Raw genomic sequence first — 72,089 nt, 5'->3', positions numbered from 1 at the left:
AGATTAAGATTTACAACACATAAGACAAGTATATCAGATCAAAAAAATGGAGGAGAATCACACAATACTGGAAATCACGGCCTAGCCAAGTTGACACATATTTTTTGCAGACACAATTCAATCCATGACAATTTATAATCTAATACCGGTACAGCAAGAGTATCAGTATGATTTTGTGTAGACAGAGGGTAAGAGTTACATATCTAGCATTCGGTGAAATTGCTAGCACTTGAGGTTGATTGAATTAATTTGATAAAAGCATTTTCTTGACACACAAAAGAAAAAGAAAACTATAAAGGGATTAAAACAATAGTAGGAATCATGATTAGAACACAAATACTAAGAAAGAATAGTACTACAAGCATACAAAAAAATTAGTATACCTGTAACTGTTAGACTAAGTCCAACTATTTCTAAAAAAAAAACCCAGAAACTATTTCTAGGAGTTGCATAAACACTTACTGCAAACCATAACTAAAATTCATGGCCATTTGAAGATGTTAACTGAATAAAATCCATCTGCAATTCAACCATGCTTCTCTTTGGTAGAGGATACCTCCCAGGTGAGGGCTTGTGAGGTTTACCTGGGTTGTATTTGGAGGAAATAAAGCTTACCTTATCACCTGATCTGCTGCTTTTGCAAAGTGCCGCCAACAGTATTTGCTTTACATTCTGAGTTCCTATCCCTGCATTGGTGATCCTTCACGTGAAATGTCCTGACTAAAGAGATGTGTAAATTCTTTGGAGTTACTGGTTTGGAGTCTAGTCCTTCCCATAGAGAAATGTTATTATTAAATTGGCAATCTTCTCTCTCCCACTATGACTTCCCCGTCAGGGGAATTTGCTTTGGCTACTGGCCAGATCATGTCTGGCAACATTTCACTACCTGAGATTCTCAATTAACAACCTGGTGGAGGCATCTAAAGAGCCGGTATTACAAATGTGGCATCTGCCATGCATAAAAGTCTTGTCAGGGCACTGTTGATATGAAAGACTATAAAGGTCTGAGCTAGAGGCAACAAGCATCGTGAAGGCCCTTGTATCCTCAGGAGATGTGCGACTAAAAGATGAGATGTGATGGGCACCAGACTCAAAGTTTCCTCAGAAGTGTTGTTCCAAAAAATCAATGAGGCTTTCTCTGGGCATATTTGTTTGGCATCTTAGTTAGATTTGGAGCAATAGAACATGAGTCAAGCAGGCAAAACAGGTTCTATCCCCAGGATGAATTCACAGGTGTACAGTGGTATCATGATAGCATTCATTATATGCCCAACCTTTAATTTCTACCTCAGAAGCTTACTGTTGATATTTACTGAGGATACTCAAGAAATCAGGTTAACAGGAAAGATCAAAAAGATTTGGGTTAAGTTTTGCCAAACCCAACTTCACCTGATTTATCTTTCTTAAGAAGATGGGCTTTGAAAAGTTGAAAGAAGACTCCAATTTTATTCCCCTTCTTTATTTCCTCTTTTTGGTCCTGATTGCTAAGTAGCTGTCATGAGCAGGAGGTAATTGGGAAGCAGCCTGTTTGGTGGCTGCAACAGCTAAAATTCTACCTTTAATTTCTTCTGTCTGGGGAACATTTTTAGTCTGGTGTGTCTGAATTTTGACTACTGCAATTTCTGAAGGAAGAAGGAGAGTTTCCTGGAGGTCGGCCACCAAGGGGCCATTCTTAACTTGTGTTCCAGAGGATGTTAGAAACCCCTTTTGTTTCCATAACATCCCAAAATCATGGAGCATCCTGAAACCATACGTTGATCTGTATAAATAGTTACGTGAAAGTCTTGTAGGCCCTGGTGAATGCAATCAATTCAGTTTGTTGGGCTCAAGTGACTTCAGGAAAGGCTTCATTCTCCAAAAGTTTGTTGGATGTAGTGTCAGCTTAAAACCAAAAACAAACAAACAAACCTTTTGCCATTGAGTTGATTCTGACTCACAGTGACCTTACAGGACAGAGTAGAACTGTCCCATAGAGTTTCTAGGAGCGGCTGGTGGATTCGAACTGTTGAACTTTTTGTTATCAGTTGACCTCTTAAGAACTTCTCCACCAGGACTCCAGTGACAGAATAGCATTCCTGAAAGTGAGAACTGGAAGGATCTGGTGTTTTAAATATGATCGATCCATAAATAAATAAAAACGAATTAATTAAATCAAGGTTAAGGAGGGGAATTTTATTCAGATCTTACCTGGGAGTAAATAATTGGTCTGTTAATTCAAGGCAATCATGAGGGACAGTATCAACATCACTAAGTGAAGTCAACAAAATGGCTGGGTTTTACAAATTAACAGTGTGTAACGATATTGGATGCAGCCAAAAGGACTTCAGAAGAAGTTATTCTGCTAGCTGATAAATGTTGGGTGAGTATAGAATTTAAAATTGGAGCCACAGTATATGGAATATACATATCTAAGAAATTTCCAAGCACAATGCAGCCGTGGCCTCAACTAATCGGGCCATAGCAGCTACTGTCTTGAGGCATATTGGGCACCATCTGGCTACAGGATCCAGTTACAAGCTGTAATACCCTACAGGTCAGTCAGATTCTGTGTGCCTGTGTAAGGACTCTCAAAACATTGCCAGTCATTTCAAGGACATACAAGGAAAAACTCAAATTGTAATTAAGAAAGCCCAAAGCAGGATTAGTAAGAATTCCTTTAACGTATAAATAGTTTGGATGCTGTCTTCTAACAATTGAAATGGGTGAGGTTCAGGCCTTTATAAAAACTGGCAAAATGGCTGGGCCATCAGCAAAAAATTAGGAATTCTCACTTGGCAGTAGCCACAAAGGCATAAGAATTCCCTTAACTCCTTCTTTGTTACGAGGATAGGAAAGGCCATAATGGCATCCTCTCTTCTGGGATCTATAGAAACCTCTTGTGCAGAGATAATGTTCCCTAAATGTTTCACTGCTGGAAAAGCTAGCACAATTTTTCTTTGATGTTTTGTGCCCCCTAGAGGCCAAATGTTCTAACAGTAAAACACTATCTTCTATGCAGGCTTGCAATGAGTTTGAGCAGACCAGAAGTTCATGTATATACTGTAATAAGGAGGATCCTTAGCAAATTGCAGAGTCAGCATGCAAACTCTGGGAAAAGTATGTGAAAGATTCAGTAGATATTTGGGGTATGACACTCCAGGTATATTGTTGATTATCCCAGGTAAATGTGAACAAATACTGACTGTCTGAAAAAAGCACTACACAAATCTGTCACTGTAAAACGAGTTGTATCTGGAGGTACCTTAGACAAAAGCATGGCCAATCTTGGGATGACAACATGGTTAAGTGCCTTCAAACCTACAACCCCAACAATTGGGTTTCTTTATCGGAAACACTAGAATATTGTATGAACTAGTGTAAGGAATGATGAGCCCTTTGGCCAGAAAATCTTGAATTATGGGCAACAAGCCATCACTGGCCTCCTAGTTTAATGGATATTGAGGGACCTTAGGCAAAAATGAGGTATCTCTCTGGCCAATATCTTTGGATGAGTTGGCACATAAAATTTCTGGCACTGTAGAAAGTGCCACAACTTCTTGGGATTTAGAAGCCTGTAAAGGGAAGGTAAGTGATTGAAGGTGGCATAAGACCTCCTCTGAGTCTACATTTTGGGAAACAAAAAATTATCAGACAGATCCAAGAAAATTTCTCCTTGATCAGTAAATTTGTTGTGGCAATTCCATTTAGATAAAACGTCTCTGCCCAATAAATAAACTGGGGCACCTAAACTGAGTAAAAATGGGATAATATCTTCTGTAGGATCCAAAGAAACAGGAACAAGTTGAGAGTGTACTAAAATCTGTTCCCTATTTAAGACCCCCACAACCTTAAAGATTTTGATGCTAGGGTAGAGGCTTTTGTATATTTGTGGGGTTAATAGCAGAAAGAACAGTCCAGTGTCAATTAAAGATTTACATGGTTCTCCATTGATTTGGAGGGTTGTTTCTTCTTGAAAATCAAGTACTACTACTGGAAAAGCCTCTAATATGTTCCTGGAGCCCCTTCATTCAGGTTTCAGTGGTGTGGGTGGTAAAACACTAAGCTCGTTCTTCAATTTAAGGAAATCTTTCTTGAAATGTCCTGGCATTTTTCAGTAATAACAAATGCCAGGGATTCCTGATTGAGGAACTGCGGGTTTATTTCCAAATTGGGTTTTAAATCTATTATTACAACTCAAATTTTAACTGCGGCAACGGTAATGCCATTAACTTATTTTTGGCAACTTGCTTGTTAAAAATTCATTGGCTAAATTGCCAAATTCGGTGATTGGAGCAAACTTCCAACACAGTCTATGCCAGTTAACTAGAGTGGCCAGTTCTAGATTTAGTACAGACAAAAATACAGCATTGAAGGTATCTGAAATTTCACCTACAAAGGGATCTAAACCTGAATGTTCCATGCATTTCTCAAACAGGCAATCTTGAAATCATAAACAGTTTCATCTTTATTTTTGGTGCAAGAGTGAATTTCAGTCGAATCTATCATGAGTGGGAATGCTTTCTCTATGGCACTGAACAAATCCTGCCCTGTTTTGCGGGCTTGCTTAAGTAGATCTGCTGCTGACTTGGTAGGGGATTTTCCATATCCTCAGATGGGTGCTCCCAATTTCCTAATCTAGCCATAGTTGGTCACTGCCAGGGCTGGTCTGTAAATGGACTGGCTGATACAAATCTGGAAGTTCTGGCTGTTATGTGTCTTTCTGGACATTAGGAATATCTTTAACAATACTATGCAGCTCAGTATTGTGTCCAGGGAACAAAAGACACATCTAAATCTGGGAGAGCAGAGATGGCTTATCTAATCCCCTTAACACCTTCCCCAGGCTTTCCTCCAGCACTTGTTCTTTTACTGGCAGACTTAATTTTAAAGAGGATTTCAGTTATTGAACTTGTTTCCTGTTTCAGTCCTCCTTGGTTAAAATAGGAAAGCTCTGATAGCATATCATTAGAACATGAAGACAAGGAAGGGTACGGGGGTGGCTGCTGAAAACAGAAGGGGAAGAGTGGGTTGTAGCAACTGAAAGATTTTTGCATTGCAGTTATTTTATTTGCTTGGCTTGCAGACACCGTGTTCTGCAGTGAGGCAAATCAATTATCATTTAGTCTCTTGGAAGCTTCCAAAAGCCAGTTATATAGGCTTCTCCCTGGTTCTGATTAATCTGGAAGCCTTTATCCTCAAGTTTACTGCACAAAAAAGGTTAACTTATTAAGTTCAAATCTTCCCCAAAGTGGCCACATAGCCTCAGGGCATTCTTTCCGATTATCACATACCACTGTCCAAGATATTGAATTGTACTCGGGCCATAATTCTTAATCATATAACAAGTAGTGGTCCAAGAGGGAGATCTTCTATAGCCTTTTTTGGAGATTATTCCCCATCTTACCAAAGACCTGTTTGTGCCAGCAACCAAAGTTGCAATAAGGCTGATTTGCCCTTAGAGAAACCAAAGAAAAAGGTATATGAGGGTAGTTATACATTATGTCCACTAGACGGTGTACATGTCACGCTCAAAATTTTTACAAAATTTTCAGAACATTAACAGAAACAAAAGACCAAAAGTTAAAGAAAACTGAAAACTTCAGCATGAACTAAGGGTTTTAACACAGGGTTGGGCTTTTTGTGACTCATAAGACATGAAAGCACCTCAGTATAAACCTGTAAACCTGCTGCCATCGAGCCGATTCTGACTCATAGCAACCCTATGGGGCAGGGTAGAACTACCATAACAAGTTTCCAAGGAATGCCTGGTGGATTTGAACTGCCAACCTTTTGGTTAGCAGCTATACCTCTTAACCACTGTGCCACCAGAGTTTCCGCCTCAGTATATAGCTGTTTAAAACATAGGCAAACAGAAAAGATGGGCATGAACACACTTAACAGGATATAGTCAGAGGTAGCAACCTCTTACCACAATTGAAAACACAAACCTCCAACAAATTTGTTCTGCTTTGAACGAGAACATAAGGCTTAAAATAACTTTGATAAATCCCAAAGAATGGTGCTGAAATTCTCAGGGTTGAATTCAGGTCCCTAGGGGTCCAAGAAAGCAGATCCTCACAAGACGCCCTTGTTGGCATCTGATTCCGGTTTTTCAGATATTCGGGGTCTGCTGGGGAAAGACATCTCAGGATCCTGCAAATGTACACCAAATGTTTTAGAGGAAAAAAAAAAAAAAAAAAAACACTCTCCATAAAGACATTCATTCAAATGGGGAATTTGTGAAAACCTCAGAGTCTGAAGCTCATGAATTCCAGGGTGGGAATGTAAATCACACCTAGTTACAGTGCCCTAGAAGGAACTACAAAACACAGTATTCTGACTGGTTTACAGTGAATGAGGTCAGTCAGAGGTAGCACAAAGCAAAGCATGTTTTTTACATTATTGGTTACATTGAGGCAGCTGGAATACATTAATTGGCTAAAAAAAAACATAACTGCAAGGTACCTGGTCATATAGTGAGTCTCATGGCCAGTCACCAAATAATGGCATGATGAATATTGACAGGAATACGTTGTTAAATATTACCTTGCCCAGAGCACAGAATTTCTTGGGGAGATCTAGTACAAATAGTTTCAACAAGTATGGTTACAGATTCACAGTCTTAGCCTGACCAGAAAGAAAGGCATTTTTTTAATGATAGGATTGGTTCCTAAGCAACAGGGTTTGAATCTATATGAAAGGTTGTACTGAGACTTAGCATTAGTTCTGCCCTTTTACATTAGATCATGTGTTTCTTGTGATTTTATAATCTATATCAGCTTTGAGAGAATGAGGAACTTTCAGACATATTGATCTCTATTTAATTGTGACACTTGCCCTAATTTTTAAGAAATAAATTTGCACGATTTTGTGAATAATCAGAGATCATTTTTCTGGCCTTCAGGAAATTAATGTGAGTAACATTTTTACTTCAAAAATATATTTAGAACAGATAAAAAGGGAAAGAACCTAAAGAAGGCTGGAGAGGAGAAATACATATATATTCAGACTTTTTATTAGTAAACAATTTTACATGATAAAATATAGGTTAAATCTTAATATCTATAACTCTTTATTACAATACACAGAGAATTAATTGTCCTCATTTATTTCAGCCCAGAAGACCCAATAAAATGAAAATATGGAGACATTTGTATTTTAAAACTTTTAGATTAGGTTAATGTGCCATCACTAAGGTACCTTAGTGGTATCACTAATGTACGTAAAATCTCACATTGTCTCTTATGATGGTGCCATTTTGTTAGTATTCTACAACACTGTCCTTCATGACACTCAAACTGTAGCATAAATCTTTAATCTCTTCCTTTTTGCATTTAAGCATGCAGGCATTTGTCACAGTTTCTGATCAACCAAACTTCCTCTTTCTTGCTTTTGAGTGAAGCTATATATTTTAGAGAAACCCTGGTGGCATAGTGGTTGAGTGCTATGATTGCTAACCTGAAGGTAGGCAGTTTGAATCCACCAGGCACTCCTCAGAAACTCTGTGGGGCAGTTCTACTCTGTCCTATGAGGAGGAATCAACTTGATGGCAATGAGTTTTTTGGTTTCACCTTTTATGACCAGTTAAAAGAAAACATTTCGTAGTTTTGGATAAACAAAAGAATTTCTATATCTAGTGAAATAAGCTTGGCACCTAACAACAATAACAAACTGATATAAACCTAAAGCAGAGGATAGTCAGCTGACTAATTTACAAGGAGGTGATTTGCCATTCATTTCAGGACAATTTTCTAGATCAACTTGGAGCCATAACTTGTCACTTCAGTTTCCTGGAATCTTGTATTTTTCCTAGTGATGGCTCCTGATGAATCAGGAAGCAGAGAACACCTTGCACTTCAGCACTTGTCATATCTATTATTTTTCTGTCTGCGTTTCAGACTAGTTAAGTTGTCAGCCACAACTGAAAACAGACTTTTCCCTGTATGGAAAGCTTTCTGTGGTCCTAAAAATAGTAAGCCTTTCTGTTTGCCAGTGTGTGGGGAGGCAACTACAGTTTTCTTTTAGAATCACAGGGTAAAAGTTAGTATTAAATGGACTTTACCATAGTTCCTTTTGGAGACACCTAACTTGAGCCACTAAATCTGTTGTGGCAAAATAGACCAAAACATTCTGCATGTGTAATTGATAAATCAGAAACTAAGCTACTGCAAAATAATTTCCAGATATGAATTGATACTGTGATTTGTTCCAGGTCTAGGATGAACTTGGATGGTTACAAAGTGCTATAGCCAGATATTTTATCATCCAAACTGACACATTTGAGAGTAAAAGAAAGCATTATTAATTGTAAAGGGAAAAAAGCCATAAAGGGAATGTCTTGGGCAAACTTGAATATACGGTCACCCAGTTTTTTTTTTTTAGTTTGCAACATCATAGACTAATCAACAAACAGAATCACTAGGTCATAAACAAACACACCTAGGGTCAAGAGTTCATGTCAAAATTATCTGGCACTGTGTCATCTTCTGCAGGTACACATATGGGAACTTTTCAATACTGATAAATTTGGATAAACCTGGCCACCCACAGTATACATTCTGTTAGGGATTGAACTGTATCCCCCCAAAATATGTGTTGTTAATCCTAACTGATATGCCTGTGGTTATAATTCCATTTGGGAATGAGTTGTCTTTGTTTAGTTAATGAGCAGGATTAGTGTAGGGTGCATTTTGAGTCAATCTCTTGCAAAATATAAAACAAGCAGATTAAGTAAGCAGAGATGGGGGAAGAAGGATGTCAAGCCACATGAAGATCAACCAGGACAGAAACTTAAAAAGTCAAGAAACTTCCTCTGGAGCCAACACAGACAGAAAGCCTTTGCTTAGAGCTGATCCTTTGAATTCGAACTTGTAACCTCCTAAAAAAAACTGTGAGAAAATAAATTTCTGTTTGTTAAGGCCACTGACTTGTGGTATTTCTGTTAAAACAGCTTCAGATAACTAAGACACATGTCCAACGCTACCTCTTATTTTTGCATTTGCTCAGCTAGTTGCTTCGATACTACAGTGTAAAAACAGACTACATGTGTGCCCGCATGTGTGTGTTAGAGAAATAGATATATAGTAATGCACAGAGATTTCGTTCTGTTTTGAAACTAATTGACTAATATGAAAAAAGTAAAAAGAACAACCTATGCTTGGTTCTTCATAACTCCCTGTTCCAACCACATTAGTTAATAGACCTATATGGTGAGCACACAACCAACTTTCACTTAATAAACACTTTATAATGATACCATAATATTTGGGATATTTTTGTTAGAAAATTAATAATGTTACAACTATATCATTAAAAAATAAATATTAATTTGATAAATAATTTTTTCTATCATATCATTAATTATACTTAAACAAGTGACAAGTGATATATGAATATTCATCCCAGATATGACATTTTCAAAACAATGTTATGGTTGTTAAGTGCCATTGAGTCCATTCTGACTTATAGTGACCCCACGTACAATAGAATAAAATACTGCCCAGTCCTGTACCATCCTCATAATCATTGTTATGCTTGAACTCATTGTTGCAGTCACTATGTTGAGGCATCTTGTTGAGGGTATTCCTCTTTTTCACTGACCCTCTACTTTACCAAATGTGATGTCCTTCTCCAGGGACACATCCCTCCTGATAACATGTCCAAAGTGTATGAAACAAAGTCTCACCATTCTCTCTTCCAAGGAGCATTCTGGCTGTGGGTTTTCCAAGACAGATTTGTTTGTTCTTTTGGCAGTCCATGGTGTATTCAATATTCTTGACCAATGCTGTAATTCAAAGGTGTAAATTCTCAGATCTTCCTTATTCATTGTCCAGTTTTTGCAAGCAGGTGAGGGGACTGAAAAAACCATGGCTTTGGTCGGGGGCACATTAGTTCTTGAAGTGACGTCTTTGTTTTTAATACTTTAAAGGGGTCTTTTGCAGCAGAATTTCCCAATGCAATGAGTCTTTTGATTTATTGACGGCTGCTTCCATGGGTGTTGATTGTGGATCCAATTAAAATGAAATCCTTGAGAACTGCAATATTTTCTTTGTTTATCATGATGTTACTTATTGCCCCAGTTGTGAGGATTTTTGTTTTCTTTATGTGGAAGTGTAATCCATACTGCAGGCTGTAGTCTTTTATCTTCCTCAGTAAGTCCTTCAAGTCATCTTCATTTTCAGCAAGCAAGGTTGTGCTATCTGCCTATTGCAGTCTGTTAATGAGTCTTCCTCCAATTCTGATGCCTTATCTTGTTCATATGGTCCAGCTTCTTGAATTATTTGCTCAACATACAGGTTGAATAGGTGTGATGAAAGGATACAACCCTGATGCACACCTTTCCTGACTTTAAACCATGCAGTATCCCCTTGTTTTGTTCAAATAACTGCCTCTTGATTTATGTACAGGTGCCACATGAGCACAGCTAATTGGTATGGAATTCTCATTCTTAGCAATGTTATCCATAATTTGTTATGATCTACACAGTCGAATGTCTTTGCATAGTCAACAAAATAGAGGTAAAAATCTTTCTGGTATTCTCTGCTTTCAGCCAGGATCCATCTGACATCAGCAATGATATACCTCGTTCCAAGCCCTCTTCTGAATCTGGCTTGAATTTCTGACAGTTTCCTGTTGATGTACTGTGGCAACCACTTTTGAATGATCTTCAGCAAAATTTTGCTTGTGTGATATTGATATTTTTCGATTATTTGCATGTTCGATTGGATCACCTTTCTTTGGAATAAGCACAAATATGGAACTCTTCCTGTCAGTGGTCCAGATAGCTATCTTCCAAATTTCTTGGCATAGACAAGTGACCACTTCCAATACTGCATCCATTTGTAGAAACATCTTAATTGGTATTCTGTCACTTCCTGGTGTCTTTTTATTTTCTGCCAATATCTTCAGTGTAGCTTGGACTTTTTCCTTCAGTACCTTCAGTTCTTCATCATATGCTGGCACCTGAAATGACTGAACATCAACCAATTCTTTTATGGTACAATGATTCAGCGTATTCCTTCTGTCTTCTTTTGATGCTTCATGTATCATTCAGTATTTTGCCCATAGAATCCTTCAATATTGCAACATGAGGCTTGAATTTTTCCTTGAGTCCTTTCAGCTTGAGAAATGCTGAGTGTATTCTTTTCTTTTGGTTTTCTAACTCCAGGTCTTTGCACATCTCATTATAATACTTCACTTGGTCCTCTTGAGCCTCCCTTTAAAATCTTCTGTTCAACTCTTTTTAGTTCGTTTCCTCCTTCACTTTAATTACTTGATGTTCAAGAGCAAGTTTTAGTTTCTCTTTTGACATCCATTTTGGTCTTTTCTTTCTTTCCCATCTTCCTAATGACCTCTTGCTTTCTTCATGTATGATGTCCTTGATGGCATTCCACAACTCACCTGGTCTTCAGTCACTAAACATGTCATCTATTCTTCAGATGATCTTAAAATTCAGGTGGGATGTGCTCAAGGTTATATTTTGGCTCTACTGGACTTATTCTAATTTTCTTCAGCTTTAACTTGAGCTTGCATATGAGCAATTGATGGTCTGCTCTGCAGTCAGCCCCTGGCCTTGTTCTGACTGATGATGTTGAGCTTTTCCATTGGCCCTTTCCACAGGTGTAGTCAATTTGATTCCTGTGTATTCTATCTGGTGAGGTCCATGTGAGTAGTTGTCATTTATGTTGTTAAAAAATATATTTGCACTGAAGGAGATGTGATCTCTTGCATGATTTCTATCACCAAGGGTGTATTTTTTAACTACCAATCCTTCTTCTTTGTTTTCTACTTTTGAATTCCAATCAACAGTAATTATCAATACTTCTCTATTGCATGTTTGGTCAATTTCAGACTGCAGAAGTAGGTAAAGTCTTCAGTTTCTTCATCTTTGGCCTTAGTATTTGGTGTGTAAATTTGAATCACAGTCATATTCAATGGTCTTTCTTGTAGGCTTATGGATACTATTCTATCACTGACAGCATTGTACTTCAGAATTTTGAAATAGATTTTGAAATGTTCTTTTTGATAATGAATGCAACACCGCTCCTCTTCAATTTGTTATTCTGGCATAATAGACCATATGATGGTCTGATTCAAAATGGCAGATATCAGTCCATTTAAGCTTACTAATGCCTAGGATGTTGATGTTTTTCCTTTCCATTTCACTTTTGATATTTTCTAATTTTTCTAGATTTATACTTCATACATGCCACGTTCCCATTATTAATGGATGTTTGCAGCTATTTCTTCTCATTTTGAGTCATGCCACAATCAGCCAATGAAGGTCCTGAAAGCTTGATTCCATCCACATCATTAGGTCAATTTTACTTTAAGGAGGCCGTTCTTCCTCACTTATATTTGAGTGTCTTTCAACCTGAGGGGCTCGTCTCCAGGCACTATATCAGACAATGTTCCATTGCTATTCATAAGGTTTTCACTCGCTAATTTTCTTCAGAAGTAGAGGGCCGTGCCCTTCTTTCTAATCTGTCTCAGTCTGGAAGCTCAGGTGAAACCAGTCCACCGTGGATTACCCTATTAGTTTTTGAATACCGGTGGCATAGCATCTAGCCTCACAGCAACTCACAAGCCACCACAGTATGACAAACTGACTGAAGTGTGGAGTTCAAGAACATATTAATCATAAATTATAGATGAATCCATTTTTACTCTTACCACCCATTACCAAAAACATTTACTCACCCCCAACTCTGTTAGAATATCATGTTTTTTACAGAATAAGTACACCTGAATGGAGCCAGGTGGATTAATCTTAGATATAATTGAGATTTAACATTGCTTTATGTAAAATGGAGTTATTATTTAAGGGACTATCTGCCTGTCATAGGAACCTGTATGAAATCTTCTTTATCTCTTTTTATAGTGCATAAAATATACTTCATATTCAGATATAACCATAAAAAAAAAACATATGTATATTTAAAGGCATATAGAGAACATATAGACAATATTTTATAACCCAACATATCTTCCCTAGTGGTCTCAGTTAGCCTGTAATTGTATAACAAAAGTGCTTGTGACTAAATCAATGGCTATCAAATGCAGACTGATGAACATCTTTAAGTGAAATGTGTTTAGAAAACTAAATGGGTGTTTTAATGTGCAAAACTTGTATTATTCTTATTTAACCATTTTTTCATTTTTCAAAGTTTTAACAGGAAGCTCAGCTTACACAAAATGCATTTGCAAGCTTAGGTATTTTAAATTTAATCATGCATTTTTCCCTTTTTACAACCTCTGTTATGGTCTAATTAAATTTGTTTAGAAAAGCTGTAATCATCTAAATAATGCCGATGGTTTTAGTGTATCATTTGCATAGATAGATTAATTAAGGGAATGATTATTTTTTTGTTTATTTTCTTTTCAATAATGTGAAAAATGCACTATGATACAAGGTACAAAATTAGAATAAGATAAATTACAGGCAGAAATGGGTTATAAATCAACTTTCTGTACTGTGAATATTTTATAGCAGGCATTTGCAAACTAAAAAATCTGACATTTATACAGCAATGCATGCATAATTTCCCTCTTATATAGCATTTGCCTGAGATGAAAGTAATTTTAAAATGCAAGGTCAAAGAAATGATTAACCCTAGCAAATAATAACAAGAGAAGGTAAGGACAAGTAAAAACCAAGGACAAGTATCAGGAAGCAACTTAGCATTTTCTCATTCTGCAGCACATTTAGTACCTAATGTATACACGCAGATAATACTAGGAAAAGGGACCTAGGAAATCCTTGCTGTAGTATGGAGATAACTTGAAGGCAGATAAATTGTTCCATTGATTTAATGGCTGCTATTTTTTTTTTTTTTTTATTGTTCCCTGACCAAAAAAAGAAAATAGTCAGAACTGCTCTTGTGGGACTGAAGTATCTCCTATATCTGATAAATGGTATGACCAGGACAACCTCAGTCTCAGCAGGAAAGACATTGAACAAATTTTCCGCATGATTTACATACAAGTTGTCAACAGCATCTGGGTTGCTCTGTGGAAGAATGATGGGTAACAGATGTTCTGAGAAATGCTACCATCTGCCCTTTCTCAAAATACATCCACTGTGAAACAATACTTTTGAATGGATGCCACAGAGATATCTTTCTTGTGAGAACCTAACCATCCTCAATATTTCAATGTTATTTATGGCCATCAGAAAAGCCAAGAGATCTTAAGAGCACAAATGCAATTAGATCAAGTAAACAGACAGGTCCTTGAAAAGGTCCTTAAATTTAGTCTTTGGAAAGAGAACGGTTGATGCCTCTCCAGTGAGTATGCCTGAATAACTCCTTCCACAGGTAAGGAACTCGACTTGTGCATACCTATTGGATGACAGCACACTTGTGTATTATTTAGTGATTTAAAAAAAAATTTCTACAATTTATTCATAATATTTAAAAAATAATCTTATTATAAGTATATGCCTCTCTCCTACATTCTGTTGGTTGCCAGCAATCGTTAGTATGCCTTTAGTGCTAGTAGATGTATCTTCACATGGTGTCTAAGAAAAAATGAATACAACTGGCTAATTTTTGTATTTTCTCCCAACTCTTCCATAAAAACAGTCTTAATATTAGAAATCTAAAATGTACCAGTAAAAAAAAAATATATATATATATATTCTGATGCCAGAGATCAAGAAGGCACAGGGGCATAAGAATCATTATACGAAGAATGAAGTTCATAAATAAAGGAACTAGAAATATAATTCATGTCTCTATGATCTTTAAAATTTAACCAGTAACAGTTTATGTGGTGCTAATAGCTTTTTTAAAAAAGGAACCCTCGTGGTGTACTGGTTAAGAGCTACAGCTACTAACCAAAAGGTCAGCAGTTCGATTCTACCAGGTGCTCCTTGGAAACCCTGTGGGCAGTTCTACTCTGTCTTATAGAATCTTTGAGTGGGAATTGACTTGATGGCAGTGTTTTATTTATTTATTTATTTTGATAGCGATAATCCCAAGATTGGATACTCTTTTATTAGAGATAGTCTATAAGATATAGGAGATTGATTGCAATGATGGCCAACATTCCCCACCCTTCATATTCATCTTCTTTGTCATATGACTTTGCAGTTTCTCTCATGAAAGAGGCTGAGTCTGTCCTTAATTTTGGATTCTGAATATAGTCATGTAACTCACTGTCATGGATTGAATTATGTCAGACAAAAATTTGTGTCAACTTGGCTAAACCATGATTCCCAGTATTGTGTGATTATCCACCATTTTGTGATCTGATGTGACTTTCCTGTGTGCTGTAAATCCTAATCACTGCCTGTGGTTAACGAGGCAAGAGTAGGTTATATTAGGGACAATTAGGGTGTGACACAACACCCTTACTCAAGTCACAGTCCTGATCCTATGTAAAGGGAGTTTCCCAGGCGTAACCTACATCACCTTCTATCTTACAAAAGATAAAAGGAGAGAGACGTGAGCAAAGAGATGAGGACCTTTTATCACTAAGAAAGCAGACCCAGTGTCCCTGCACTGAGAAGCTCCTAGACTAGGGGAAGATTGATAACAAGGGCCTTCCCCCAGACCTGAGAGAAAGAGAATCCTTCCCCAGGAGCTGACTCCCTGAATTCAGACTTCTAGCCTTCTAGAATGTGAGAGAATAAATTCCTGTTTGTTAAAGCGATCCACTTGTGGAATTTCTGTTACAGCAGTGCTAAACAACTTAGACACTCACTTAAGCCAATAGAATGTTAGAAGACGTGTTGCATGTGGAGGCTTGAAGACTTGCTTGTATGTTTTCACTCTTCTCTTTCTTCAAATGGCATGAGGATATGTCCAAGGCAGCCTGCTATTATCTTGAATCTTTTAAGCTATTACTTTTATAGGCCTTGGTCTTAAAAGATATTTAGAAAGTGTGATTCTAAACATTAATAAAGAAATTAAATAAAAAAGAAAACAAGAAAAAAATATCTCTGAGTGTAATAAGATTGAATCATTTTTATAATTAAAATTTAAATTGGTTTAATTTGTGAGTAATCTGAAATTAATTTAATTTGCTACTGTTTTATTTTCAAAAATAATGGAATTAAATTAATTTTGTTGATCTGCATTATTCCCCTTCCTTCTTTCATTGATATTTGGAAAATTGCCTTTTCTAAATTGTCATTTTTGAAAATAATAAATTAATCTAAAAGGGAGACAGAATTATTACTGCACAATTATAACTATAGTTTTCCAATTACAATATTTTGTTAAGCCCATCACAAATAGCCCCTTTTCTAAGAATCTTTTCCTGAACTGCTTTAAACATTATCAATTCTTTTTCCTTCCCTGCCTCTCTGCATCCTTCCTTTCTTAATTTCAAATAGAAATTTATATACCGAATTCATGTATGTGCTTGATCTTTGTAATAGAAACCTTTAAATGGTTCCTGCCTATAAGAATCTTTGAGTCTGGTTACAACACGAGTCTTTAAACAAATAAACTCCTACATCACTTATTTAAGTCATGCCTTTTATATTAAGACTAAAACTACCTTGTGCTGCTATTTATTTCTATAAATGGAGGGTTTACCACTCACTTGATTATCAACTCATTGAAGCTAGAGACTATGCTTTAGATCTCTATACTTTTCTTCCACTAGAATTCAGCCCTACACTTAATTTCAAGATGCAGAACTGTGTCTAATATGCAGTAACTCCCTCGTAGCATGCACCATTAGCACCGAGTTCACTCCTGATTTCCGATTTCACCCACAGCTGAATATGTCCTGCCTTTCTGCTCTCTGTTCTGGGGTTTTCTCCAATGCTGCAGGAACTCACTTAGCCTGGAAAAATGTCCTCCAGATTGTGGAAGTTTTAGCTTCTATGGGGATAACTCTCAAACAACTAAAGAAGAGAGACAGTAAATAAATATCCCAGTACCCCTATGCTTCAGGTATAAAAGTCTGAGGTTCTGTGTATTGTTCTAGGAAAGCCCAGGAGGAATCAGGTTTGTGCAGCCCACAGCTACCCTCTCTCCTTCCCTTACGCACCCTCCCTGATCTATTATTCCAGCTTCCTAGACCCACCTCCCATATAAACTGCCTGCACCCTAGTTTTTTTCTCTGCTCTTAGGGGAAACCGACAAAGACATCTTTTAATAAATACTTATTCACATACAAATGGGTTCCTATTGTCTAGCAACATATTCTGCAAAGAAGTTAAATGAAAGTTCTCAGACAATAATAACACTTGTCACCTTCTAAACCTAAACCTAGAGATCCATAATTCCATGATCAGTTGATAACGTTAATCATCTTATATGGAGCATAGGGATGGGTGGACTTAGTTGTCTTTGATTATTGAATTGTTATGCATTCCTTTCTCTTGCTGTAGAAAGTAAAGATTTTTAGACAGTGCCAAATAATTAACAAGAACTCTGCCCTTGAACTGAGTTGAGGATCTGAAATGGAAAGTAAATTTCACATCAAAGTTTTGTTAATTAACATCTCTTAATCCCTCTTTTTTAATCCCTGCCAAGTAAGAAATTGCTAGGGAGCTTGCTTCTATTCCTTACTTTGCATTTGTAGTTTAATTTTTGTCATATGGCATAGCAATGAAGAGAGTAAGTTATACATGTTTCCTAAAAATTCAACTCATCTGCACTGACACCATGCTGAGTTATGATATGCTATTATTTGTATAAAATGTGGCTCTGGGTAAAAGTTATCTTTATTAAGGTCTTCTGACTATTGAAATGTATTGCTCTTATATGTAAAAATAATGAAAATTACTTTCGTAGATATTGCCAATGATGGTCTTAAAATAAGATAGAAGAGATTTTATTTTTTTAACTGTTTCTGCACATATTTCTGCATTTCCTGTTTTTGCATATATATACTACAGGGTCTGTCTTTGATTATGCATAAAACTTCTTTCTTTTCGGTTGTCACATTTACAATATTTGGAAGGAGATATAATTAAATATTCAGATATTAATCAATATGTCTAATTTATCGTGTTTGCATTATAAATTAATTCAAAAAATTATAAAAGCTAATTTATTAATTAATTAGCCCTCTTCTTATAATTCAATATATTGATTTTCATTTTGAATTTCTAAGAATAGTTTTTTTCATTTATCACTGTTTTTTCTTCATTGGTATGATCCTGAAACTTAGAGTAGTTTTACTAATAGTTTGTACTAACATCCCTGTTCTGTGATTATGGAGCTCTTATGGTGCAATGGTCAAGATCCCGGCTGCTAACCAAAAGGCTGTCATTTCAAACCAGCAGCTGCTCTTTGGAAACTCTACGGGGCAGTTCTACTCTGTCCTGTAGTGTCAATAGGAGATGGAATTGACTAAGGCAATGGTTTTGGTTTGGGTCTGTGCTTATACATAAAGTCACACACAATACTTTCTAAAGGTTAAAATTTCATCATGTATTAGGTAGAAATTCATCAAAAAATTATTCTTTAAGTTACCAGTAGGAACTGATATTAAACATTTTTAAAGTTCACCATTCATTTGTAGAATATTTACCATGTTTATCCCCATTTTTCTCATATTAAAAATAATGAGATTTTTCTTTAGGAAAAACAAAAACACGTTTTAAAACATTGTTTCAGGGTTAAATATTACATAATAGTGTTTTCCATAGACAATATTTTTACTATCAAGTACAATATTTTATATTGTGCACTCTTACTATCTCATAAATGTTCTTATGCTTTTAAAGCATCTTTATAACATCATTATGCATGACTATAGATCATTCCATCACCTGTCTATTTATTGTACATTGGTGGTTTGTGTATTTTTATGATGCTGGAAGCTATGACATCAGTATTTCTTATACCAGAAGGGTCACCCATGGTGGACAAGTTTCAGAAGAGCTTCTAGAACAAGACAGATTAAGAAGAAAGATCTGACTATCTACTACAAAAAATTATCCAATGAAAACCTTATGGATCACAAAATAATAGTGTCCAGTATAATGCTGGAACTGAATCTCCTAGGCTAGAAGGCAACAATGGACTCAAGAATGCCAATGATCCCTAGATGGCATGGGACAGAGCAACTTTTTGTTCTGTTGTTCACGGCAGTCCTGTGTCTGAGCCAACTCTACTGCAACGAACAACAGTATTGATCATTACATCCAGCTGAGATATTATAACACATTTGTCGCATGTATTAGAATACACAGGCTTCTTTTAAAGTTTTCTATTGTTGATAATAGTTGTGGACAAGTTGGTTTCTACACAAAGCAACATTTTCTATAACAGAACAAAATATTGCCTGGTCCTGTGCCAGTCTCACAATCATCATTACACTTGAGCCCATTGTTGCAGCCACTGGATCAATCCATCTCATTCAGAGTCCCCCTCTTTTTCGTTGACCCTCTACTTTTTTTTTTTTTTTTTAAGAATGATTCCATTCTTCAGTGATTGGTCCCTCCTGATGACTTGTCAAAGTAAACAAGACAAAGTCTTGGCATCCTCTACTCTAAGGAGTATTTTTGCTGTACTTTCTCCAAGACTGATTTTTTTTTCCTCTAGTAGTCCACATTATAGTCAATAATCTATATGAACACCACAATTCCAATGCATAAATTCTTTTTTTTTGCTGTCCTTTTTCAATGTCCAGCTTCTCTATGCACATGAGATCATTAAAAACATCGTAATTTGATGATCAAAATGACACCTTTTGATTTTTTAAGATTTTAAAGAGATCTTTTGTTGTAGACTTGCACGACACACACAAAAAAAATTCTAGAATATAATACTTTATAGATGTTTTATCTGTGGAATGTTGTTGTTAGGTGCCATCAAGTTGATTCCAACTCATAGCGATCCTTTGAACAACAGAAAGAAACACTGCCCGGTCCTGTGCCATCCTCACTATTGTTGCTGCGCTTGAACCCGTTGCTGCAACTACTGTGTCAATCCATCAAGTTGACGGTCTTCCTCTTTTTTGCTGTCTCCCTACTTTATCAAGCAAGATGTTCTTCTCAGGGACTGACCCTCCTGATAACATGTCCAAAGTATGTGAGATGTAGTCTGGCCATCCTTGCTTCTAAGGAGCATCCTGGTTGTACTTCTTCCAAGACAGATTTGTTCATCTTTTTGGCAGTCCATGATATATTCAGTATTCCTCTCCAACAACACATTTCAAATGTATCAATTCTTCTTTGTTCTTCCTTATTCATTGTCCAGCTTTCACATGCATATGAGGTGACTGAAAACACCATGTCTTGGGTCAGGCACATCTTAGTCCTCAAGGTGACATCCTTGCTTTTCAACACTTTGTGTCATAATCTGTGGAATAAGTTTCCCAAAATGAACTTATAAGAATGGGCTTATTATGTAAAAAGGAAGATAAATTATATTTTATGCCATGATGGTTCCCAAAATATTGTGGGAATCTTTGAGAGTTTGAACAGTATGTGTTTCAGTTTTACTTTAATTGCATCAACATAGGTTTTTTCATGCATTTCTCCTCAAAATAATTGTTACCTGTATTTTTATTATTTCAAGATTTTTAATTTACCATTGTTTTGAAATGTTGTGTTAATATTTAAATTAAAAATGAAAATTTTATTTCATAAATAGACCATCTGCCCCTATGTGCATGCTAATAAATCTTATTTGGTGTTGTGGGTTAACAAACAGTTGTTGTATTGAGCATGATGCTATGTTATATCACATTAACGCATAAATACTTCATGATTCTTGTGTAAAACTGGGTATGTTCATGTTATGGATAGAAATTTAGTTTTGAAATTAACATTTGATTTGGGGAGAAAGATTTCCAAAGAATAAAATCTGAGAGAATAAAATTTACTATTATAACAAAATGAAAATTTCTAGTGATGCCCTCTGGTTCATAGTATTAGCATAGTATTTCATTGGAATAAATAAAGGGAAATGTTATATGAATGTGAAATTGTGTATTAAAAAAACTTGAGAGATTAACTGTAAGATAAACCACTTAGGACAAACTTCTTAATGGGTGAAAATATCCAAGTTTCATTAATGAGGCAGAAAAGCTGTATGGGTCGTGGCAATTTTCTTTATCTTTTTCATTTACTTATTTCTGTAATAATATTTTCTTTTGAGTTTCCTGTTTAAAAAATGTTTTATTTGCTCTTTTTAAAGTAAATGTATTTTTTTCTACCAGTTTCATTTACATTTTTAAAATATATATCTTTTTTCTATTTTAACAACGCCAGGGAATTGCTTTTGTCTTTATTGTAGTAAGGGTTATTTAGAGTTGCTTCCTTAATTTCATAAAATCTAGGATTTCAGAAGCAGATTAGTAATGCTAATATCTGTAGCATGTACATATATTTTAGTACTTTTAAATTCTATGTGCGGAGACTCTGAGTAGCAAAAATGGTAAAGGGCTAGACTGCTAGCCAAAAGGTTGGGACTTCAAACACACCCACAGATGCCTTAGGAGACAGGCCTGGTGATCTGCTTCTGGAATGTCACAGCCTTGAAAAAACTTATGGAGTAGTTTTGCTCTACACATGGGTCCATGAATGGAATTGCCTAGACAACAAATAACAACAGCAACAAAATACTGTGAGTATATCATATTGATGTGAATGTACATATAAATACTTTAGATTTAATCTTTTATTTTAAATATATATATTTTTTGCTTTGTTTTTGGTCACTTTCAATTCTTTTAAACAGTATTTTCCAAATTTTTGCCCAGTTCACTTAAGTGACTTTCATAGACAGTATTTCAGACCATGCAAAGGAATGGAATATTTTTATGCTCTTCCACATTGGATAATTTAGATTTTGCTGTTGTTAATAGAGAAAGAGACCAGGGGCTGAGTGCGGAACAATTTCTCATATGCAAGTTCAAGTTGGAGTCGAAGAAAATTAAAACAGGTCTATGAGAACAAAAATCAACCTTGAGTATATCCCAACTGAATGTGGAGACCATCTCAAGAACAGATTTGATAAATTGAACACTAATGACCAAACACCAGATGAGTTGTGGGATGACATCAAGGGTTTCATACACAAAGAAACCAAAAGGTCATTAAAAAGATAGGAAAGAAAGAAAAAATCAAAATGGGTGTCAGAAAAAGACTTTGAAACTTGCTCTTGAACTTAGTGTGCCTGAAGCTTATGGAAGAAAAGATGAAGTAAAAGAGCTGAACAGAAGATTTCAAAGGGTTGCTCAAGAAGACAAAGAATTATAATGAAATGTGCAGAAACCTAGAGTTAGAAAACCAAAAGGAAAGAACACACTGAGAATTTCTCAAGTTAAAAGAACTGAAGAAAAAATTCAAGCCCTGAATTGCAATTTTGAAGAATTCTGTGGGCAAAATATTGCATGATACAGGAAGCATCAAAAGAAGATAAAAGGAATACACAGAGTAACTGTACCAAAAAAAAGTAGTTCAATGTTCAACCAGTTAGGAGTAGAATGTGACCAAGGGTCAATGGCATTAAAGGAAGAAGTGCAAGCTGTACTGAAGGTATTGGCAAAAAACAAGGCTCCAAGAATTGATGGAATACCAGTTGAGATGTTTCAACAAATGGATGCCATACTGAAAGTACTCACTTATCTATGCCAAGAAATTTGGAAAACAGTTACCTGGTTATCTGACTGGAAGAGATTCATATTTGTGCCCATTCCAAAGAAAGGTCATCCAACAGAATGTGGAAATTGTTGAATAATATCATTAATATAGCATGCAGGCAAAATTTTTCTGAAGATAATTCAAAAATGGGTTTAGCAGTATGTGGACAAGGAGGTGCCAAAAATTCAAGCCAGATTCAGAAGAGGATATGGAAAAAGGGATATCGTTGCTGATGACAGATAGATCTTGGCTGAAAGCAGAGAAAACCAGAAAGATGTTTACGTGTGTCTTAATAACTATGCAAAAACGTTCGACTGAGTGAGTCATAAAAAATTACGGATAACATGGCAAAAAATTAGAATTCCAGAAAGTTTAATTGTGCTCATGCAAAACCTAAACATAGACCAAGAGGTAGCTGTTTGGTAGAATGATGGGGAACTGCCCAGCTTAATATCAGGAAAGGTGTGTGTTTGTGTTTATCCTTTCACCACACTTATTCAATCTGTATGTTGAATGAATAATCCAAAAAGCTGAAGAAGAATGTAGCATCAGGATTGGTGGAAGATTCATTAACAACCTGCTACACATGAATGACACAACCTTGTTTGCTGAAAGTGAGGAGGACTCAAAGCACTTACTGATGAAGACCAGAGACTACAGCCTTCAGTATGAATTGCACCTCAACATAAAGAAAACAAAAATCCTCACAACTGGACCAGTAAATAACACCATGATAAATGCATAAAATACTGAAGTTGTCGAGGATTTCATTTTACTTAGAAGCAGCAGTCAAGAAATCAAATAATGTATTGAAATGGGTAAAACTGCTGCAAAAGACCTCTTTAAGGTGTTAAAAAGCAAAGATGTCACTTTGAGGATTTAGATGCACGTGACCCAAGCCATGGTATTTTTGATCACCTCATATGCATAAGACAATTGGAAAATGAATAAGGAAGACTGGAGAAGAATTGACTCCTTTGAATTGTGGTATTGGCAAAGAATATTGAAAATACCATGGACTGCCAGAAGAACGAACAAATCTGTCTCGGAAGAAGTACAGTTAGAGTGCTCCTTGGAAGCAAGGATGGGATACTTTGTGTCTTCTACTTTGGAGATGTTATCAGGAGGAAGCAGTCCCTGGAGATGAACATCATCCTTGGTAAGGTAAAGAGTTAGCTAAAAAAAGAGGAAGACCCTCGATGAGATGGATTGACACAGTGGCTGCAACGCTAGGCTCAAACATAGCAAGGACTGTGAGGATGGCGCAGGACCAGGTGGTGTTTCTTTGTACCGTACATAGGGTTGCTATGAGTCAGAACTGACTTGATGACACCTAACAACATCAACAATGACAGAGAGCTGTTTAGTAATACAATATTATTGTTTTGATTTTATATAAATACAATAATTTTCCAAATATTGTCTTTATCTGATTTTTCATCTTAAAGATATTACATTTCAATGCATACACCTTTAAATTTCTTGTAACTTCTGTATAATATTTCATTTAGATTGACCAAATTTTAATTTGCCAGTTCTTTTTTTATGCACTTTTGAGGTTTTTAAATTTTTGATTATAATAATTATTAGAAATGATGAACCGATTAATGAAATTTTGTACATTCTCTGATGTGGTCATAAAAAAAAAAAAAGGTCATAGAGGAGGATTTTTTTGTTTAATTGAAATTATTGCCAAATAGTCTTCCAAAATTGGCCATAGCATTATATACTCTTGCTACCAGTAATGATTGTACTTATTTTCTAATTCCCTCGATGAATGAGTTAAAACACTGCCCATGCAATGGTGGACAAAATGGTTTTCATTTTTGAAATGTATTATTCATATATCATCACTGAGGAAAAATATCATTTTCCAAGCTAACCAAATACTTGTTTTATTTTTCTATTGTGAATGGCCTTTGGCTTTTAAGCTTAATTTTTACCTAGGTAAATGTATCAAGATTTTTCTTTACAAATTTTGCACTCTCTGTGTCTTGGATATGTTTCTTAATCTTAGGCTATAAACACTTTACTATTTTTGACTTTAGTTCTTTTTAGTTTGTAGTATGTTTGGCTTCCTGCATCCTTGGGGTGTATACATTTTCACAGGAAATAATCTATATCACTTAGGATTTCAATATTATTGGAAAAACAAATTTATTGCATTCTTGTTTTAATAGTATTCTTTGTATATACAGTCTTTTGGATTATTTGTCTGTTTTCTCTTTTTTTGTTATTTTTAAAAATAATCTTTGTGCTTCAGTCTGATTAATTCCTTAAGATAACTTTATAGGTCTAGATAATACTTGGTTAAATGGTATATACATTAAAAATGTTGGTTCATCGTGAACGGTGGGTGTATTATTTTTTTGGTCCCATATGGAACAGGCAGGATTTATTCACAAGTTAAAAGAACTTGAATCTGATGTGAAAGCTTTAATGTGAGTCCTATTTTAAAATCACGCAATTTTGTAGGACAGTCTTGCTGGGTTGGCAAGGGGGAACAGGCACAGAGCTGAGACAAACAACCTTTCCGTTAGTTTCCTCAGGCTCCAAGCCTGACAAAGTATTAAGTCACACTCTGTCACATAATAGCTTTGTGATCTTGGAAAAGTCATTGATCACCTTCACCTTCAGCGTCCTCATCACTATATGAGAATGCTGAGTAAAGAATTACCAAAATTTTCCTTCTCTACAGGGCTGCTATGAGTCGGAATTGACTCAACGCTAATGGGTTTTTGGTTTTGTTTTTTTTTTTGGTATGGACAAAAAAGTTCCTAATTCTGTTTGACTAGGAAAGGTGAGTATGGTGGAATGTCAGCTGTGTTACTACTCAGCATTGCTTATAATAAGAATACCACTGATAAGTGAATGATATCTGGCCATGGAAACTATGGGTGGAGTATAACTATTTAGCGGGCAGCCATAGGTTTGGGGCTGCCTGGAGTGCAGTAAATCTTAGAACTTTGTGTTGTCTTTGCTGGGTTCCAGGAAACTTTGCCCATAGGACTGCTATAAAAGATAGTGGTTCCTATTTTAAAAGTGGGGCTTCTAAGCCAGGGAGCTCCCACCCTTTGTGAATCCTTTCTTTGCCCCTGGGCTGTCACATGGGTACTCCAAAGAATAGTTCTTTATTGTTGTGTGGTCTCCTATGGCAACTTTTTTTTTTCAACAGCTTTATTGAGATATTATTCATATATCATACAACTGATGCATTTAAAGTTTGTAATTCAGTATAATTTCATATATCCACAGATAGGTGCAACCATCACCAGCAAATTTTAGAAAATTTCCATCATCTCCAAAAGAAACTCTAACCTTTAGCTATCACTTCTCTACCCTCCCCTCCAGTACAATGCAATCTGCTTTAGTTTTATGCAACCTCCTCCAGTCCTATGCAACCACTAAACTATTTTGTGAATTTTTTTTTTTTTTTTATTGTGCTTTGGATGAAAGTTTACAGAGCAAATTAGTTCCCCATTAAACAATTAATACACATGTTGTTTTGTGACATTGATCGCCAACACTACGACTTGTCGACACTCTCCCCTTCTTGACCTTGGGTTCCCCATTACCAGCTTTCCTGTCCCCTCCTGCCTTCTCACCCTTGCTCCTGGGCTGATGGGTCCATTTAGTCTTGTTTCGTTTTATGCACCTGTCTAATCTTTGGCTGAAGGGTGAACCTCAGAAGTGACTTCTGTACTGAGTTAAAAGGGTGTCCACGGGCCGTATTCTTAGAGTTTCTCCGGTCTCTGTCAGAATAGTAAGTCTGGTCTTTTTTTGTGAGTTAGAATTTTGTTCTACATTTTTCTCCGGCTGTCTGGGACTCTCTGTTGTGATCCCGTCAGAGCAGTTGGTGGTAGTAGCTGGACTTCTATGGCAACTCTTGCTGAAGAAAAACACCTGAGGCTGACTTGCTGGCGCCCCCTATTGTCTGTACCTGTGCCCTTCTAGGTGAAACCAGGGCCAAGTATTTGGGTTTTGTAAGTTTAACTGTTGGAGCCTAAAAAGACTCCCACAAGGGGCATTTCAAGAATAATAACAATAAGCACACGCAAGTTTGTGAAGACTAAATGAAATACTATAAATAGAGCTACTGGGAAAGGACCTGAGAAGGGTCAGTCCCCTTCTCTTTATCCCAGGAAGAATACCTTTCTTGGGCTTTTCTCCTAGTTTTTTTTTTTTTTTTTTTTTCCTTGACGGAAAAAGGCCTCCCTCTGGCTTCCAATGTGAACAGGTAAGACTTTTATTTCGTTTTTGCTTTTCCTAGCTGCCCTTGTTTCTCTCCTATGGGAGGGCTCAGGGAGTCCAGCAGCTGCTTTCAATTTTTGATGAGGGCTTTGGCCATGGACACTACTTCCTTGTGTTTGGGGGCCCCATAACAGAGACTCCAACTCTGCTTGTCTGTAGCATCTACTACTATTCATGATACTAACATTAACAAAATGAAAGCTGTTCCTTAAAATCAAGACCAAAGTATAACCATAATAATATTCCAATCAAAACTTTGATACACTAAACTCTTACTTCTGCCAAAAAGAATACAAGGTTCTATTTCAAATGAAAGGGGGATGCAGAGGACACTCTTTGTCATCACAAAGGTTATATGCCAAGCTTTTGTCTCTTTCTTAGAAATTAGATTTGAGTATCTTGTTTGATTTTTAACAGAGTTTTCTGGGTGAACGCCATCATCAGATTGACGACCAAGAAAATGTTCAGTGTCTTACTTCAGAAAATTAACCACAGCAGCCACTGAACTCCAACCATATTAGTATAGGGAGTGACTGATTCCCAATATGGAGTTAGTCTTATGTTAGCCAAAGTCATAGATGGGTTTCTAGGTAAATGGACAGATGAATGGATGTGTGGGTAGATGGTAGTATGGGTGAGTGGGTGAAAAGAGAGCCATCTATTATGATACATGCAGAGATGGTGGACAGATGGATGATAGGTACAAATGGGGATGCAAACAGATAAAAAGATGATAGTAGACACATTGATTGAACTGGAATAGTTAAGTGCATTGCCTGCTTATTTATAAATATTGAGAAGTTGGTTGGCAAGCAGATCAAATACTTCCTTCAACTGACTACTCTGTTTGCTTCTAGAGTTATGCTACATTGGAAGCCAAAGTCCAGTTACAAAGGCTATTTGTGAGTATCGAATAAGACAAGGAGAGACTATCTTTCACACCTTCACAGATAATTGCTTGATGTGACCACACAAATGCCTAAGCACATCTATTGGATTTGGGCTTTCATAATTTGACTTCCAGAGGACAAACTAAATTTCATTATTTCTAAGTTGGTAGGAGGTGAGGTTCATTGTCACCCCTTTCTATCAATAGCATTTGCCTGGTGAGCACATTTTGTAACTAACGCATCAGAAACTGGCTGGAAAAACAGGAGAAGATTGGAAGATTGTCTTGTTCTGACTAGTTTACCATTTTGAGGAAAATATGGTATTATTATTTCTTCTCCTTTTTAAAATAGCTACAGTAGTGTTACCATGAGGATCCTGAAGACTGTTTCTATTCTAACATCCATGTGTATGTATGTTTTTTGGGGGCTTGTCTCCTGTGAGAAGCAAGTCTTTTGGACAAGCCAGGCTGCCATGTTTTTCTCTGTTCCTTTCCCTGCTCGCATCTTTAGACCTCAGAACAAACTACTGAAGCCTGATGTTGGTTATCAAGTTTAAAAAAATACAGTTCTTGTGGCTAACCGCAGCTGCCCCCCCATCTCAGTAAGTCAGTATGGCATGATGCAGTAAGATGTTTGTGTTCAGAGTTAAAAAGTTACAATAATTTTTTAAGCTGGAGGTATAAAATAGCTGTGAGAAGAAGTTTCCTGAGTCTCCTCAGCTATGATGCAGGTGGGGGAGCATAAGCTTACAGTCCACCTAAGTGGACCTACCTGGTCAGGGGGAGAGTGTCAGTAGCTCGGGTCCCATTTAAGGCCTTCATGCATGGCACAAACTAAGATGTGTAAAAAAGAGTTGACATCTCTGCCAGGACAGCTTTGGAGCCAGGGGGCACTGTTTGCAATGCATCTTTTCCTGTTTTTTTTGCTGATTCTTGTAAGTAATAAAAGCTACTTTTCATGTGCTAACATGTGTTCAGGCTCTGATCAGACGGATGTGGTGTTTATGGAACAACCCATATTAGTTATTGCTGCCCTTTTTCTAACGGCCTCCTGGTTACCTAGGAATCAGGTACAATCTGTGAAGACCATGCAGTTATGCTGTGGTCAAGCAGGAAGTATTACCCTGTATCTCCTCCCTTTCCTCTTCTTTCACTGTCTTCTGTAGACAAACTTAATTTTTTGCAAAAGTATTCAATAAAATGAATTGATACTTGTGTGAGACAACTTATATATTGTATCTTAAATTCCATAACCACTTTTGCTAAAATGACTTACTGTTTACAAGACAGTGAGATAGATGAGGTTATTCCTAATTTATAGATATGGAAACAGAGAGTAAGGGAGAGAGTACTTGTCCTAAGTTACAAAACCATCACATAGTAGAGCTTGGTCTGTTTGTCATCTTTGGTGGTGCACTAATTCATTTAGGGTATGTTGACTCCATTCATGATATCTTAGCAACCTCAGCAAATCGATGGTCTTCTTTAAAATGTGCACTGATATAAGAGTGCATATTGTTGCAACTTGAAAGCATTTATTCACAAACAACAAAATTCCAAATGCTAATTTTGCCTCAGTATTGTATGACCTAATACTGCATTAACATAATACCTTCCTATAGTCAAAAGGACAGGTAACATTCTTTTAAATATAACTATTTTTCATTGTTTGCATCTGCTTTTCTATGTTAGGACAAAACAGAAGAGCAACATTATTTTTGGTGGCACAAATATGTCAATTTTTCCTATTTGCAAAGTGCAACAAACCAGATATAGTGAATTTTATTTAGAACTTAAGCAATCAAACAGACACAAAATTGATACTTGGTCTTCTGAGTATGTGCATTAAATATCCTAAGTAGACCTGCAGTTTAAAATATTCTGAGGATGTTGGAGACAAAAGAAACTAACTTAAGTATTCTCAAAGTGAGTTTCAATCATATAGAAATAAAGCTTACACTACAGCAGTAAGCCACCTCAACATTACATAGCCTTAAGAAATGCGTAGTAGGAGACCACAGTACGGATTTATTTGTTAAAAAAAAAAAAAAATTAACAACAACAACAAAAAATCCATGCCATTTTTTTTTTTTTTTAAATCTTCTCTTGCATTTTCTTCTATGGGAATGGACCAGTGAGAAGTCTTTATGGCAGTTGCAGGAAAGGGAAATGCCAATAGACACAAGAAATGGAGGAATGTGTACATTGGGATGCGGGAGTTTGGGAGGAAAAGAAGAGCATAAACATAGAAGGCATGTCTTCAATCAAATGTATGCGCTATAACTGTCTAATCATGCTCTAACAGGGGCCAACTTCCCTACCCATTGAGCCTTAAAATGGCATTAGCATCCTTACTGTAGCATTCTTAATTGCTATGACTAGATAAATTAATTCTGTTTGCCGCTCTGGAATTAGGGTTTGTTTTTTCCCTCTTTTATCAAGAATTAATATCTCGTTGAGTAACTCCCTTTGGATTTTAGAGATTATCCCTATTGTTCAAATGCTGTTGCTTTTTTATTTGTTTCTTTTTTTTTTTTTATGTATAGGTGTAATGGCATGAATATTCATTTCCATTCTCATGGTTATCTTCCTTTTGTTCCAAGATTCCTGTGAATATATAAAGATATATTTCCCAAAATAATTTCTGCTTAATCTAACTTCCAAATGAAGACGTTTGAGAATTAATTAAAAAGTTTACAATACACCCTGACATGCTCAGTATATCACATTCTCAGCCAAGCGCCCCTTCCCATCAGTATCTCTTCATGGAAAGCTGCCTTATGACCCCCTGTAGTTCTGAGGAAGTCCTTGGAGATCTTTTTTTTTTCTTTCTTCAGTTGCTTCACTAATAAGTTTTAGCAATTCCTTGTCCAAACCCTTGGGGTCACAAATGTTGCAATTGTTTTGTATTTTAAAATATTAACAAGTTGTATGTCCATCACAAGCTCATCATTGTCCTGAATAAAAAAAAAAAAAAATTTTTTTTTAGCACCCTTTAAACAAATGTCTTCATATTGCTGATAGCATATGAATATACACACTATGTGTGTGTTATGAATTGAATTACTTTCTTCAAAAAGATAGGTTGAAGTCCTAATACCTGTTATCTGAATTTGACTTTGTTTGGAAATTGAGTCTCTTAAAATGGAGAAGGGTGGGCCCTAACCCCTTCAGAGTGGTATCTTATGATAGAGGAGAACAGACAGCGTTAGACAGAAGGAGCGCCGTGGAACTACGGAGGCAGATGCATGCCAAGGATTGCTGGGAGCCACCGTTAGCTAGGAGAGAGGTATGGGCCAGTTTCTCTCTCAGTGACCTGGGAAAGAATAAACGTATAAGAATGCCTGATTTGAACTTCTAGAAGAACTGTGCAACAATAACTTCTGTTCTTTAAAGCCACCAGCTTTGTTGTATTTTGTTACTGCGGCGCCAGGAAATTGAGTGAGCTAAGTAATTACTAGATACAGCCTCATGCTTATTCAGGGCAGATTTTGATGCCCAGTGAACTTGTACAAAACTTCCAGCAGCAGCAGTAACAGCTACAACAGCAGCCACAGCGACAATGACAAAAACCTTTTAGTTTTCAAACCTTTCAGGGTTTTGAAATTGTTAATGTAATATTGAAGAATGTATTATCAAAAAGAGAGATGTAAACTTTATTAAATTCCCAGTTTTCTTATCATTAAAAAGTCATTTGTTCATTCAAACTTAAAGGACACAGTCTCTGTAATCCAAGGATAGAGGCAATTTAAATCTCTTTATGACTTCTACTTTCTACATTACTTATTGCAAATTCTGCAGTTTAACAAAGTTGTTATTCTCTACCACATTGAATGCAATGAGTCAGAGTTTATTAATGCTAATCTTCTCCCCTTAGCATATTGTTTCTGATATAAATTTATACTGAAACTTTATGTAAAGCAATGAAATACTACAAGGCCATCTGAATGTTTTCTGATATGCTGAATTGCATCCTGGAGTTGTTTTTTTTTTTTTTTTTTTAAGCATCTATTCAACAAATAAATGTATTGCCAAGATGGAAGGTGATATTGAACTGAAGAACCAATATTTTGGCAAAGCACCATTACCCATAGGAGGTTCATTAATGCATTGGCACAAAAATTGGGTAAACAACATGTGCTTTAGCAAATCTATTTAGCCCCCAGGGGAGGACATTAGTGTGGGGAGAACAATATGGAACATCAGCTTTTACTGTGTTTCCCAAATGGTCATGGCCGTTTTATGGAGATGAGGACGCAGGTAGTATTACAAGTTTTAATATTACAGTTTCCTGAGTACTATGATCTCAAATTTGCAGACGATTGGTATTGGACACTTCAATATCATGACCACTAATACAACTTCTCTATTCCAACACAAACACAAGCAGCCATGCATGAAACTGTATAATAGGCAGACTTTTTTTTCTCTTAAAAATCTATTTCTTATATTTTAATTTTATGAATTTACTCCAAGGCGTAACTTCCTAATTAAGATCTAATATTTTTTTTACCCCATGGTGACAAGGCAGTATGCTAATATGTAGAGGCACTGCTAGCATATACTTGTTTTGTGAAAATTGGATAAAGGCACCCCTCTGGATGGCTGAATTAGGAATAGGCTCCATGCCAGGGCATAGGAAAGTTTTCAGCCATCTCTTGCCCCCTGGTTGACAAAGGCCGTGGGGCTGTGCAAAAGAGATTCTGCCATGTGAAATCTATGTATGTGCTTTGTGTTTCCCAAATGGTCATTGGTGTTTTATGGAGATGAGGACATAGCTAGTATTACAAAGTTTCTTATGTAATATGATCTCAAGCTTTCAGGCAATTGATATCATCAGCCCCCTGATACAGCACCGTAAGAGCACTTCATCTACATAGTATTCTTCTTAAAATATTCATAAATTCAGTCCAATAATGAGAAAATATCAGACAAACACAAAATGAGGAGTATTCTAGAAAATACCCAACCACCACCCTTCAGAAGATTTGGGATAATGAAAAAGAAGAAAAGACCAAGAAACTTTCACACAGCTGAGGTGAATGAGATCTTGAGTGACACAAAAGCTTAAGCACTTGGCTGTTAACCATAAGGTCGAGTCTACCCAGATGTGCTTCAGAAGAAAAGTTCTGGCAATCTACTTTCAAAAACGTCAGCCATTAAAGATCCTATGGAGCACAGTTCCATTCTGCTGCAAATGGGGTTGCTATGAGTGGGACACAGCCGGTTTGGTTTTGGTTTTGGGAGATGACTAAAGATACTTGACAACTAAATCCACCATGCTATCTAGGTGTCATGTATTGAATTGTGTCCCCCCAAAATATCTGTCAACTTGGCTAGGTCATGGTTCCCAGTTTTGTATGATTATCTACCATTTTGTCATCTGATGTGATTTCTCTGTGTGTTGTAAATTCTGTCACTATGATATATTGAGATGGATTAAAACCCCCAAAAAACAAACCCTTTGCTATTGAGTCCATTCCGACTCATAGTGTTACCAGGGAAAGGCCTCGGTTCTTGTCTTCGATGTAGGAAAGAATTCAAACACTGAGACAAATAGTGTCAAGTGAGCAGAGGTTTATTAGCAAGCAGAGGGTTAGTAGTAAAAGTACACTTGACTAGGAAGCGTCAAGCGGGCTATTCAGTTAGAGAAAGAATCAGAGTGCCCTGATAGTCGTTTTTTTTAGGGTTTTATACCCTTTTTGTCTCTTTATCTGTCTCTATTAACATTTAAAAACCAGGACAAGATCCCCCTATGAAGGCTATTTACTTGGCTTAAGGTTTAATTACCAAATTAGGGATCTTATCAAGTTAGGAACTTTATCAAGTTAAGGGCTTTATCAAATTAGAGACCCCTGTAAAGATAGTTTCCTTGGCTTAAAGTTTAACTATGTAGGGACCATCTTATTGTGCAATGTCACCATTCCCTGTCTCTTCCTTTGCAGGGATTGTCTTATTGAGGAATGTCACCACCCCCTGCCTCTTCCTCTTCCCGAGTGCAAGCTCTCTCCCTCCCCCTTACATCTTTCCCCCCTTAAGTGTCATTCTCCCAAATCTTTGAGGTTGTTGAAGGGGGGTAGTCTGTCTTATGTAGCTACTTCTTGCTATCATTGGGGCATAGAGCTGGCCCTAGGATAGGTACTTGTTCCCTAATGGAGGGTTTCCTTGATTTCGGGAGCCAAAGATGGAAGCGCTGGGCAGCTTGATCCAAAGGGCTTTCAGGGCTTGCGTTATTTGACGATGTCTGAATTACAGCCATTTGTAATTGAAACTTTTGTAATCTGGAGGATATAAAACGAGTTAGTATTTTAAGGAGGCAGGGTCCAAACAGTAAAAGAAGAATCACAGACATTAAAGGGCCAGGGAACAGTACTAGTCAAGATCTCCATGACCAGATGGATGACCAAGAGTTCCATCCTTGTTCAGCTTGTGTTTGGAGTTGTCTGGCCTTATCTAAAAAGTGGCAGATATGTTCTTGGACTTGGCCAGTTTGGTTCACCCAAAAATAGCATCGTTCACCTAACATGGCACATATATCCCCTCGCTAGCTGCAAACATGTCTAATTCTCTTCGATTTTGAAGTACTACAGGTGCCAAAGAATTTATTTGGGTTTGTAGAGGTGGGGGTAGAATAGCCCTAGAGGCTGCTACCTGGGTATTTAGCTGGGCTAGTTCAAGCGAGAGGTTTGCATAAACCTGAGCAGTTCCAAGTGCCTCGGTGGTTCCAGCTATAAGGTCAGACGTTCCTGAAAGACTGTTAAGTCCTATGAATACGGGAATTAGGGGCCCCGCTCTTTGTGTCACCTTACGAGTGGTGCTTAAAGGTAAAGGGATACGAGCTCCTGCTTCATCTAAAGACACAGGAGAGAGGACATCTCCTACTGTGCATAATCCTGTCCAACTTGTCGGTAGGCACATATAAGCTGCATTTCCACATACATAATATAGGCCGGAAGATAATGGAAGACTACCTGAGACATGGTATACACTTGATGAAGTGTAATTGTATAGAGTTGGTTTTTTGAAGGTGGAGGTATATTTCCAATAGTCCGTGGCAGCTAGGGCAGCTGCTGTTAGTGGACTAAAGCAGAGGGTAATGTTATGGGTGGCATTGTTTTCTAGGTTTTCCCAGAAGATCATTCTGTGGAGAGATTCTATGAAAACATTTCCTTGGCCAGTTCCGTGTACCAAGGCACAATTCACCCCACAGACAGTGTAAGGCTGTGGGGTTTTCTTGGGGCCCTTGGTCTACGGTGGCCAGTTTATTAAAATTGGTAGGTTTTATCCTGCAAACTTTCATTCCCTCAACCAGGCACACTAACATGTGGTCTCTCGCCTGTCTGTCTCCTTGGGTATTATAATCCCATCCCAGGTCTATGCCTGGGACTGTGGCAGTGCCCATGGAGTAGACCTGTTGGTTTTGTACAATAGCCCATCTGTAAATTGTCTGGCTGTTTCTGTGAGATTTAATCTTTCTCCCTGGGTGAGTGTTTGGTTGTAGATTATCATTATGTCTTTCCAACCCAAATCAATGGTGAGTGTTAAGTTCTTAAATTTTTCTATATAGTTGTTAGGGTCGTCAGAGAAACTTCCTAGCTCTTTTTAGTTTTCTTAAATCCTGCATTGGAAAAGGAACCTGTACCCTAATGGACCAGTCACTTCTTGAAGGGGGCACAGGTAAGGTGGTGAAGGTGTCGTGGGCGAGGAATTGGAGTAGGGAGGGGTAGGAGGAACAGACATTTCTTTGGTATTTAAAGGTGGGGTTGTAAGGTTGGTAGGGTTTGGGTCTAAGGTGTCTATTGTTTGGTTTGTAATGATGGTGAGAACTGTGGGGTCTATCTTACACATTTTACACAGTTCTGGATTTTCCCTTAAGGCCATAAAAACCTGGACATAAGGGACCTATGTCTATTTGCCTTGTGTCTGGCAAAAGGAACCTAGCTGAAGGATTGTATGATAATTCAAACTTCCCTGTTGTGGCCAAATCTGTCCATTTCTCAATTTATAGTGAAGCCATGCAGTGTTACAAAAGAAGACTAATCTCTTTCTCTTCAGGGTTTGAGAGTCAAACCTGTCCCAATTTTTGAGGATACATCCAGAGGTGAGGCCGGTGGTCCTGAGTTTTGGTTTCCCATCTGGAAAGTGACAGAGTGGGTCATGGGATGTCTCCTGTGCCTCCTATGTTAAATCCGTGCCCAGAGAAGGTCTCCCTTCTCAGGCTTGGGCTTCCAGAATTAAATAGTCTTCCTATGCAGCCTTCCCTGAAGTTTCTTGCCTAGAAACATCCTACTGTATTGGGCTTCCAGAATTAACTAGTCTTACTGTGTACTCTGCACCTGAATTTTCTTGCCTGTAAACTTCCTACTGCCTTTGTCTCAGAGGTCCTTGTTCTTGTCTACGTCTGTGGCCTTGGCAGGACATGAACCTGTATATCCGTTGATGTCTTTGTTCTGCCAAGAAACTAATTATCACATACCCTGCTAGCCATTTAAGGATGGGAGTTCTTTGTGCCTCTGTTTTGGAAGCCTTCATTTTATTGGCAAACTTTATCATCCATTGAAGCTGGCACCTTGATTGCCTCACCCCCTGACACACCGCACAACTCTGGGGGTCCCTTGGAATTGGGCGTAGGAGATGGTTTAGCATTTGTGGGAGCCCCTCTTCTGTCCATACCCAAGGGGGTTAATTTTATTATTTTCTGGGCTCCTCCCTTCCTTTTCTCTATAGAACCAGCAAACCAGTTCCTCATGTCTGCCCCTCTCTGTATACTTTATGAATTGTTCCTGCACACTGAAAGAGGGAATCAGGGCATGGAGTACTGTCATAAAGTAGACTCCTGTAGCCCACTTCTTTGTATACTCTCGGACATTCAAATTCTTTGTAAAGGGGGTAACAGATATAACTTTAGTTAGTCTAATGAATAACCTTAAGATTCTTGATTCAATGAGGCAGACCAGAGTGCCCCTATTCATTCTTTCATAACATTAGAGCAGGAGGAGCTGATCAAGAAAAGGCCACCTGTGTTTAGCTTCACAATGGCGGTATAAAGGGAAAGGGAAAGAGGTCCTTCGCCAGAACAATTATCCCTTAGCCTGTCATAAATACAGCCCTGATCCCTTTTGCAAAGCATACATGGACTGTATAGATATAAGTAGGTTAGCAAGAAGTTGGATGGGGCTGAGAGGTGGAAAAGGTAAATGAGTGACTGGTCCCTTAAAGAGGCTCTCCTACTTGGCATGACTATTGCTGAGGTTAGCGGGGGTCAAGTGTTCTGGCTTGAAAATGTGCTGCTTTTTGAGTGAGACTCCTAGAGGGTGTGACCCCTCTAGTCACCCGGCGCTTCTCTTATGCGTCTTGGTTTCTCTCCTGATTGCCTAAGACAGTCAGGGGGCTCAGAGCACTGGATGACCAATCCTTATGTGTGCTCCCCGGAGGAGACTGATTGTTAATTAAATGAACTTGGAAGTCCCTATGAGGCCCCTGCATGTCTCAGATTTGACCCAGACACCTCCGCAAAGCAGAGGGAGGAAGTGCCTCTTTTTTTCTTCTGAGTCTGAAAGAATCAGACACTCATTGGTACTGTATTCTTGTTAATAGTCAGACCAAGTGCATACAAATCTGTCTAGCACCTCTCAGGCCTCTATCTCAAGAAGAAACAAAACACACACACACATAAACACGTAGACATAGGGATACCTCGGTACTGGCCTGGAAAGAAACAGAGCCCGCACTTTGAGGTGGACTCACCACTTTCCAGAAGAAGGAGGAGGAAGCTTGTTACCGAGCCACAGCACCAGAATATGTTACCGGAGAATGGCCTTGGTTCTTGTTTTCGGTGTAGGGAAGAATTCAAACACTGAGACAAATAGTGTCAAGTGAGCAGAGGTTTATTAGCAAGCAGAGGGTTAGTAGTAAAAGTACACTTGACTAGGAAGCATCAAGCAGGCTACTCAGGTAGAGAATGAATCTGAGTGCCCCAATAGTCGGTTTTTTTTAGGGTTTTATACCCTTGTTGTCTCTTTATCTGTCTCTGTTAACATATAAAATCCAGGACAAGACCACCTATGAAGACCATTTTCTTGGCTTAAGGTTTAATTACCAAGGTAGGGATCTTATCAAGTTAGGGACTTTATCAAGATTATTTCCTTTGCTTAAAGTTTAACTATGTAGGGACCATCTTATTGAGGAATGTCACCACCCCCTGCCTCTTCCTGTGTAGGGATTGTCTTATTGAGGGATGTCACCACTTTCTGCCTCTTCCTCTTCCCAAGTGCAAGCTCTCCCTCTCCCCCTTACAATAGTGACCCTACAGGGCAGAGTAGAACTGCTCCATAGAGTTTCCAAGGAAATATTGAAATTATTTTAGATTTATATGTGAGATAAGGAGCCTTGGTTGTTCAGTGGTTAAAAACTTGGCTCCTAACCAAAAGGTTGAATTCACCAGTCGCTCCTTGGAAACCATACGGGGCAGTTCTACTCTGTCCTATAGGATTGCTATGACCTTTTGGTTGGCAGCCATTGCACTTAACCAATATACCACCAGGGTTTCCATGAGATGGATTAGTAGCAATTATATTGATGAGATCTATAAGATTAGATAGAGTCTTAAACCAATATCTTTTGAGATATAAAAGAGAGAATTGAGCAGAGAGGCAGGGGGACGCTATACCACCAAGAAAGCAGTGCCAGGAGCAGAGCACATCGTTTGGATCTGAGGATTCTGCGCTGAGATGCTCCCAGACCAATGAAAGACTGATGCATGACAAGGACCTTCCTCCAGAGCCATCAGAAAGAGAAAGCCTTCCCCTGGAGCCAGTGCCCTGAATCCAGAATTCTAGCCTACTAGGCTGTGAGAAAATAAGTTTCTGTTTGTTATAGCTCCACTTGTAACATTCCTGTTACAGCAGCACTAGATGACTAAGATACTAGGTTTAGGTACTGGAACAGGGAAAAGACATTAGTATAAAAATTGGTGAAATATCAATAAAATCAGTAGTGAATCCCGTTGCCATTCAAGTCAATTCTGAGTCATAGCAATCCTATAGGACAGAGTAGAACTGCCCCGTACGGTTTCCAAGGAGCGACTGGTGGATTCAACCTTTTGGTTAGGAGCCAAGTTTTTAACCACTGCACCACCAAGGCTCCTTATCTCACATATAAATCTAAAATAATTTCAATATAAAAGTTTAAAGTAATAATAATACCTATTTTTTTTACTGAATACTGACCTATGTATTCTAAAACATTGAGGTGCCATCATGTAGTATTAAGCATTCCTATGCCCTAAAGGAAATACTGGTGGCGTAGTGGTTAAGTGCTACGGCTGCTAACCAAGAGACTGGCAGTTCTAATCCTCCAGAGGCTCCTTGGAAACTCTATGGGACAGTCCTACTCTGTCCTATAAGGTCGCTATGATTCGGAATCAACTCGACCGCAGTGGGTTTATGCCATAAAACTCAGCAACAACAATCCCAGATGTATGTTGGCACTAGCAGACATCATAAGACTGATGGTCAGCAGGATTGTTGAAAATAACAACAGAACAATATGGAACTGGGAAAAAGAATGAGTTTAACAACAACATCAATATGGATGAATACTAGAAGCTAATACTGAAGAGAAAAATGTATATCTAAGAAGAAAAAAACTTTTAGCAACATACTTGAACATATTATTATGTCGTAATAACACAGTTTCCCTCAAATAACACCCAGACTGCAAAACACGGCATCAGGATTGGAGGAAGACTCATTATCAACCTGCGAAAATGCACATGACACAACCTTGCTTGCTGAAAGTGAAGAGGACTTGAAGCACTTACTGACGAAGATAAAACACTACAGCCTTCAGGATGGATTACACCTCAACATAAAGAAAACAAAAATCCTCACGACTTGACCAATAAGCAACATCATGATAAATGGAGAAAATATTGTAGTTATCAAGGATTTCATTTTACTTGGATCCACAATCAACGGCCATGGAAGCAGCAGTCAAGAAATCAAAAGACGCATTGCATTGGGCAAATCAGCTGGAAAAGTCTTCTTTAAAGTGTCACTTTGAGGACTAAGGTGTGCCTGCCCCAAGCCATGGTGTTTTCAATCACCTCATGTTGTTGCTATTGTTAGGTGCCATTGAGTCAGTTCTGACTCATAGCCATTATGTACCAAACAAACTGGTTGCCATCGAGTCGAAGACAACCCATAGTGACCCTAATGGACAAAGTAGGACTGCCCCATAGGGTTTCCAAGGAGCCACTGGTGGATTCAAGCTGCTGACCTTTTGGTTAGCAGCCGTAGCTCTTAACCACTATGCCACCAGGGTTTCCATTCTATGTACAACAGAACGAAATATTGCCTGATCCTGCGCCATGCTCACAATCATTGTTATGCTTGAGCCTATTGTTGCAGCCACTGTGTCAGTCCGTTTCTTTGAGAAGTATCCTCTTTTTAGCTGACCCTCTATTTTACTAATCACGATGTCCTTCTCCAGGGACTGGAGCCTCTTGATAACATGCACAAAGTATGTATAAGGGAGTTTTGCCATCTTCCCTACTAAGGAGCATTCTTGCTGTACTTCTTCCAAGACAAATTTGTTCATTCTTTTGACAGTCCATTCTTTGCCTACACCGTAATTCAAAGGCATCAATTCTTCAGTATTCCTTATTCATTCTCCAGCTTTCACATGCATATGAGGCAATTGATCCAATTTGTTATATCCACATAGTTGAATGCCTTTGCATAGTCAATAAAACACGGTGAACATCTTTCTGTTATCTCTGCTTTCAGTCAAGATGCATCTGACATCAGCACTGATATCCCTCGTTCCACATCCTCTTCTGAATCAGGTTTGAATTTCTTGCATTTCCCTGCCACTGTACTGCTGAAAGCTGAACAGTGAGTAAGGAAGATTGAAGAAGAATTGCTATCTTTTAATTATGATGTTGGCAAAGAATATTGAATATACCATAAAATATCAGAAGAACGAACAAATCTGTCTTGGAAGAAGTACTGCCAGCTTACTCCTTAGAAGTGAGGAATGCGAGACTTAATCTCACTTAGACAATGTTACCAGAAGGGACCAGTCCCAGGTCCAGTAAAGCTAGGTGGTGCCCAGCTACCACCACTGACTGCTCTGACAGGGATCACAATAGAGGGTCCTGGACAGAGCGGGAGAAAAACGTAGAATAAAATTCTAACTCAAAAAGAAAGACCAGACTTGCTGGCCTAACAGAGACTGGAGAAACCCTGAGGTACCCTTTCAGCTCAGCAATGAAGTCACTCCTGAGGTTCACCCTTCAGTCAAAGATTGAACAGGTTCATGGAACAAAACAAGACTAAAGGGGTGCGCCAGCCCTGGGGCAGGGACTGGAAGGCAGGAGGGAGGAGGAAAGCTGGTAATAGGGAACCCAGGGTTGGGAAGGAAGTGTTGACATGTTGTGGGGTTGTTAACCAATGTCATAGAACAATATGTGTACTAATTGTTTGATTAGAAACTAGTTTCTTCTATAAACCTTCACCTAAAGTACAATTTTTAAAAAAAAAGGATAAGAAAAAAAAAAAGAGGGGAACAGTATCTGGTAAAGACATAGTGCTTAGTAGAGGGTTAGAGATTGTGAGGATGACACAGGGCTGGGCAGTGTTTTGTTCTGTTGTATGTAGGTTTTCTGAGATGGAACCAACTCAATGGCACTTAACAATGACAACAAAATAATAGTCACTTAATAAAATAAAGGCTTATTTCTCCTTACACAGAGTCCTATGGAAGTGAAGTGATGCATTAGTGAAATTCTCCTCCATGTGGTGACTGAGGAAACCCTGGTGGTGTAGTGGTTAAGCACTATGGCTGCTAACCAAGAGGCCGGCAGTTCAAATCCACCAGGTGCTTCTTGGAAACTCTATGGGGCAGTTCTATCTGTCCTATAGGGTCACTGTGAGTCAGAAGTGACTTGATGGCAATGGGTTTTTTTTTTTTTTTTTGGTGGTGACTGAGAAATTCCACTTGTGTCTTAATCTGATTTCTCTAGAGAATTAAAAGCAGTGAAACATATATACATATATATATACGCATACATCCACACACACACAGAATGAGGGATTTCCTTCAAGGCAATGGCTCACACAGTTGTGGGGGCTGGCAAGGATCAGTTTTGTTGGTCAGGTGGCAGGCTGAATACCTTTACTTGTCTATGCAATTGATGGGGCTGGGGAGTCCAAAATCTGTAGGTCAGGTGGCAGGCTGGAGGCTTTTGCAGGCTCATGTCAAAAGAACCAGAGGTCAGGCAAAAAAATGTACATGATCTGGACAGAGACGGGCTGGGAAGGGAGAGAAAGTGCTTTGCAGGAGCATCCATTTGCCATTTTTTTACAAAAAATAATGCCCAATTTTTACTTTTCCATTTGTTTGCCAAATTGCTCCTTCGCCCCACAAGGTATTTTCCTAAACACAGCTGTGCTATTTTATTTACAGAAGCAGGTAAAAAAAAAAAAAAAAAATTAGCATAGCAGTGCTTATGAAAATACCTCACAGGGGGAGGGAGCTACTGGCAAACAAACATAGAAGGCATGTAAAATATGGTATACAGTGGAGGCAGGCCATACTCCCAAGGAAACTCCCCTTTTAAGTGACTGGCTGATCACATCAGCTTATGTTATATTACATTATAGAAAAGCAATCTGCCCAATGTCTGCCAAACCACTGTTTCCAGTTTATGGCTTTGCCCCTCAATACGTGGTCTCTGTTATTTCCACCAGAAATCAAACCAAACCCATTGCTGTTCAGTGGATTTTGACTCATATTTACCTTACGGTGGCCTTACAGGACAGAGCAGAACTGTCCCATAGGATTTCCATGGAGTGGCTGGTGGATTTGAACTGCCAACTTTTTGATTACCAGCTGAGCTCATAACCACTAACTACACTACAAATGCACATGGGCAACTTGCAATGTGCTCTTCTTTGCTTTGATATGAAAGAAACACGTGTCCTTACTTACGGTCATTTGTCAGGAACAGTCACATGGTGCTGACTAACTTTAAGAGGGATGGGTTAATATGAGTGAACATTTGGCTGTTTGGGAAATTGTAGATGGCAGTATCTCAGGAACATTTTAACAAAGTCAATAATAATAACATAATAATATATTTTATAAGGATATATAAACATGTGGTAAAATTATAAAAATCAAGAAAAGGAGGAATACTCAGAATAGTGACTACTTCAGGGAAGGAGATAGATAAGGATCAGAGAGGAAAAGACAAGGAGCTTCAGAAGTATTTTATTTTTGAATTTGGGTTACTGGGCCAGTCTACTCATTTTTTTTATAAATAATTACAGCCTATATTTATGTTTCTTATTTTCTTTTTTGGATAGTTTTACAAAAAAAAAGAATAGTAATAAAATGTAGATAATATTATTTTTTTAAAGCTGAGCTTTTCTTCATTACAAAAAATATACTAGAAGTTACTCATTGCCACATTCAGGCATGAAATGACTCTTCTGTGAAAGCCTATAATTTTCTTCTGTGTGGTAAATTTTTAAAATCTTTTTCTTGACTGTGTCTCTCCCTTCTTTTGAGTAATGAAACATATTAAATAGCATACAGTTAACTTTATATTACCCCTAAGTAATGGCAAATGAGTTCTAAGATTAATTTTGATAATCCACAAATGTCAAGATTTTAAATATTTTATTCACGGCCTAAAAATTAGCTGGACTAAAGCTACATACATAAAAGTGTCCAAAAACTCGAAGCTGCAGCCAAATCTGGCCTTTGGGAGAATCCAAAGGAAATTGCGTTTTCACAGGTTCCCCCATCTGAACCTTCATTTCAGGGTCACGAAGCATAAAACCTGCCCTCATGACTTATCAATAACTTCCCTCTAAGCAGTTCACTTCCTTTCTTCTTATCCCATAAGCTATTTACAGATAATACTTCTGTGAAGTCAATCCCTGGTGATCTTCTTCTCCTCAGGGAAGACAAGTGTTAGTCCACCATCTTAAACAAAAGTCAGACTTTTCACAACCAATATATTCTTTTAGAGTTTTCCTGATGTTTTTGGGACTCACTGGAACTTGACTCATATAATGATTAGTTTGCAAAATGGAGGAAGTGACAGGAATGCCCTCCATACTGGAAATCTTTTCAGAGAGAAAAGCATACGATACGAATGGAGAGAAGGTTCTGTGGAATTTTACCTGCCAGATGAGTTTTCTCAATCTCTGACACTTATCCTCAAGGTTCCACATGACACTGTATGAGGGTAATACAACTACCTGTTCAGGAAAACCAGAGATGCCTCTGTGAGGATATTTTCTGCTCTGGGGAACTGAGGGATGTGTGGTTTCCTGCATAGGTCACTGGAGAGTCCTGAAATCCCCCAAGGTATTTTCTCTCCTTTAGCATATGAGCAACCATTGAAACATTTCTGCCATAACTAAAACGTATGAGTTGATTTTGGATATTCTTTTAAGTATGTTAAAAAAAATGAATTATTTTAGAAAATGGGAGAATATCACTACCTCTGTAATTAAGTGCATAATCATGCTTTCACATTCAAATACGCAAAGGCATATCCCATGAATATAGCTCTTCCTCATATAAAAAAAAAGTGATGACTGCTGATCTTTGTGGAAAAAAATTTAATAACTTAAAAAATTCAGCAAATATATATATATAGCAGCAAACACTCTTTTTTATGATTAAGGAAGACAAACCATAGATTTTTACACTAAGAAATATTTAGTTCTACAAATTATTAAAAACAAAACTTGTGGCTTTAAGCAAGGCAGATTTTTCTTACTGAATTACCTAGGTTTTATTTAGCTACCTGGCATATTTAAAACCCATCTGACTACGAGGCACTTAATCAACACTTCTTTAAAGAAATATGTACTAAGAAAAACAACTAAAAGGAAAATTAATATCAGGAGAGAAGAAACAACTGGGATAAGAAACCCAGTGCTCACACTAAGTTTTATAGTTTCATGTTATTGTATTTTATTAATTTCTAAGAGTGCATAAAATGAAATGAAGTTTTATTTAGCTTTAATATTAAAAATAATAAATCAAGTCATTTAAATTCAGAGGCATGTAAGCACAGATTTTCATGTATTATAAAATTAATTGTATGGGGTAATTTAACTTACATTACTAACACAATTTTTATAATTCGATAGACTGTTGTTGTTGTTAGGTGCGGATGAGTCTGTTCCAACTCGCAGAGACCCAATGTACAACAGAATGAAACTGCGCCCAGTCCTGCACCATCCTCAGATTCCTTGCTATGTTTGGGCCCATTGTTGCAGCCACTGTGTCAATCCATCTCATTCAAGGTCTTCCCCTTTTTCTCTGACCCTCTGCTTTACCAAGCATGATGTCCTTCTCCAGGAAATGGTCCTTCCCAATAACATATTCAAAATATGTGAGGCAAGATTTGCTATCCTAGCTTCTAAGGAGCATTCTGGCTCTGATTCTTCCAAGATAGTTTTGTTCATTCATCTGACAGTCTGTGGTATATTCAATATTCTTCACCAACACCATAATTTAAAGACATCAATTGTTCTTCCGTCTTCCTTATACATTGGGCAGCTTTCACATGCATATGAGGTAACTGAAAATATTGTGGCTTGGGTCAGGTACACGTTAGTGTCAAGGTGACATCTTTGCTTTTTAAAACTTTAAAGAGGTCTTTTGCAGCAGATTTGCCCAATGCAATACATCCTTTGATTTCTTGACTGCCACTTCCATGGAAGTTGTTTGTGAATCCAAGTAAGATTAAATGCTTGACAGCTTCAACTGTTTCTCCATTTATCAAGATGCTGCTTCTTGCTCTGGTTGTGGAGATTTTTGCTTTCTTTATGTTAAGATATAATCCATACATCTATAGTCTTTGATCTTCATCAGTAAGTGCTTCAAGTCCTCTTCACTTTCAGTAGGCAAGGTTGTGTCATCTGTATGTTGCAGGTTGTGAATGAGTCTTCCTCCTGATGCTACATTCTTCTACATGTAGCTCAGATTCTCAGATTATTTCCTCTGCATACATATTAAACGAATATGATAAAAGTATGCAATGTTTTTAAATTTTAAGTTTGTCGTGGTAAACAATACATTAACTACCAGAACAATTCCGTGCCACTTTGAGAGCTGTGGATATAAACTATAGAGAATTGCTGAAAAAACTATAGTTTTATAATTATACTTTAAAATTAATCATGTATAATGTTTGTTGTAATGCCATTTAAACAATCAGACTTTCTAGATTACATATGTTATAGCACCTATTTTTAAAAATGCATGTATTTGCTTCTATCAACAAAACTTATTATAGGAGCTTCTAAATGTAAAAGAGAATTTTGTTAGCTTGAAGAAGATATATTTTATGACCTTCATTAATGATCAGTATATGTACAGAGGAAACCCTGGTGGCTTAGTGGTTAAGAGCTATGGCTGCAAACCGAAAGGTTGGCAGTTAAAATCCACCAGATGCTTCTTGGAAACTCTATGGGGCAGTTCTACTCTATCCTATAGGGTTGCTATGAGTTGGAATCGACTCAACGGCAATGGGTTTATATGTACAAAAATAAAATTTGAGTTTCTTTTATAATATATATCTGAAAAATATATATTCACAGTAAATTCTGTAACATTTTCATAAAAAGATTTTTTTTGAAGGATTTTACTGAAAGAATTTTTTTTCTTTTTTTAAATTTTTTATTGTGCTTTAAGTGAAAGTTTACAAATCAAGTCAGTCTGTCACATATAAACTTATATACACCTTACTACATACTCCCATTTACTCTCTCCCTAATGACTCAGCCCCACTCCCTTCTTCCAGTCTCTCGTTTCATGACCGTTTTGGCAGTTTCTAACCCTCTCTACCCTCCCATCTCCCCTCCAGACAGGAGAAGCCAACACAGTCTCAAGTGTCCACCTGATACAAGTAGCTGAAAGAATTATTTTTGATGATAAAAGGTAACTTTTAAACTTTATCTCTCACATGCTACAAAAAAAGATCAAAATCTCCAATGCTTTTTACTATGTTATTTTGAAATCTTTTTAATATTTATTTTTCTTTGGAGGATTAATTCTTTGTGGTGAGTGATTGGTGGCAAAGTCAAAGGGGGCATGTACTTTTAAAATTTTGAATGCCTAAAACTCCTTTAAAAAAAAATCCTTGGGTGTTTTTATGTTCCTTACTATTATTATTTTTTTTTTTACAGATATTACATTTAAACACAGTAGATTAAATATAGAAAAATTCAAACTTAACCTTTACTACATATATTAATCAGCTTTCTATACTATCATTGCAGTAGAAATCATTGTACTCTATCTCAAGGAGAGAAAGTGTACTTAAAATTGCTTGTCTAAATTCCTATTTAGGTAAATGTTAAATGCTTTATTTTTCTTAACTGAAATTGTATTTTTGTTTTTGCTACTTCGGAAATCCAGTTGAGCTTTCGGTGGAAAATCAAATGTCATATCTTTAAATAATTTCTTTTAAAAGTTAATACCAGTAGGATTTACTTGGAATGTTCACAAATTAGTATACCCAGTGCCGTCGAGTAGATTCTAACTCTTAGCGACCCTATAGGATGGAGTAGAACTGCCCCATAAAGTTTCCAAGGAGCGCCTGGAGGATTCGAACTGCCGACCCTTTGGTTAGTAGGCGTAGCACTTAACCACTACGCCACCAGGGTCTAGTATACTTTTACTAAAATAGAAATACTGTAACTGATAATTTGCTTAATACTTAAGGTTAACGGTACACAATTACGTGGAGTTAAAACATTTAGAAGAGCAGATGATATTTGCATTTCAGTAAAATTAAAATTTACTGCTGCAATTTCTTACCCGTGAATATCTGACTCTTGTGATATAAACAACTTCATGAATAGTACTTGAGCTGGAGCAGTTTCAATTTACTCCCAGCTGGACCAGAATTTGCACCAACAGCTGCTCCATCTTTGCCTGGGGGCCCACAAGACTTGGATTTCAAGAAAGAGACAAATTAGCTAAGGGCAATGAATTCAGTTGTTTGAATTTGGACAGTTATTCAGCTATTTATTTAAACAAGCAGGTTTAGATTCACACTTTGTCATGTAAAGTTTTGTTGTTTGCTTCAGATCACTGATATTATAGGAGTTTAATATTGTGATAATATTGGGTAATTAGAAAATTATGTTTCAGAATTTTTTTTTTTACATATGAATTATGAGCTAGGTTGGCTTGTTAGAAAGTCAAGTATGTACACACACGCCTGAGTAATTTTTAAGACAGAACATCTCCTCTTTGACATGCATGTTGCCCAAACAGCCTAATATTTACTTTATAGAATATTAAATTTTTGTATCGTTGGCCTGGCCCATAGTGATGGCTAAGACCAATGAGTTGTGGAGAGTTCAAGAGTATAGTTAGGCCCATTTGGTAAAATTCATGAAGAGTGTGTGTGAAATCTGGAAACAAAGACCTTTGAGTTTCAGCCTAACACTCTCCAACTGAGGTATTTCACACTAAGTCAGTAAAAATGTCCATCTCTTTCACTGACATATGATGAAGTCAAGGACCTAACACAATATCTAATGCTCTCTTTTTGCTTGTGTCTTAAAAAATAGCTGAAAATCCATCAAAATTCAGAGGAGTGTTCAGAAGGACAGAGCTTTGGTTTATGTATTTGTAAAATAGGAAGTTTCCGAACGAATCTATGGCATTAGAAATGAGAAGAGTGGTTAATCTTGTGGGTGGGTGCTTATGTTCTGTGTCTTAATCTAGGTAAAAAAAAGTGGTTGAAAATTTGCAAATGCTTTTTATTATAAGTCAGTATTAATAAAGAAAACAAACATATTGAATCTATGTTGTCAGACATGTTATGCTGTATATATACTATTACTGGTTTCCATCTAGGAAAGATGGAGTCAGAAAATAGACAAGCAAATAAATAGTAGAAAATTTTATGGAATGACAAGGGAAAAAAAAGAAAGAAATGGTGTATTTGTTTTGTAGGATTGCTGTAACAAATCACCACAAACTGGGTGGCTTAAAGCAATAGAACTGTATTATCTCACAATTCTAGATGCCAAAGTTTGAAAGTTAAGGTGTCACCAGCCCAACACTTTCTCCACAGGCTCTAGAGGACAATTGGTCCTTGCCTTTTCCAGCTTCTAGTGGTCTTAGGATTTCCTTGGCTTGTGGCTGCGTAACTCCAACCTCTGCCTCCCTCTTCACACGGCCTTATTCTCTTCTGTCTCTCCTCTGTGTTCATCATATAAGGACATTCGTCACTGAATGTAGGGATCACTTGTATAATCCGGATGATATCAGCTAGAGAAAACTTATTTAATTATACCTGCAAAGACTTTTTCAAATAAGGTCACATTCACTTTTCTAGAGATTAAGAAGTGGACATGTCTTTTGGGGGACCACCATTCAACCCTCTACTAATGACAGAGGATAACATGGAGAAGGGACCACTTTTAGTAAGGGTGTATAGGGAAGGTATCAAAGTCACAACATGTAAATCAAAACATAACAGATAAGCAAGAATGACTCAGGCCCAGAGAATTTAGGCAAGTTCCTCAAATGTTATGGAAAAATTCAGGGGCATTAAGCTGGAAAAGCAGCTGAATGCTCTAAGAATATTCAGCATGAAAGTGTTTTTAGATCATGGTAAGCACTAGAGAGATAACATGATGTGAGATTGGGGATTTAGGTGGGCCTTTTCAGGGAAGTCATGTAGGCATTTAAGAGTAAGTGCACCATTAGACAAACAGTGTGAGGAAGAGATTTAAGTGACCAGTGTAGGCACTGGTGAATCCCCTTCAAAAGACAGATGTAGGTGCCAGGGTGGGTGAGCGTGAATTCTTCTAATGAGATTTCCAGGGCTCCCCCCCTCTTTTCTAAGTATTTTTCCCATGAATCCTTTTTTGGTGGCTAGTGCTTTGATAACTTTACCAATTATTTTTTGTACTCTAAATGTTTTGATTAGGTTTTCTTTCCCATCCACAATTGTATGTTATAGTTTGCATTTCAAGGTTTGAATATATTTGTATAGGATTAAATGATGCCTTTTCATAATAATATTTTCATATACCATTCCTCTTTATCTGCTGTTATTTCTTTTCCATTTCTGCAAGTTCTTTATATAAGCTAGTTAGGACTTTATTTCTTGAATCTTCTTGGGAATTTTTTTTTAATTTATTTTCTGTTACTCAATTGGTTGCTTATTAATTTCTCTTAATTATTTCCATCTATTTTCATTAGCTTAGTGTCTATCTAACTTTTAGAAATGAATTCTCAGTTTACTGATTTTTGATCTTTATTGCTTAATGAAAGATTTTGATCATGCTTTTTCTTATAAACATAGCCGTAAAATTATTATTTTAGGTCTAGTATGAAGCAGGGTTTTAGGAGTTATATTCTAGAGAGACTACAACTTTCCTCTTTGTCCTAAGAGGTAGTTTTCTTATGTAATTGCCAGGAAGTAGTTTGTCTCTCTCTCTCTCTTTCTGTTTGTTTTAAATTTATACTTATTTATAAACTTTACTGCATTTTCATTAAAGTAGATGTTGTTAGGTACCATCGAATTGGCTCCTACTCATAGTGACCCTATGTACAACAGAACAAAGCACTGTGTGGTTCTGCGCCATTCTCACAATTATTGTTATGCTTGAGCCTTTTTTTTTTTTTTTTTGAGCACATTCTTGCAGTCACTATGTCAATCCATCTTGTTGAGGGTCTTCTTTTTTGCTGACCCTCTACTTTACCAAATATGATGTCTTTCTCTAAGGACTAGTCGGTGCCTCCTGACAACATGTTCAAAATATGTGAGATGAAGTCTTGCCATCCTTGCTTCTAAGGAACATTCTGGCTGTAATTCTTCCAAGGCAGATTTGTTTGTTCTGGCGATACATAATATATACAATATTCTTCACCAACAGTATAATTCAAAGGTGTCAATTCTTCTTTGGTATTTTTTATTCATTGTCCAGCTTTTGCATGAATATGAGGTGAACGAAACCATGGCTTGGGTCAGGCGCATCTTAGTCCTTAAAGTGACAGCTTTGCTTTTTAACACTTCAAAGAGATCTTTTGTAGCAGATTCATCCAATGCAATGTGCCCTTTGATTTCTTGACTGCTGCTTGACTGCTGGATTAATATGTAGTGTATTTGACAATATGATATGTATGAAACTAAGATGTATGTTTGCCAAACAGATATAGCCTTTAGATGAGCAAGTGGATAATTTTTTTTTTTTTTTTATCTGTAGACCAACAAGCAACATCATGGTAAATGGAGAAAATATTGAAGTTGTCAAGGATTTCATTTCACTTGGATCCACAATCAACGTCCACGGAAGCAGCTGTCCATAAATCAAATGACACATTGCATTGGCCAAATCTGCTGCAAAAGATTTCGTTACAGTGTTAAAAAGCATAGATGTCACCTTGAAGACTAAGGTGCACCTGACCCAAGTTCAATTGCCTCATATGTATGTGAAAGTCAGACAATGAATAAAGAAGACCAAGGAAGAAATAATGTCTTTGAATTATGGTGTTAGTGAAGAATATTGAATATACCAGGGACTGTCAGAAGAACAACAACAGCAACAAAAAGTCTTAGAAGAAGTCCAGCCAGAATGCTCCTTAGAAGCAAGGATGGTAGGACTTCATCTCACATCCATATGGACATGTTGTCAGGAGGGACCAGTCCCTGGGGAAGGACATCATGCTTCACAAAGTCGAGGAAGATCCTCAATGAAATGGATTGACTCTGTCTGCAACAATGAGCTGAAGCATAGCGATGGTGCTGAGGATGGCACAGGACTGGGGAGTAGTTTATTCTGTTGTACATAGGGCCACTATGAGTCAGAACCGACTTGATGGCACCTAACAATAACAACATAGATAATAATACTTAGCACTTCTTTGTTATTTATTTATTTACTTATTTATTTTTCTGTGTATACCAGTCAGCCTTAAAACTTCTGGAATTAATGAAATAACAGAATCTCATTTAAATTCAGAAAATATGATTCTGAATGTTTCATTTTTTGGTCTATGTTATCTTCCTCTATCATTGCTGAAATCTTTGAAACCTCAATTTAGTTTTCCCTTGGCTTAACCATGACTCCAAATGCTTAACCTGCCTATGGCATTCTTCCTCACTCCCATATTTAGAGAGAGCTACCCCATTGCAGAAGGAAGTCGTGTCTTCCTATCACCATAAATGTATTTCCAGTTAGTGTTTAATAGTCAACTGAGGTTGAAACTCATCCAGAGAACAACTCTTCTTCAGATAGATTTTCTTCATCATAAATACATAATTATTTTAGAATTGTCACATAAAATAAGGACTACGTTAAAAAAATAAAAAAAAGTCTCAAATAGAAAGATTTTCTGTATAACAAGCCAATTGAAATCCAAACCTAGCCTTTTGTAGGCTACATCTTTGGGCTCAAGTTGTTCAGCACACTAGTGGAAAACGAGGCACGACACAGGTCACGCAGCTCCACAACTCTTTACTTGGAGGGGCTGTATGCCCGTCCCTACAGTCCTTGATAGCATTGTAAAAGTTTGTTAATATGAGCAGTAGAGAAAGGCTTCAAAAGGAGCCATTCCCACATTTCCATGATATATTTTTTCCAAATCTAAATAGGTATTATTTGAGATCTTTCAAATGAGTTTTATTTGAAATCATTTTGGAAATAGACGAGGGATATTCGCTTCGGTGTTTATTCTAGGCACTATACCTACCTCTTATTCGTTAAAATACTTGGCATGTGATTACATGCTAGTGCTTTTCCTATCCACTTCCTCACTTTTTTTATTCATCTTGGGAATGCTTAGAGAAAATTTAGAATTTCTGCTAATGACACTGTTCTCGTAAGTTTCAGTGAGAGCAATTAGGAAAGTTAAGGCAATTGAAATCCCACTGCAATAGCTCAGTCTAAGATAGTGGCAAGAGAATGCTTTCAAAGCATAAATTATCTGCTGATTAATCTGACTGATTTTTGTCACTAGACAAAAAAAAAATAGCAATTAGTTAATCAACTAAATTAATTAACCTTCCCAATTATATTTCCTAAAAATTTCTATTAAATCAGTAATGCATGTCGATCATAGGAAATTTTGAAAAAAAGAAAAAATTATGAATGAAAATCAGAGGTAATTACCCAGAAACAACCCTTTCTGTCTCTGTCGGCCTTCTTGTCAATGTTCCCCAGCCAAGGAGCTTCTTCAAGCACGGACCCTGGGTCTAAAGGACACACTCTGCTCCTGGTGCTTCTTTCTTGGTAGTCTGAGGTCCCCCACTCTCTGTTTTCTTCCCTTTCTTTTTACCTCTTGAGAGATAAAAGGTGATGCAGGCCACACCCCAGGGAAACTCCCTTTACCTTGGATCAAGGAGGTGACCTGAGTGAGGGTGGTGTTACAATCCCACCCTAATCCTCTCACATAAAATTACAATCACAAAACTGAGGACAGCCATACAGTACTGGGAATCATGGCCTAACCAAGTTGATACACACATTTTTTTTGGGGGGGGCATAATTTAATCCATGACATTGAGCAACTCAGAAATATTCCTACAATCCACCAGTTGCACCACGTAGTGGTGCCTGGGCGGTTGTGCCCACAGTTTCTTCAGTTACCCAGTGACAACACTGACCAGGGAGGAGAGACACGTGGAATTCTCCATGGAAAACTGAACTTCTTGGTCCTGATGTCTGATCATGGTGATGTGAGCCTCCTGCCTGAAGATCCCAACTCGGGTAGTGCTGTGTAGGTAAATGAAGACATTCTACCCCAGTAGTACTTCCACTCTGGAGTTGAGATTATCTGAATGGCATCCATTTACTCTGAGGAAGGCAACATCAAACACGCCCTCATCCTCTCTAACAAGTGTATCACTCTTTTACTGAGAACTATCAAAGCATTAAGATTAAAAATCACCTGTCATTCCAGAAAAGAAAGATACAGTAAAGAAATTAAAGGAGATTGAGTTTCCCAAAGCAGAAGAGCTGAAGGCAGAGTTGTTAAAGTAATATACCAAAGAATATACAAAATGCAATGAAGAAAGGCAGAAAATAGTTCTAAATACCAGTTACCGTCACATGAGCAGCTGTAGAAATGAGGACTGTAATTGTTATGAGTATTTCTGCTTTGTACGTGTGCATCGGATATTTTTTGTTTTCTTCACTTATAAAATATAAGATATAAATGGGGCTCATGTGTTTTTGGTTGTATGTGTGTTAGTTGTATCATGTTAGGAGCAAGTATGACTTTGTAATTGTGCTTATTTAGAGATTATGTAAGGTTTGGGGAGGTGTGTACAGATGCCAAGTTGACAAGGGGCGGACTGTAATGATTAAGATTGTTGGTTTGGCAGGGCCATGATTCTCAGTGTTTTGGCAGTTGTATAACGTTGTGATCACTTCCCTGTTCAAATCTGGTATACAATCACCCCCACGATGAAATCTGCTGAGTGGTGCTGGCAGTGGCGGGGCCTGTGGCAGCTCATCAGCCCCTCAGCCTTCATCTCTCTTCCTATTTTCTTCCTGCTCACTTTGCCAAGGTTTTCGGCTTATTCTGGATCCAGCAACTGCCTCTTGTCTGACTTCCAGTTCTTGGAACTTGAGCTAGCAGTTTACCTGTCCATCTCTGGATCTGTGGATCTTCATAGCCTGCGAGCAAGAGTCCTGCTCCCCAACCTGCAAATCTTGGGTTCACTAGCTCCTGCAGCCATGTGAATGAGGAGAAACCTTGTGGTCTTGTCTGCCGACCTTGGGATTCCTAGACCTTCACAGCCTATAAGCAGGAGTCCTGCTCTTTGACCTGACAATCTCAGGTTCACCAGCTTCTGCAGCTCTGTGAATTGGGAAAGGCCTGTATCCTGATCCACAGACTTAGGACGTTCCTACCTCTACAATAGTGTGGGTTGTTTCCTTGATATAAATCTCTCTCTCTATTTATTTATATGCTTTACTGATTTGGCTTCTCTAGAGAACCAAGCCTAAGACAAGAGTTTAGAGTTTATTATAGGAAAAATGGTGCAAAGTACTATATTCATAAGTTCTTAGTGAAGACTATCTGGAGCAGAGCACAGACCAGAAAATATTCTATTGGCATGGTTCAAACCCAGAACCCAGTGCTGTCAGTCAGCAGGCATTTATTACTCACAGAATAAACAGAACAGGGATGAGTAGAACAGCAAAAGTTCTCATCAGGCAAGTTTCCCCAAGGTTAGGCTTTTGTTGCTACATTGTATCCAGGCACACGGGAGAAGAACACCAAAGCACCTTTCTTCCAGGGTTAATGCCTTAGTCATCTAGTGCTGCCATAACAGAAATACCACAAGTTGATGGCTTTAACAAAGAGAAATTTATTTTCTCACAGTCTACAAGTCCAAATTCAGGACATCGGCTCCAGGGAAAGGCTTTCTCTCTCTCTCTCTCGGCTATAGAGAAAAACTTCCCCTGGTCGAGGAGCTTCTCAGGAGTACGGATCCTGTGTCCAAAGGACGTGCTTTGCTCCTCGTGGTGCTTTTCGGTGGTATGAGTTTCCCCAACTCTCTGCTTGCTTCCCTTTCATCTCTTGAGAGATAAAAAGTGGTATAGGTCACACCTCAGGGAAACTCTTTTTACCTTGGGTCAGGGAGGTGACCTGAGTAAGGGTCAGGTCACCTCTAATCCTCTCAACATAAAATTACAATCATAAAATGGAAGACAGCCACACAATACTGGGAATCATGGCCTAACCAACTTGACACATATTTTGGGGGGAACAAAATTCAATCCATGACAGTTAATATACTAGCAAGTAGGCATGTCTACATGTCAAACAACATGTACACAGAGTCAGTACAGGAAGGACTAATAAAAGTAAAAAAGGGAGTAATAAAAAGTAAAAGGAGTAATAAAAGGAAGGAGGGGGAAAAACAGGGTTAAAGTGATGGGAAAACTGCCCTGATCAAGAATAGAGTTATGCAGTCCCGTATTGTAATTGTCATCAATAAGCTGTACACCTTTAAAAAGTTGAATTGGCAAAAGTTATATGATGGTTACATTTACAAAAATGACCATAAAAAAAAAAAAAAAAGTAGCTGCTGAGGCTGCTTACGTATACCTAAATACTTCATGGAATTCGGTTCCTTGGTTTAGAGGTTTAGGGTCTGGTTTCATGAGATATCCCAGTTAATTGGCTTAATAATTTATTTAGTGTTTCTGTTCTACCTTCTAGTTTATTGCATAATGTCTGGGGTCTTGAAAGCTTGCAAGCAGCCGTTCCAAACTCAACGATTGACTTCTATTCACCTGGAGCAACAGAGGAAGAAGGAGAGTCAGGAATAGGAAGAGGATATGGAGTGTGTGACTAATTGCCTCCATGAATAGCAACCGCCTTTACAACAAGACCAGAAGAACTGGGTGGTGCTCAGCTATCATTACTGAACACTTTGATCAAAAATTCCATAGAAGAATCATGATTAAAAGGGGAAATGCAGAACAAAATTTCAAATTCTCATGGACTCTAGACATTGTGGAGCCATGGAGTATGGATGAACTCTTGAAAATATTGGCCTGAGATCATCTTTAAACCTTAAACCAAAAACATTCCCTGAAGTCATTTTAAAACTGAACAATAGTTTAGCTTAACTAGTAAAAGGAGCCCTGGTGGCTTAGTGGTTAAGAAGTTTGGCTGCTAACCAAAAGGTAAGCAGTTGGAGTCCACCAGCCTCTCCCTGGAAACTCTATGGGGCAGTTCTACTCTGTCCTATAGGGTCACCATGAGTCAGATTCAGCTAGACAGCAACAGTTTTTGTTTTTTTTTTAACTAGTGAAAACGGTCTTCCTTGATTGAGCATTACGCTCTTTTGAGAACTATCTATATGGGATCAAACTGACAAAAGCAACTCAAAATATTAGATAGGAACCATAGGGGGGCAGTGAGTTTATGTTAATCAGGGAGGAGCAACTCAGAAAAGGAGGGTGAGAATTGCTGCACAACTCGAAGAATGTAATCAGTGTCACTAAATTGTACATGTAAAAACTGTTGAATTGGTGTATGTTTTGCTGTGGATACTCTCAACAACAACAAAATAAATACAATTTAGGAAAAAAAAAAAAAACTAGAAGTCCCCTGCAGACAATGGATAAATGGATATAACACTTTGTCTCTGTTCTGGGTAGGTGATCATTTCCTGATCAGCTACTACAGACTTACTAGCATCAGAGAACAGCCTTTCCTCCTTTATTCCACTAAAATAGCTTAACAAAGTTCTGGGTTTCTTCAGAAGGCAATCATCTCCCCCTAAGGCAAATGCTTTGTGTCCAATAGTAGCTATTAGGCCCATTAATAGCTATGGTGATGAGAAGATGGGGTGGTATAGCACACTTATGCACCCTGCAGTTCACCCCCAATTGTCCTTTTAACTTCTCTGTTACTCTTCTTCCATGCCACTGTTGTAATCCCAGTGACCTCCACAGTTTTGTAGGAATATGAGTCCTTGCTAGTATAGGGTTGCTATGGGTCTGAGTCTACTCGACGGCACTGGGTTTGTTTTTGGTTTTACAAAATCAGGGTAATATAATATCCCTGATAGAGGTGTTTCAAAGAGGCATGAAAACAGTACAGAAGAAAAGGGAACAAAACAATAAAAGATACACATGAATGTCATAAATGTTTATTGAGTATTTCCTATATGCCAAGCAAGATTCTAGCCAATTGGAATATATCAGTAAATAAAACAGAGAAAGATCCCTGCTTTCTGTAAACTGACATTCTAGAGGGTTTTTGTTGTTAGGTGCCACTGAGTCGGTGGCAATACTATGCACAACAGAACGAAACACTGCCCGGTCCTGAGCCATCCTCACAATCTTCGTTATGTTTCAGCTCATTATTGCAGCCACTGTGTCAATCCACCTAACTGAGGGTCTTCGTTTTTTTCACTGACTCTCTACTTTACCAAGCATGATATCCTTCTCCAGGGACTGGTCCTTCCTGATAACATGCCCAAAGTATGTGAGACGAACTCTTGCCATTCTTGATAGTGAGGAGCATTCTGGCTGCCCCTCTTCCAAGACAGATTTGTTTGTTCTTTTAGTAGGCCATGATATATTCAATATTTTTCGCCAACATCATAATTCAAAAGTGTCGATTCTTCTACACAGAGGAGGCACTAAATAAATTACGTAATAAATAAGTATTTTATGTAACACATGAAAAGGTAAAATAACAAGTAGAACAAGGTAAAAGAGTTGTGAAATGTTGACATAGAGGTGGGGCAAGGTTCAGTGTTAAATGGTGTGGTTGGGGCAATGATATTTCAAAGTGTGAGATTTGAGCAAAGAGTTGAAGAAGCAAAGACTTCTAGTTAGCTAAGAAGATATCTGTCAGAGGGTGTTCTCCATAATGGGAATGTCTGAGGCAAAGAGCCCAAGGCAGAAGCATGACCAGAAAATTCTGCAACAAGAAGATGGCTTTGGTTGAAGCAAGGTAAAAAAGGAGAAGAATTTTAATGGACAGATACTGTAAAGCTTTGTAGGTCTTTGAGCAAAGGCGTGAGAACATTTGACGTACATAGTAAAAGGATTATTCCGGGTACTTTGTTGAGTATAAAGGAGCAAGAGTAGAAGCAAGAAAATCGGTTAGGAGACTACTACTGTATGTAACAATGTTCTTCAAAAGCTTACCTACAAATGTTTCTTTCTAGATATGTCCTATTGCACATGAAAGGCTTAAACTTGATGTGATCTCAATGTAACATTTAATCTCACGCACAGCCCTGGTGGCACAGTGGTTAAGAGCTCGGCTGCTAACCAAAATGTCTAGCTGCTCCCTGGAAACTCTGAGGCAGTTCTACTCTGCCCTGTGGGGTCACTATCAGCAAGAATTGACTAAACAGCAATGAGTTTGCTTTTTGATTTTGGTAGTTAAATAAATGGAGGCTTTGTGCTAAGAATTTTTGAAGTAGATTTTTTGTCATCCTGGTTACGTAGTATGTAATATGTAATGCAGTGGTAGATCAGTGGATTAATTTGGCCATTGTTTGGCATAACAAGATTTTAAATTATTTAGACATTTTAAATAATTTAAAATTTAAAAATATTTAAAATTTTTAATTTTAAATAGATGAGGATCGTGCACTCTATTCAGCATAGTCCTTTCATTCCGCATTGTTTCATACCCCATGTCTTTATGTATTTACAACCCTTTGAAGGTACTTGATTATCCTCACTGTACAATAGGAATGATATTTATATGAACGATGACAGTGGTTGATAGTATCAAGTAGGATAATGCGTAAAAAACACTAGTAATGGATAGAAAAATCCACTTATTGTAGTTAATTTGTGTAATCAACTTATTATGCTATGAGTTCCTCCTAACGTTTTCTCTTGAGTAATGAAGATGTGATAATATTTCTTTCCATGGTATTCAAAAAGGTAAACATTAACAAAGTGTATGCCTCTTTTTTAATCCATTTTGATTTATAGAAAATTGATGTTGCTGAATAGCGTCCTCTCCAAGGAACTAGTGAACATTTTCATTCTTGGTTCTACAAATATCAGTAATTTAAATAATAAGATGAAGACCTAATTGATGTTAACAAATATTAATTGATGGGAAAAACATCAATAGTTTATACAATTTCACTCATTTTAAGAAAGTGTCTTTCTATCCTTTATTTAGTAAGCTTTTTTTTTTAATCAAGAAAGAGTTTAACATTTTCAAATCACACTTTTCAACACTGATTAGGAAGATCATGTGATTCCTATATTTTGACATATTGATATTATTTATCACATTAGTATTTTTTTTAGTAAATGTTCTATAAATTCCTTTCCTAGAGGAGTGGGGGCCTACTTATTGCTGTATAATTTTATTTAAAATGCTATTTCATATGAATTCCTTGTGTTCTATTTAGATATACTAATATATACTATTTAGATATGTTTGTGGAGCTCTGGTGATGGTGTGGTTAAGAGATTGGCTGCTAACCCAAAGGTCTGCAGTTCGAATCCCACAACCATTCCTTGGAAACCCTACGGGCCAGTTCTACTCTGTCCTATAAGGTTGCTTTGAGGTTGAATTAACTCAATGGCAATAGATTTTAGGATTTTTAAGCCTATGTTTATAAAATGTGGAGCTTTGTTTATAAAGAAGACTGGTCGATATTTTCTCCTTGCATTTTTGGTGTCATCATTGTTAGCTTTTAATATATTTATCATCAAGTTCCAGTAAATAAATTTTAAGCCTTTTCCCTATTTTCACAAGTTGAGAAAGTGTGTGCTTAGTGTATTCTAATAACTCAGCAGTAAATAAGAATATGCCACTGATTATATTAAGTTTACGTACAGGCATCTTTATCTGTTTTATTAATTGTTGTATTCCCAATGCCAGGAAGAGGATTTGGTTCATAGTAAGTGGATATATCAGCTATTGCTGGAAAATAAACAACCACAAAACCTCACTGGAATTGAACAAGAGTTTTTTCTGATCACATGTCAGTGGAACTACTTGGCATTTGCTGATCTACACTGAGCTTAGCTAAATGACTCTAAACTGCAAGGTGGATCTAATTCTGCCCTCATGTCTTTCAACACCATGGTTCTGCAGGCTGTTGTTGTTTTCAAATGCTGTGAAGTTGGTTCTGACACATGGCAAATGAAACAGAATGAACCACTGCCTGGTCCTGCAACATGCTCATAATCCTTGCTATGTTTGAGCCCATTGTTGCAGCCACCTTGTCAATCTATCTCATCATAGTTCCTCTTTTTCGCGGACCCTCCACCTTACCAGGAACGTTGTCCTTCTCCAGGGACCAGTCCTTCCTGATAACATATTCAAAGTACGTGAAGTGAATCCTCACCTTTCTTGCTTCAGAGGAGCACTCTGGCTCTACTTCTTCTAAGACAGACAGACTTATTTGTTCTTCTGGCAGTCTGTGGTATAGTCAATATTCTTCACCAACACCATAATTCAAATGCATCAATTCTTCTTCTTCCTTAGTAATTGTCCAGCTTTCACATGCATATGAGACAACTGAAAATATCAAGGCTTGGGTCAGGCATACCTTAGTTCTCAAGGTGACATCTTTGCTTATCAACACTTTGAAGAGCTCTTTTGCAGCAGATTTGCCCAGTGCAATATATTGTTTGATTTTTTGACTGCTACTTCCATGGATGGTGATTGTAAATCCAAGTAAAATAAAATCCTTGACAACTCCAATCTTTTCTCCATTTATTGTGATGTTACTTATTGGTTCAGTTGTGAGTTTTTGTTTTATGTTGAGGCGCAATCCATACTGAAGGCTGTGGTCTTTTATCTTCATCAGTAAGTGTTTCAGGTACTTTTTTTTTTTTCAGAAAGCAAGGTTGTGCCATCGGCATATCTCAGGTAGATAATGAGTCTTCCTCCAATTTTAATGCCACATTTTTTCCTGATAGTCCAGTTTCTTAGACTATTTGCTCAGAATATAGATTGAATAACTGTGGTGAAAGAATACGAACCTGATGCACATCTTTCCTGATTTTGAACCAAGCAGTATTTCCTTGTTCTGTTCATATGACTGCCTCTTGGTCTACGTACAGATTCCATATGAGCACAATTAAGTGTTCTCGAATTCCCATTCTTTGCAATGTTATCCATAATATGTTATGATCCATATAGTTGAATGCCTTTGCATAGTCAATAAAACACAGGTAAACATCTTTCTGGTATTCTCTCCTTTCAGCCATATGTCTGTCAGTTTGTTGTACAATGGTGGCTTTATGTTGCTGTGATGCTGGAAACTATGCCACTATGGTGTATTTCAAATACCAACACGGTCACTCATGGTGGACAGGTTTCAGTGGAACTTCCAGACTGAGGCAGAGCAGGAAGGACCTCACAGTCTGCTTCTGAAAAAATTGACCAGTGAAAATCTTATGAATAGCAGCAGAACCTTGTTTGATATAATCCTGGAAGATAACTGTCTCAGGTTGAAAGGCACTCAAAATATGACTAGGAAGACCTGGCCCCTCAAAGTAAAGTCAATCGTAATGACATAGATGGAGTCAAGCTTTCAGGACCTTCATTTGCTGATGTGGCAGGACTCAAAATGAGAAGAAGCAGCTGCAAACATCCATTAATAATCAGAATGTGGAATGTAGGAAGTATGAATCTAGGGAAACTAGAAGTCATTAAAAATTAGATGGAATGCATAAAAATTGATATCCTAGGAACTGGTGTGCTGAAATGGACTGGTATTGGCCATTTTGAATCAGACAATCATATGGTCTACTATGCTGGGAGTGACAAATTGAAGAAGAATAGTGTTGTATTCATTACCAGAAAGAACATTACAAGATCCATCCTGAAGTACAATTCTGTCAGTGATAGGATAATATTCATATTCCTACAAGGAAGGGCAGTTAGTGTGACTATTATTCAGATTTACACACCAACCACTAATGCCATAGATGTTCAAATTGAAGATTTTTACCAACTTCTGCAGTATGAAATTGATCAAACATGCAATCAAGATACATTGATAATTACTGGTGATTGGAATGCAAAAGTTGGAAACAAAGAAGAAGGATTTGTAGTTGGAGTATATGGCCTTGATGATAGAAATAACCCTGGAGATAGTACCAGAGAATTTTGCAAGACCAATGACTTCTTCACTGGAAATACCTGTAGGCTAAGCAGGCTTGTTTTTGTCATCTTGACGCAAAGGTACAAGACTACCAGACAGCAAGCAGAACCACCCTTAAGGCCTGGTTGAGCACTGACACTCTGTTTTATGTCCTTATTCCAGTGGCAAAAAAGACCTAATCCATACCATAAAAAGAAAAAGAAACCCAAACCTGTTGCCGTTGAGTCGATTCCAAATCATAGTGACCCTATAGGACACAGTAGAACTGTCCTGTAAGGTTTCCAAGGAGCAGCTGCAGATATGAACTGCCAACCTTTTAGTTGGCAGCCTAAGCTCTTAACCACTGTGCTACCAGGGCTCCAATCTGGTCTGTAGTCACATGGAAAAGAACATGGATTACACCAAGAAATGAAATATTGAGAAGAAATAATTTAATTAGCTAAACTGCTCAGTAAATATTTTTTGAAAGTATGTATAAATGAAAGAATAAATGAAAGAGCAAGAGGAAGTTTATATTTCCAAATGAAATATATATTCAAATATATTTGAAAATGTATTTTTAAACCTTATATTTTTTCAGTTTTTATATATATACTCTTATTCCTATGAATTTAATTTATTTTTATAAGAAGATTCTAAATTCTTAAAATTTAGGTTGCCTTTTTCTTTTCTTAGTTACTTTTGAGGAAGGCCTATTTAAATTTTTGTCATACAAACTTATCAATTCCAATTTGTAGAACGTAATTTATTGAGTCGATATTCCTGTTTTTGTTGAGTGTTCTATTTTCCAGTACTTCACACTGAAATTTTAATTATAATTTTTAATTTAGGCTGAAGCGATTGAAATTTTGTAGGCTTTTAAATTTTAAAACACTGCTTAGACAGTTTTAATTGTGCTTTATCTTTGGTAATATATTGGATTTGTTTGGTGTATCAAATATCTATTTTTTAAAATATAATTCTCATATGCTTGAAGACAACTTATTATTGTTTTTAGATTTTATAGGAAATATGTATTCATAAATTTAACAGAATGTATTATTTAAAACATGTAAATATGTTTTCTTACTGCATCTGTCAAAAGCTTAAGGCCTATATGTTTATCTTCTAGGATCTTTTTGTTTTTATCATTTTCTGCATATATTCCCGACGAGGCATTTTATATTAGGAGGTGATAAAAAATCAATTACTTGAATTTTTATTCTTAATTTCAACTTTTCATAACAAAAATGACTCATTGCATGTAAAGATTTTGCAACTAATCCTACTTTGACTGTAGTAGTTTATAACGCTTTTTTTTCTTATTTGGCAGCAAATAACACTTTTTATAACCTTAATTCTGATAATAAAATTCATCGTATAAACTTCAAGAAATATGAAACATATATGACATTTTTAAAAGTCATTTTTAAACCATCTAATATTTTCCCTGTTTCTTTAGTTTGCAGTAGCATTTACTCGATTTGAACAATCACATGTAGAAAAGGTTCTAGATTAACGGCTGTGGTGTTTTGGGGAGGTCTCTGAAATCCCTAAGAAGCCCTGGTAGTGTAGCGGCTAAGTGCTCAGCTGCTAACCAAAAGGCCAGCGGTTAGCACTCACCAGCCGCTCTGCTGAGAGGCAGAAAGGTTTGGCAGTCTGCTTCTGTAAAAGATAAATTTACAGCCTCGGAAGCCCTGTGTGGCAGTTCTGCTCTGCCCTATAGGGCTGCTTTGACTTGGAATCAACTCAACAGCGACCGGCTTTTTTTTTTTTTCTGGTTTGCTGGAACCAATTACTTCATAATTTACAATATTTTAACATATCTCTTTTGCTTTCTGTACTCTTGCTTTATCTGTGTCTCATAAACTACTCTTCTCTGTTTTTCAATTCATATGGTAGGAAATATCATATCCAGCCACTACCAAGCTTACGTTTCCTCAATTCCTAAGAGAGCAGAACAGAAAAACAGAATCTCTTAGTTCTAATATCAGATTTCTGGTGAAGTATTTGATATGATCACTTCAAGTCAGTACCTCACACATGAGCATATGCTTTCTGAATGGGGAAGTGGGTGGGTCATATAAGGTTGGAAATATGGTTGCTCCAGTCATACCATGAGTAGAGACTTTGTGGAGCGAGTTAAGGCTATACTCAGAAAAAAACAAACAAAATAACCACACTCGTTGCCATCGAGTTGATTCCAACTCATAGCGACCCTAAAGGACAGAGGAGAGCTGCCCCATAGGGTTTCTAAAGAGCGCCTGGTAGATTCAAACTGCTGACCTATTGGATAGCAGTTGTAGCCCTTAACCACTATGCTACCAGGGTTTCCATTCTCAGAAAAGAGAGTTGTAATTTCTAGTCAAAGCAATAGGAGTCCCGTATAATACAATTTTGTTATGATTTCTGTAAATTGTTTTTAAAATTCAGCTTGCAAAACTGTGCTCTTTAATTTGAGATCTTGTTCTTCCAATTTCAAAAACTCTTCAATCTTCTTTATCTTTTAGAATATTTTACTGGTCTATTTTTCTCAGTTTTCTAATTTTGAAATGCTATTTTTTGTTGTGTTTTGTATCAGATGTATATTGGAACTTTCAAGCCTCTATTCCAGTTCTCTTAACTGAAGAAGAAGCTGGGAACAAAACAGACCAAGTTCCTGCTTTTCAATAGCTTATAGTTAATGGAGAAGAGAAAAGTGAACATAACATGGAGCTTAAATGTCAGGACTACCCACCTCCATAAGCCCCAAGGAAAGTGTTCATTTAGCTATTCAAATATTTTGTAGTAATAAAATAAATAATATGCTGATAGGATTTATGATCAGTTATTGATTAAAGTAATTTTCTTGCATACATTCAATTCCCAAGCCCCTCTATCATTTGCTTGGCTAAAGCCCATTGTTGGATAAATATGACTCTCTACCTACTTGCACATACACTAATACTGACTGGCATGGCTTTAAAGACATTGTCATTAACTTCAAGTGATCAATTGGCACTGTGCAGCAATACAATTTCCTTAGTTAATTTAATCTCCTTTGTCTCCTCTAAAACCTCTCCTTCATTCTTATTGTTGACATTTATTTACCCCTATTTCTTTGAAAGGCTAAAAATAAATATTAAAATATTTTTCACTTACTCATACCACAATATCATTCAACTACTTGAAAATGTGCTCATATATTCTTACATCCTGTAATTATTGGCTAACTAAGCTCTAAATTTTTTTTTTTTTAAGCTCTAAATTAATCCTTTCAGTTATACTATAGATTCCATTTCCTCTCGCCTATTCAGTGACGTCACTCTAGCAATTGTCTCCTTCATCTCTTAGATCATCAATTGGACCATCTCCGTTGCCTGTAACCTGTAATTTGTCTGTGTTGAAAAGAAAAAGGAAATGAAACTTCTTTGGCCCACATCCCTTTTCAAATTCAAAGTGTTGTTTATGCTCATTTTTCTTCCTCATTTTCTCTTGAATGCACTTCAAAGGTGCTTTTGTCCCAAATGCCGTTTTTGCCAAGGTCACCAATTATTTCCACATTGATAAATTTAATGATGAAGTCTCAGTTCTCATCTAATCATCTACATTTGACAAAGTCAATTACTATATTCACACTGAAACCGATTATTCACTTAATATTTCTCCTGCTTCACTAGTTGCTCCTTCTCATTCTGCTTTGCTGATTCCTCCTCATAGTTCCAAACTCAAGCTAAAATGCCAGACATCTCTCATCTTACTTACTCCTCTTAGTGTATCCCTTTTTAGGGGCTGCTGTAACAAAGTGTCACAAAGTGGGTGGCCTAAAAATCCAGAATTTTATTATTTAAAATTTCTGGAGGGAAGTAGTCTGAATTCAAGGTGTTGGTGGGGCTAGTACCCAGATGTACCTGGAGAACAGAGATTAGTTTAAAACCTTTAGATCTAATGAAATTTCCCTTGCTGGATTTCAGACTTCTTGATGCGTGTGGCCTCATTTTTTCTCTACAGTTCCTCCCTTTTGGCATGGAAGTGTCTACCTGTGATGTTTCCACCATTTTACTTTGGAAATAGATAACTTGTACTCTAGCTTTCCCAGGTTCACAGATGGAGAGGAATTTTGTCCCAGAAAAATACAATACCCATATTCTCCTCCATATCTGATTTAGACGATTCAGGAGATGAGATTCTAGAGTGGTTATTGGGATGGGATAAAATTTTTTGGGATGCTGTGATGGGGTGAATTGTATTTTGGGTATATTTCAGATTGAGTTATGTCCTCCAAAACGATACATTGAAGTGGTAACCATTGTAACTGTGAATATGACCTTGTTTTTATTTTCTTATCAGTTAAGTAAAATGAGGTCATGCTGGTGGATCGTAATCCTAATCCTTCTGAGTAGGGGTTTAAGAAAGACAGTCACATGTAGAAGGAAGATAGATTCCATGTTATGATGGAAGCAGATGCTTGATAAGCAATCAAGGAGCCTCAAGCATTGCTAGCAGCCACCAGAAGCTGGGACAGAGGCATAGAACAGTTGCCCTGTCAGAGCCCTCAGAAGAAATACATGTAGTTAATACCCTACATTTGGACTTCTGGCCTCCAGAGCTGTGAGAATATAAACTTTCCTTTAAAGCCACACACTTTGCAGCGTTTTTGTAAGGTAACTCTAGAAAACTAAGACACATACCCATACCCTCCACCTTCAATATTTTCTTTTCATTTGTCTCTATGTTATTGTGAATTTTTCTTGTTTCTGTATTATGGTGAACTTCCATGAGAATATATTTCAAGATATTTGCTTGATGCATATTGTTTAAAATGTGATGAGAAAAATTGCATTAAAATAATGGTTTCTCCCTTTTTGAAGGAATTAAAAGGTTATTTGATGACCAAATGTTTTCCATATATGAAGCTTATTTGGAATAAGTATCTAAAAAGAGGAAATTAATGTGTTTATTGTTAAAGCTTCTATTGCAAAAGTATTACAATTTAAATGGATTTTGGCCTATTCTTATATGAGGCAAAGCCCAAAGAGAAACAGTTGGGTGTATATGAAATTGACTTGTGGCATTTCAGATGGCTAGATGCTCTAAGTCTTACTTAATTCATCTTGATGATCTCTTAATGTGTTTAAATTTCTGTTTTTATTTCTGAAAAAACCTACCAATTTCAAAATGACAAAGATAACATAATTGTATAATTTACATTGCTGTGGTTATTGGCCTACTTCTTTCTCTGTGCAAAAGCATGTCTCAAAGAACTCTTGATGCCAAAACCTTAGCAGAGGAAGACAACCAGTTATCCTGCCACTTCATAATAGCAGCTTTTTATCCTCTGACCCAAGGTCAATTGCATTGTCTTTGGTGAAAGATAGAGAACCATTGCTAGGAGAAATTTTACTGGGCTGCAATTTTGAATCTATTTCCTCTGATGAAATGTCAATAGCGTTCCAGGACAAAAAGTAGTTTTTCTAGAAACAAAGGTGAAATTGGTTTGAAAATGTGCTCCACAAATCAATCCCCTTCAATACAAAACATTTGAGAAAGAAAAATTAACAAGTAATCCAATATGTTGTTATGTTTCCATCTTTTTATTTTAATTCATCAAACATATTAGATTTCCCCCCCCAAAAAACGAATTTAGGAAAGCATTGATGTTCTTCTAATGGTTTTAGAGTCATAAAACTTGTAGTAAAAAGCCAGTTTCAGCAAACCTGGAAATCCTTGAAAAATAAGATGCAATCCTCTGGGAGGTCAGACAAACAATACAATACATATTATGTGGCAGGATAGCAAAGAAGCCAGAATATTAATAAAATTAGTTGGTATATGCAAAATAATATATCTACAATGTTTTAGAATACGAAAAAAAATTGTCACTTAGAGGAATATCAAATTCTACCTTCTAAGTATTTTTATCAACATTAAGTTTTACAACAGTTCCTTTTATAATTTTTTAAATGCAGTTTTTTCCTCAAAATATTAAAGATGTAACCTAACCTTAACAAAAATATGAATCCTACTTTTCCATATAAAAGAATGAATTCTTTTTAAGATTTTTTGAAAGATGCATTAGTGACTAGTCAATTTCCTGAAAACTGTTTGCAGCACAGATAGTCCCTTGCATAAAACAGCAAGCCACTAAATGCATGCTAGGAGGTATCCTTGAGTTGGTTTCGAATCATAGAGACCCTATGTACAACAGAACAAAATACTACCTTTCCTGTGCCATCCTCACAATCATTGCTATGTTTGAGCCCATTGTTGCAGCCACTGTGTCAGTCCATCTCTTTGATGGTCTTCCTTTTTTTTCGCTGACTCTCTGCTTTACCAAGCATGATGTCCTTCTCCAGACACTGGTCCCTCCTGGTAACGTGTTCAAAGTACGTGAGACAAAGTCTCTCCATCCTGGCTTCTAAGGAACATTCTGGCTGTACTTCTTTGTTCCTTCTTCTAGCAGTCCCTGGTATATTCAATATTGTTCACCAACACCAAAATCCAAAGGCTACAATTCTTGGGCCTTTCTTACTCATTGTTCAGCTTTCACAGGCATATGAAATGATTGAAAACACCATGGCTTGGGTCAGGAACACCCTAGTCTTCAAGGTGACACTTTTGCTTCAAAGAGGTCTTTTGTAGCAGATTTGCCCAAGGCAACCCATTGTTCGATTTCTTGACTGCTGCTCCCATTGGCATTGATTGTGGATCCAAGGAAAATGAAATCCTTGACAATCTCAATCTTTTCTACATTTATCATAATATTGCTTATTGGTCCAGTTGTGAAGATTTTTTTTATGTTGAGGTGTAATTCATAAAGAAGTTGTAGTCTTAGATCTTCATCAGTAAATGCTTTAGGATCTCTCCTCTTTCAGCAAGCAAGGTTGTGTCATCTGCATATGTCAGGTTGTTAACAAGTCTTCCTCCAACCTTGATGCCTCATTCTTTTTCATATAGTTCAGCTTCTTGGGTTATTTACTTGGCATACAGATTGAATAAGTATAGTGAAAGGATATAACCTTTCCTGATTTTAAACTACTCAGTATTCCCTTGTTCTGTTTGAATGACTGCCTCTTAGTGAATGTACAGGTTTCACATGAGCACAATTAAGTGTTCTGGAATTCCTGTTTATCACAATGTTGTCCATAATTTGTTATGATCCACACAGTTTAATGCCATTGGGTGGTCAATAAAACACAAATTGCATATGTGTAAAAGGTCTTCAGATAGGAAGGTAGTGGGGAAGAGAATAAAAGGAGGCAGTTAAAGGAAAGACAGAAAGATTAAAAAAAAAAAAAAAAAGGCACATATAAGCCTACATCATACCTGTGCACAAGGGTGGGTTCCTGGCACCCAGATGAGCTCAGGTGAGCTCAGGCCTTAGGACACCCGAGTAATAAAGTTTCTCTGAAAATAGGCAGGTAAATAGTGAGTTGCCCTCTCAGAACACACACAGAGCCACTAAGATGTTTCTCCAGAAATATCAAGACGTTTTTGGATTGCTTCAAGTTACAACAGCCAGTAAATGAGATTTTGAGCTCCCTGAGGTTCTAGGATCCCTGAGTAGCAGGATATTTTTGATGGGCTACGTAACATGGACTGCAGAGGGAGCCAAATACCTGTTCTTGGTGTGTACTACACAGTTTAGCAGGAATATCTATTCCAGCTGAAGACAGTAGAGCTAGAACTCTCCCAGGCAGTTGATGTGCCACTGAGAAATGGGGCACTCTCAACTTTGAAGGCCCAACTACCCGATACACAGCCCTACACAAAGCTGCCCTGTGAAAATATCCAGATGTGGTAGAGCTGCTGGTATTTCATAAACTATTATGGAATAAAGGGCTGAATCCATGGGACCAAACTGGGCAGAAGGATCTGAGTATCTACCCCACCTGCAAAGCCATCTGGATCTTCAGCAACGCCAACACACTGAGCATATGGAGGTTGCTCTGTTCTATACTTTGGCAAGAAATGAAGGATTCAGATCAATAACCCAAAGGACATCCAACCCTCCCTGGAAGAACACGTATAAAACAGACTGACAATGTCATCATGTCCCTTAATATCTTGCTTACCAAAATAATGGGAAGGGACAAAAAGGGCTGAGTCACTGTGTCTGCTTCCACACAACTCAGCAAAGTCACAGAACAGACTTCAACGAATGTCCAGCCCAAGGAGTCCTCATCCACACCTCCCTGAAGAAAATCTTTAATTTTCCTTCCCTGCCCTTCCTGCCAGAGTCAGCTATGTTCCACAGTGCAACATAATGGTATGACTTCAAGTTTTCCTTTAGAATCTCTGGTCTCAGACACTTATTCTGAACACAGGAGCTACATGGACCTCTTACAGAGATCAAGCCCATCATAGAGATCATGTGACTAATTCTAATAACTCTAACTTCCTAAAAATGTCCACAACTACTTTGTAGTAAATAACCAGATTTTTATACATATGTAAGAAACCCTGACAGTGTAGTGGTTAAGAGCTACGGCTGTTAACCAAAAGGTTGGCAGTTTGAATCCACTAAGCGTTCCTTGGAAACTCTATGGGGCAGTTTTACTGTGTCCTATGGGGCAGAATCAACCTGACAGCAACAAGTTTGTTTTTGTTTTTGTTCCTAATATATGTGGAGTTACCATGACTCAGGATTGACACAAGGGCGACTGGTGTATACTTCTACTGCAATCAACTGAAGAGTTTTCCTCTATCCCACTTGTGTAGGTAGTTTTTACATTTTCCTCTAGTCTTGGCCTGTGGAGTGACAGAGTGACAGTCAATGTTCTACCTCCGCCTGACAAAGTAAAATGGTGTATTAGGACCTGTACCAGTACCAGTTGCCCTTGAGTCCATTCCGACTCATGATGATCACAAGTGTGTCAGAGTAGAATTTCTGTCCAGAGGGTTTTCAATGCCTGATTTTTTGGATGTAGATCACCAGCCCTTTCTTCCAAACCACTCCTGGGTGAACATAAACCTTCAGCCTTTTGGTTAGACCCTGAGTGCATGAACTGTTTGCACCATCCAGATGCTCCTTCAAAATGGCAGCCTCTAACTCTGAAATCAGACAGCTGAAGGGGAAGGGTGATTGAGGCAATTTAAGAAGACATATTATTGGATATAAGTTCCTACCCTAGCCTGTAGTGACTGATTTTTGTTATCCTTAGAAGAAAATTTACCACCATCTCTATCTAAACAAGATGGGTCGAAGTGGAGAAAGATTTTCGAATAAAAAGAAAGACAAGTTAGAGCATAGCAACTATAATCATTCCAGTGACAATTTTTTTTTTCTTTTTTTTTTAGAAGAAAATTTACCACCATCTCTATCTAAACAAGATGGGTCAAAGTGGAGAAAGATTTTCGAATAAAAAGAAAGACAAGTTAGAGCATAGCAACTATAATCATTCCAGTGACAATTTTTTTTTTTTTTTTTGTCTTTCAGGGATACTTACTACATTCCCTCTGCTAGCATGTGTACATCTCAACTCATCTGACTCGAGGGAAAAGAACACAATGATGTGAACATTCATGCCTTTCTAATTTAAAGAGAAATCCGGTTACAGAAGGAAGAAAGCACCATATTGAGCTATTCTTGGGTTTTCCAGTGCCTTTTCTCTCTATTATCCCTAAAACCCAGTGCCACGGAGTGGATTCTGACTCATAGCGACCCTATAAGACAGAGTAGAACTGCCCCGTAGAGTTTCTAAGGAGCACCTGGCGGATTTGAACTGCCGACCCTTTGGTTAGCAGCACTTAACCACTACGCCACCAGGGTTTCCCTATTATCCCTAGTAACAGGATTTTTTTTTTTTTTTTGCTTTTAG

The sequence above is a fragment of the Loxodonta africana genome, chromosome 2 (assembly GCF_030014295.1).
Source record: "Loxodonta africana isolate mLoxAfr1 chromosome 2, mLoxAfr1.hap2, whole genome shotgun sequence".
Taxonomy (NCBI): domain Eukaryota; kingdom Metazoa; phylum Chordata; class Mammalia; order Proboscidea; family Elephantidae; genus Loxodonta; species Loxodonta africana.
This window is presented reverse-complemented; position numbering follows the sequence as displayed.